This window comes from Orbicella faveolata, unplaced genomic scaffold (genome assembly GCF_042242905.1).
Source record: "Orbicella faveolata isolate gen_17 unplaced genomic scaffold, um_ofav_v1 contig_12, whole genome shotgun sequence".
Classification (NCBI taxonomy): domain Eukaryota; kingdom Metazoa; phylum Cnidaria; class Anthozoa; order Scleractinia; family Merulinidae; genus Orbicella; species Orbicella faveolata.
The window spans coordinates 22,321,657-22,393,745 of NW_028301539.1; the positions used below are offsets into that span (position 1 = coordinate 22,321,657).

General features: G+C 40.0%; 3 protein-coding genes, 2 long non-coding RNA genes and 3 pseudogenes across 5 annotated transcripts in view; 7 read left to right on the forward strand and 1 right to left on the reverse strand.

Moving 5' to 3' along the window:
• Positions 1-5,570: 5,570 nt before the first annotated feature.
• Positions 5,571-21,373, forward strand: LOC110060084 (uncharacterized). Its single transcript, XM_089282861.1, has 4 exons — positions 5,571-6,983; positions 17,799-17,866; positions 18,110-18,349; positions 18,883-21,373. The coding sequence occupies exons 1-4, from the start codon at positions 6,604-6,606 to the stop codon at positions 19,443-19,445; spliced, it is 1,251 nt and encodes a 416-aa protein (XP_089138987.1). The 5' UTR covers positions 5,571-6,603; the 3' UTR covers positions 19,446-21,373.
• On the forward strand, positions 21,206-22,768 carry LOC149117202 (uncharacterized; annotated as a pseudogene).
• Positions 22,769-33,608: 10,840 nt separating this feature from the next.
• LOC149117203 (BTB/POZ domain-containing protein 6-like) lies at positions 33,609-36,605 on the forward strand (annotated as a pseudogene).
• Positions 36,606-39,886: 3,281 nt separating this feature from the next.
• Positions 39,887-46,113, forward strand: LOC110062975 (uncharacterized). Its single transcript, XR_016205583.1, has 4 exons — positions 39,887-40,590; positions 41,956-45,042; positions 45,125-45,190; positions 45,548-46,113. It is a non-coding gene; the product is annotated as an uncharacterized LOC110062975 (long non-coding RNA).
• A 4,351-nt stretch (positions 46,114-50,464) lies between these two features.
• Positions 50,465-52,674, forward strand: LOC149117204 (uncharacterized). The gene is given in 4 exon segments (XM_089281082.1): positions 50,465-50,498; positions 51,338-51,552; positions 51,554-51,578; positions 52,112-52,674. Coding segments are annotated over 4 exon segments (837 nt in total).
• A 1,445-nt stretch (positions 52,675-54,119) lies between these two features.
• On the reverse strand, positions 54,120-54,809 carry LOC149117205 (uncharacterized). Its single transcript, XR_016205586.1, has 2 exons — positions 54,571-54,809; positions 54,120-54,494 (listed from the first exon to the last, which is right to left on the reverse strand). It is a non-coding gene; the product is annotated as an uncharacterized LOC149117205 (long non-coding RNA).
• Positions 54,810-63,144: 8,335 nt separating this feature from the next.
• LOC110060001 (BTB/POZ domain-containing protein 6-like) lies at positions 63,145-64,846 on the forward strand (annotated as a pseudogene).
• Positions 64,847-70,392: 5,546 nt separating this feature from the next.
• Positions 70,393-72,089, forward strand: part of LOC149117206 (BTB/POZ domain-containing protein 6-like) — a 3,497-nt gene continuing 1,800 nt past the window's right edge. Inside the window, exon 1 of the mRNA XM_089282867.1 lies at positions 70,393-72,089. This exon is cut by the window's right edge and continues 1,800 nt beyond it. Within this exon, the coding sequence (XP_089138993.1) occupies positions 70,482-71,537 (1,056 nt within the window). The 5' untranslated portion in view covers positions 70,393-70,481 and the 3' untranslated portion in view covers positions 71,538-72,089.

The following is a 72,089-nucleotide window of genomic DNA, read 5'->3' on the forward strand; positions in this document are numbered from 1 at the left end:
AAGGAAATTCAATGTCCCCTACTTAACCCCTAGTACCAAAACTTCGAACAATTCCGCTTGCTTGATTCTTATGCGTGCGCAGTCCCTAAATCACACCTGTTTAAGTTTGGTCTGAGAGGGTAGAGAGATAGGACGAATTAATCACTAATTAATGGGTATTACTAATTAATGGGTATTTTCAGTGGTTTTATCTTCAGAGTTTCAACAGGATATTGTCGTAACATCGTGGGTGGTCGTCCATCGAGTATAGAACACAGAGCTTAGCCGAGAAACTACCTTCATTTTGGACAAACTTCTTGTCCTCTTTTTCCTCATACCGTTTAAATGGACAGGCTTAATTGGTATAAGAATTCAAAAAGTCTTGGATCGAGTTGCAAATCATTAAGGTCTGCTCGCCCTTTGATAACAATATTAGTCCACAGTTGGCCTCAGATTGATCTACAATCCTCGACAAAAGTCCTTGGCACACCTGGATCAGATAGCACGAAAATGCGTTGACAAGGTATTTTGGGGACAATACCTAATGACATCATTAGAATAGGGAACCCCCTTCCCCCCCGACAATGTTGTAAGCGGGAAATGACGACTTCATCGCGATAAACAACATTGAATTGGGGGGAAGGGGACGAACTGATAAATTGCCCTGACAGATATTGCAAAAGTGGCAAGGTATGCCAAGACTTTTGTCGGAGATTGTAGAAAATTCAGCTTTTATTATTGATAACAGAATTAACAGCATTCAGCCCTAAACGAAAACAAAAGATCGTCTTCTTCGTTATTCTCCAAGTCCAGGGCGTAACTAGTAACAGGCGAACCGAGAAACTTGCCTTAATCATTTTTTTGTTTTGTTTTTGCAGTTTATAGTCATCATAAATACCCTAAATAACTAGGAAGAGGATTTAAAACCATGGAAATTGCCTCAGTCATTTTTTTGTTTGTTTGTTTTTGTTTTTGTTTTTGTTTTTGTTTTTGTTTTTGTTTTTGTTTTTGTTTTTGTTTTTGTTTTTGTTTTTGTTTTTGTTTTTGTTTTTGTTTTTGTTTTTGTTTTTGTTTTTGTTTTTGTTTTTGTTTTTGTTTTTGTTTTTGTTTTTGTTTTGTTTTGTTTTGTTTTTCTGGCTACGGCCCTGAAATCTCATGATGTCAAAGTTTGGGTCAGTAATTAACAGTTTTGCGGATTTTTTTTTTTTTTTTTTCCATCAAACGATGAAGGATAAGCTCGTACCGACAGACTACGAACACTATGAAGAACTTTTTGTTGTCATCTCTGTAATTTCTACTTGGTTTCAACAGATATTCTTCCTGGGTGATAATCTCTTGGTGATGGCGATAAGACGAGCACCTTTTGGAATTAAATTACTTGAACGGTCATATACAGGTAGGAAAGCTAGCAGCTGCTCTGTAACTTAGCCAAACTTAAGACATTTGAGCTGAATTTTTTCTAAACGAAAAAATAACACCCTTATTTTAAGACAGATTCTCTTCAGACGCTAGATAGCTTGGTGTCTAGCGTCTGAAGAAAATCTGTCTTTTAAAAAATAAAATGGTGATGTTTTTTCGACTTTTTCGTATTGAAAATTCAGCCCAAATGTCTTAAGTTTCTCTAACTTTTCCATTCTTACCCACCTTGTACCGTTTTTGATTTATTAATACCTACCTGGTGATTTTTTTCCTATTTCATACGTCAGAACTGAATATTGTTTTACAAGTCTTATTGTAAAATCACACGACAAGAGATCGCTTGACAAGAACTGGAGAACATCAGTTTGAAACTATTTAAAATGAAAACTCCAACTTTCAAAGGACTGGAGGAAACATCCTCCAATTCTTGGTTTTCACCAGTCATGTGATCAAAACTAAAAATCGTAACCATTCAATAAATAAATTCAAGAATCTAGGATATGATAGATGATTGCTATATAAACAACCTCGCCAAGAATCAGGTTTCTGCTGTTGTTCATTCGCCCGTTATTCGCAGAAGCGTGTCATCCAAATTTATAGAGCTTTGTATGTAGACGCCATGTTTGTGCCCTTCGGAGGGGCACAAACATGGCGACCGTAAAATAACAAAAACATCCGTCCTTGAGATTTGTTATTGAAACGAACATTTTTACTCTAGTGCTCCGACACATTGAAATAAATGCTTCTTCTAGTGCAAGCACCGTTTATTTAACAAAAACTAAAGCGATAACTCGTCTTTTGACCTACGCGACAGTCTTTTCTGGCCGCCATTTTCATGTCACGCAACGCAAAAGCTTGGAGTGCTCTGTTACAAAAAGAAGAACTCTGTCGAGCTAAAACATTGCCAAACGTCACGTTCCTACAGGGCCTTTTATCTGAGGAAACTAAAACCTCAGAAGGAAGGATAATTTCTAATTTTGGAATATGACTACGTCACATGAAAACCAAGAATAGATCCAATGTAATGTTATGACAGCTATTTGTCCAAGAATCCTGATGTTGCCATGGCCACCGTGCCAACTACGCTAATTTGAAGTGTCTGAAATATTTCCTCTTTCCGATGATTAAATTTTGTGTATTAGCTTTGCATTATGAAGCTTTACATCACTTGTTCGATCGCTCTTGAATAATTTTTTTTACCGATTTGTCACGTATTACTTCCTGAAAAAGCCAAGCTGCGAATCCAAGATGGCGGATTTTATTCAGTCATTTGACGTCATACGAATGAAATAAAGAGGTTACTATCTTATCTACTAGAGCAGGCTGCCTCTCAACTAATTAAGGCAGAATTCTCTTAGATGTCTCATAACAGCGACATACCATGTCGTGAAGGTCACTGTGAAGTTGCACGTTCATGTGAGAGTTAACCAGATTATATGGTACGATAGTCATTATTTGCAATAAGTAGACAGACAGAAACGAGATTAAACAATTGGCGGAGCTACAAAAATAAATTTTGACCTCCTGAACTTCAGCGATTTTAGTTGGAACACGCAAGCAAAACGTTGTGAACATTACCAAGGACAGCTTTAATATATGTCCAAATTCCATTTATTCTTCATCTAAGGAAAAGGGGAAGCTCTTTTTAGTATTTGCAATTTTAATTTGCCCCGAAACTTGATAACCAAACTTCTGAAAAATTTCATTTGAATCAATGAAACTCAGAGCTAGCCACCGAGGTTGATCAAATATACAATTGCCTGAAATTTAGACATCATTTCACAGTAAATATGTGTAGTGTATACTTTGTTGCAGTGCTGTGCAACGCAGTGCAGAGCAATCCAGTTAGGGCACACAATTTATTCACACTTGATGCCCTGTTGTCGGGCATGTTTTGTGTCTTCTCTTCTAAGTACACAATACGAACTGCTTTGGACTTAAATGCAAGTCTAAAATTTTGACGCACTTTAAGCGTGAAGAAGAGTGCAACTAAGAAGAAAGCCATATATATATGTACTACATGACATTCTTATATATTATGACGTCATCTTGTTGCTTTATGTGCAAATTACTCATAGTAACTGGTTGAAGGAAAGCGTGCAAAGGAAATGGTCAGGTTATCTAGAACGTTACTGAAAGGTCTTGGTTTTTTTTAACCTATGTTATAGCCACCACGTACTTGTATATGTGTCAAGCACATCTGTTTAATCTTCTAGAAAACGTTGATAAGTACTTGACCTTTTAAACATGGAATAGCCGCTTACACCGAATTTCTTCACGCGCTTGAAAAGACCAATTGTTTGCAGTTATTTCTTCCGTTATACGACCGTGACTGGATGTTTCTGGTTTTAGAGGTTTTACAGGCTTCATCTTGGTCAAAACTGTGTGAGATTTGCCTCGATGTGTTGAAGATCCTAAGTATGTTTTAATCAGAGATCATTTCAGGATACTGGTAAAAGTAAGTTCGGTGTAATAGCCATTCCGCTTTTAAAACGGCAATTGCATAATCACTAATGGGATTAACTGACAAACGGCTAAAATTTTTACCGGCTCTTTATTAATGGGAAATTAAATCTGTTCTCGTTACCTTTGGAATGTGATATTTGACAAACGGCCAAACGATTAACTGACAACAACCCCAGCTGAGAGATGACGTCATCGCTTTCACCCCTCTTCTCCTTCCGGACTCTAATCGTTTTGCGTAGGTAAGTTGATTATAAGGAAAAATGAACCGAGCTTTTCGGTATAGAAATCGATGCGACACAGAATTCTACTTGTTGCAAACCTCTGCACTTTCTGCTGTTTGGGGATCAAATCTCATGAGCTTCAACATTACTCAAAAAGCGTATGACCACCCTGCCTCCATCCATAATTCTGGTAATGTAGCAAGCGGCATGTTACTGTTGAATCAGGAGTTAACACGGATATGTAGCTGGAGTAGATTAAAACGAAGAAGTCTGAGAGAATTCCTATATAACAGCAAAGGGCCTACCCCTTTTCTTAAGAGTGTCATCGCTAAATCTCAGCAAAAGCTAACAAGTTCTTAAGCACACCTACCCAAAACATGCACAAATAATAAAATCCATTGTGTTTTTAGCTACCCACTTAATTAAGCGTAATAATTTAATCACCCAATTGGTTTTATCAAACTATGACCTTGGATTTAGCACAACCTCTGGATTCATATCTTATCTTACTGTTTGTTCTCGGAACGCCTTCTTACAGAAGCTAAATTGAATTGTAGTCCTACACCAAATAAAGCAGGAAGTTTTTCTGTTCCAGCCCTGATACAATTTTACTCCACCTTGATTTGACAGAGACCAGTATACTTCGTTCCTTAAATTTTGTAATTTCACAGTTTCGCTTGGGCCAAACAATTGCTCGTGACATGTTTCATTCCCATAAGTTATGAAAGATCGTACAGGTTGGCCCATAATTTCTCTTGGATTGTTGATCTGGAATGCGTTTAGTAAGTCACAAATGGATTTCAACTTAGGCTGGAAATTTCGATGACCTCACAAATCATCGAAAACCAATGACCAATGGAAATGCTAGCCAGTACCAAAAGTCGTTAATACGTTACGGTTTACAACTGTTGTATCCAGCAAATCTACCCACGTGAGAGGGTCAAGGGGCTAAACACGAAAAGAGGATTCTCCCTGATTGTCCTCGAGTGGACATTCATTGTTTTGAATTATTTTTCCTCGAAGCCGCCAGACCCCGGCGATAAATTGATACAAAGCCGTTTCTTGTTGGGACGGGTACCATTTGGAATAGTACAAGAAGTCTTACAGCGTCACACTTTCTTTCATTTGTTACTCAGCTGAGATATATAAATTTCAGGCCTCGTTATAAATGAATAGTCTGCAGTTTCCAAGCTCAAAGAAAGCAAAGTGATATTGTGTGACCTCATAGAGATTCAAACAAAATCAATGCCACTATACAAATGGGCCATGTCTATGAACACACTACTGTACCAATTCATCGTCACACAATAAATCTCAAGTGTTCTACGGTCTGCTTTATGTAATTAACCAAGGGGCCTGGAATGGAATTCAGTGGAAAAGCTGATCAAAGGTCGAAGCGGTGGTCGGCATTTCGCAGTTATCTTATTCACTGTCTTATTTGATCTGCTAAAAACATCCGCTTTATTTGGCGGTGCATTTTAAAAATATTCCAATAATTAGACACAATATGGATTGGCGGTCATTAATTCCGTGAAATACGAAGTATTATCTCGCGGACAGCACGGTTTTTTTAATTTTTTCCTTAGCTCGAGATCAATTACGGAGGTATAAAGCACGATAAAATCTTCCTTCGGGAATCGCTACTTTGTGTTACTTCGCAACTGAGAGTTTTCAATGCAAAATTATATTTTCGTGTGACTTATCAATGTGGATTTGAACTGACGTGGAAAACTTAATCTTGTCACAGAGTTATAATTGCAGAACATTAGACAAGAAACTGTGTCGAATTGTGTCGTTTGTCATTTGTTGTAAATATAGCACAAATAATTAATATTCTTTGGGTTATCAATGCCCTTGCTTTTAGCTCAGAGTTCTTATCTTACATCTTAAAAATATCCAAAATCTTCTATGTAACTACTGTATCACAGTACAAATCAGGCACACAACATAACTGACAACGACAAGGGAACAGTGCCTTGACTGAGACAAAAAATCCCCAGGTGATGTAATTTAAAACTGAGAAATGTATAGAAGCCACTCGAGATAATTTGTATGCTGCATTGATACAGTAGTTGTGAAGTGGGACACGAAGGAAAGTGTTACGAAATATAAACAACGCAACGTGAATTTATAACACATGGATGTTAACGGGTTGGTGACGATAGATCACGTCAGATGAAAGTGGACTCCGGTTACTACTTACAGTAGAAACACACTACAAATCAATCACTCTGCCCGGTGTTGAATTCCTGACCTTGAAAACACTTTATTCACGAACGCCGTCGAAAGGAGTTGAAACATCTGAACTGTTGAACAACTTCCACAAGTAAACTTTAAGTGAACAGTGTAAAGACATCAAATCGCCGCATTACCAGTATGCGCATCGACAGGAAAACGCGGTCGAGCGGCTCACTCAATTAAGAGAATCTCACCTAGGATTTGCGTTTGAAATCTGCGAGACTTTGGTTAAGTGGTTTTAAACATCAAACAACGTCGAAGTGGAGATGAGATCTTTACCATGCTCAGGATTTCAGGAATGACTTCGGGATCTATTCAGGACAACGGAGCGCTGGAAAACGGTTCGTGTCGTAACTGCCATTCCACCAAACTCTTGATCTTCGCACTTTTCGTGTTGTATGCTGTTTGTCAAGTTCAAATTCTCGTAAACAGAGAGGGGTCGGTGAATGTTGCAAATATTTTGCGCGAAATTCAACAGACCAGCCAACGCATTGCGGATATGGAATTGTCAATGATCAAGGTTGAGAGCACTCTGGATTTTCTTCTTGCCGAGTTGGGTGTGAAGCCGATTGCTCACAGCAGAGCGAAGCGGCAGAGTGGTTCTTCCATTCGTCAGGAGATGCGGCAGCTAAAGCGGTACTTGAAATATTTAGAGCGGAGGTATGACGTATTGTAATGTTTGTTTGAATCAGTCCTTTAGTTAATTCATCTAATTACGACGTAGTTGTTGTCTTTCGTTCTCGTAAACATCGACGATGCTGACACGGTGTTGAAGGCAAATGCACTCACTGCACACGGATCAAAGCGAGGGGGGTAAAATAAATCTCTGTTAAATGCCTGGTGATTAAGTCGATTTTGATTACTAGCTCAAAGAATGAAGTTTACTTTCGAGGACCTTTGAGCACGTTCTCTGTGCTTACATGCAAGGTTCAAAGATGATTACCCTTAGTCATAGCAGTGCCTTTTGATTACGGTATTTTCGGCCTCAGATCGGCTTGTTGACGTTCGTATGTTGCAATGTGCTTTCTCTAACACATGGCGCGAACAAGAATTTTAACATCTGCCACACATAAGCTGAAGAACACCCTCATGTGCTTGGAATTCCAAGTTGTTTTTCCCTCAGTTTTTATTTTTCACAAGCATACGATCGTTGCCGGGGAGCAAAATGAACACGAACTAGACAAGTTTCCATTTTATCTCCGAGTTCCAAAGCGAGCTTGTTGTTGAACGACCGCTAGTCTGGTTTACAATGATAAACAAACTTAACCTTGTTTAATAAGGGGTGATACAAATAGAAGTAAAATGGATTACTTCAGTTGTCCATGATATGTCTGCAAGGCGAACAAACAATGTCCAGTCTTTTAAGCCGTTCTTGGGAGTATTAAACACACGTGGTATTTCGTATTGCGTTCGAATTACTTGGCGGGAAATGACAGAGTGTTTGTATCTATATTGATGGAATTGACTATGCAAGCAGTTCAATTTATACTCAAAATATTTACCTCCTTAGAAGAAGGAGTTTTTTTGACCACAAAGAATTACGCCTATGCTTCGATTTGTAGAGTAATCTTTTAGCTGCCCGAGAAGATAATCGGACTCTGTTTTAATGCTCGTTAGACCACCGGAAAGTTTGCGGAGGGCTAACTCCGTAAAAACGAACCGGTGTTGAGAGAACTCATATAAAATAAATCCACTATCCAATTCAAACCACAATTGATTTTATCTCGAACATATCTCCTCTCATCTTATTTGTCACGTTTAATTTCTAGTTTGTTGTTCAGTTTCGAAATTACTCTTTTACATGGAATTGCGTTCGTTGTAACAGTCGCAGCAATTTCCGGGATTTTATTTTTAAAACCATTGCATGAAGCAAACACACCTACACTAAAAGACAATTTCACATTTCACGAATATGTTTTATGCTGTAACATCTGCAAAGCCACATTTGGCAGAAAGGCTGGTTAAAAAAAAAAGTCTTCGACGTTTTGTTATATTTTTAATTAAGATTATTATTATTATTATATGTGGACAGAGGCCAGTACACACGCGTACTGTGGCATATTTCATTCCATTTTACAATAATCATAGTTACTTTCTAACCCACGGAAGTAGCTTGTTAAGGCCGAGGATCACCCGTGCAGGAAGTACGACTAATGAACCAATCCAAGAGACGATCAAGATAATTATCTTCTCTTGAACAAAGAAAAAAAAAATGACTATGATGGGCAATTTTCAAGATTAGCCGGAAACAACGGGGTTGTGCAGTTTTCGTTTTGCTTGCGTTGTTTTTGTTTGTTTGTTTGTTTATTTGTTTGTTTGTTCGCCTGGTTTTTTTTTTAAAGCACCTCCATCGGGTATGGTAATGTCGAAACTTCCTCAGATTGCAAAATAACCGTATTGAGATTGTTTTTCGAAACTCAAGGTATCCAGGGAGAGCACAAATAATAACAGTATATCTACATGTATTCTTACTGGTCATCACTGCAGTGGGTCTGTATGATCAATATTCTTCTCACTCGATTGAGACCAAACGTACTTGTTAGCCTCAGACTGGTTCACTGAATGGTCAATATTGAATGTGTGTTATGAAAAAAATATATATAGTATACGTACAGCGCTTTTAAAGTTAACTTTGCAAGTTCAGTTGCTAAGTTCCGTTTGTTGGTTTGGATTTAGCAGTGTGAGATGGTACCAAAAATTACACTTAAGGTGCTCTGTGGAGTTTTAAAAAAATAATTCCCCACGTTTTTCGTCTACAGGCTTTTTACTGAACTTTTGGAATTATCAATATCTTGTTGATTTTCGAAATGAGAAAGGATATACACAGGTCATATAAGAATTTATGAATTAAATAGCAATGATAAATTGCCTTACGATTTGATTTAAACTCTCATAAATAAGTGCTTGGGATTGTTTGGAGTGATGTAGTGAGAATTCGTGTCGGAATCAAGACCCGAAGGTTGAACTTGTTCCACAAATTTGGATGATATAGCTCATGCGCGAGTGGGTTGTCTCATTTCTAATAATAGTTTTGGCTAAGTCAATAAAAATTCGAAAAAATTTGTGCAAACCCTTTCATTCTTGTAATTGACCAAGCGGAACGTAAGGGAAGCTGGGCAAACTAGAGTACCGTAAATCCTCGAATTAGCCCCCCCCCCCACCCCCCCTCGAATAAGCGCCCCTTCGAATAAGTGCCCCTCCTATCGGCCAATTTCAGGAGCCATAATCGGGGACGGAGACCGTAAGCGCGCGCCATCTCTAGTATTGGGGCTGTCCCTATGATGTAGGACAATTTTTCTATTTTTAGAACAAATTGCGCCATCCCGTGCGGCACACGCGCGTACATGCTGCGAGGATTTTTGCGGATGTAGCGCGGGGAATTTCGAAATGGCGTCCGAAATTCCCGAAACGTTTGATACTTTAGGCCCACAACTCAATACGTTCACGGCTGTTGGAATTTTACTTCAGAATTTTCGTCGCAAGCTGCTCCAGTTTGAGTGAAGTAAGACAGTGTTGAATTTAGTTATGTGCCGCTTTATATCACTGACCGAGTTGTGTTCCGCTTCTTCTTTTCCAAGAGCTCCACATTACTCCACTCTAAGTTTCACATATGTTGAAGATTCACAGCTTTTCAAAAACACAGCAAAAAACTAGTTGGATATTTTTGGATATAGCAGCGTTTCAGGACTTCAAAATTTCCCTCCTCTTGCCACACGCATGCGAGGATTTCCCCAGAGTCTCGAAACGTAAAAAAAAAACTAGTTGCAAGTTTGAGTTTCGCCTGAATTGTAAGCAACGCTTGATGTTTTATCAAGGTCCAATAAGTGACAATTAAGTTTATGTCTGTAGATGCTGTTCAGTTTTGTTTGTGTAAAAATCCAATAAATTGTCTGTTGTCGATGAATAAGAGCGCCCGCCGATGCGTGTTTTGTACAGTCAGTAAAACCTGACAAATTGGACTTCCCACTTTCGTGTGAAAACGTACATCGAACTCATATAATATCTCTAGTTTTTAAATATGTTTAAGGTTGATAAATGTTTGAGAACATATTAAAAGCTAAGCTGAAAATAAGTGAATACAGCAGAAATGATCACAGGCGGCCCAGACGTTGTATACGATTAATACGTGGCATTATGCTGTTGACGATTGCGTTACAATTTTAGCCGTTTATAAGACAATGTATGAGAATGCTTCGAAAATTACTCTAAATGCTACTTGTAGAAAATCATTTGAATAAAATGGCTTACCTTATGTTTGCATCGCGTTGTTTTGATGTCTCTGGGTTCCTGGAGGTGGTTTAGAGCCATTTAGGCGAGTTTTACTTTCTGGCGGTTTGCTTTCCCTAAAGAGAAACGAAAGGCGGGCGACCCACTGGCCCGACGGCCCGCACTCAAAGCTGTGTAAATTCCACAAAAATGGTCTAATCTCGTCAAAATTGTCTCATGGCAGCCGTCGATAACTCTTCTTCCCATTCGCTTTCTCCCAAGGTTTCAAAGTTTATCTTAACCGCCCGAGAATCGCTGGTTTTCCAGCTCTTGCTTTCCATTTCTGCTCCATTTCGATCCGTAACCGATTATCTTGGCCACAGGATTTGAATTTCTAGCTTAACGACCTCGCCATCGTGACAAAGTCGCCTCCAACCGTCGAGAGGCACGGGGTATTTTTTGATCATGCAAACTGCACCGTGCCGCGGTGTATAACTGAAATTAGCGCCTAAAAGCACTGTTAACTCCAAAAATACAAGGAGCAAACAATGTTCAGCTGAAGTTAGCGCCTAAAAGCACTGTCAACAGCAGCGAGAGATGGCAACGAGTAACTGACCAATGCCCCGTGCCTCTCGACGGTTGGAGGCGTCTTTGTCACGGTGGCGAGGTCGTTAAGCTAGAAATTCAAATCCTGTGGCCAAGATAATCGGTTACGGATCGAAATGGAGCAGAAATGGAAAGCAAGAGCTGGAAAACCAGCGATTCTCGGGCGGTTAAGATAAACTTTGAAACCTTGGGAGAAAGTGAATGGGAGAATAGTTATCGACGGCTGCATGAAGCAATTTTGATGAGATTAGACCATTTTTGTGGAATTTACACAGCTTTGAGTGCGGGCCGTCGGGCCAGTGGGTCGCCCGCCTTTCGTTTCTCTTTAGGGAAAGCAAACCGCCAGAAAGTAAAACTCGCCTAAATGGCTCTAAACCACCTCCAGGAACCCAGAGACATCAAAACAACGCGATGCAAACATAAGGTAAGCCATTTTATTCAAATGATTTTCTACAAGTAGCATTTAGAGTAATTTTCGAAGCATTCTCATACATTGTCTTATAAACGGCTAAAATTGTAACGCAATCGTCAACAGCATAATGTCACGTATTAATCGTATACAACGTCTGGGCCGCCTGTGAAGTAATCGGCAAAATTACGATGACACTTTCTGTACGCGTCAGACTTTCCTTTCAAAAACGTTTGCAAACTCGCCAAACAATGAGAAACTATCAAAAACAGGGCTTGGTTATGATTAAGCATTGTTTGGGAAACTCACAAATTAACTAGATACCAGAGTAAAGAGTTTTCTTACATAACGTTTCTTTACAGAACAAACGTAAAAGCTTACGCGCACAACTAGCGCGAGCAGATATTATTCATTCACAGCGCGAAATTAAAGTCTGTTTGCGACCCTGAAAAACTCACCTTTTCCATTAGCTCAGAGCATAAAACTACATATAAGAGCCCTAGTTCTTATTCCCTGCCTTTTTCCCTGCCATCGCTGTGGAACATCTGCAAGAGAATCTCGCAACCCTCACCATTTGATCACACAACGTGACAGCATCCACGCGAGAGCCTCCGACACGTGCGTGGATCCGCGCGGATATATGACGTCAGGATGGCACAATTTGTTCTAAAAATAGAAAAATTGTCCCATATCATAGGTGCGCGCGGATCCCAAGACGTACGGTCTCCGTCCCCGATTATGGCTCCTGCCAAAATTTAAAATAAGCGCCCTACCCCCCCCCCTCCCCTCGAATAAGCGCCCCCCACCCCTCCCCCTATTTTGTGGACAGCAAAGGATGTATAGTTTTCGTCGTGTAGTATTAGATTTTTACATTGTTTAATTTGTGACCCCGTAGATTTCTAATGGTGCCGCGATTTAAACTTTAGGATCAGCTTTTTATGTCGATAAACAGCTTGTGCTTGTGCTGTGCACACCACAGCACAATTTACGTGCAGATGATGTATTGAAAAATGATCATGTCAGGCCACGATTCGGGAAAAATTAAATAAGCCCTCCCCCCCTCCAATAAGCGCCCCCCGTCTTCTCTGGGCGCTAATTCGAGGATTTACGGCCCAGTTTGCTATTGAATGAATAATCTTCCCACAGTTTGAATGGGCGATGAGATGTTTCCTAAATAACTTTTGGTAGACACACTATCAGTCAATACAGTTCTAATTTTATTCTAAGAATGCCGTCACTAAAAGTGTTTTAGCTACCCAAGTCTTTATTAAAAGAAGATTTGTAAAGGACGTCAAGGAAGTGCATTTTTCGGAGAACATATGCCACATACGCATGAAAGAAGTCGGCTCAGATTCAGTTTTCTGTAGTTTCTGATTGGTATTTTGTATATTAGAAAAAACAAAAAAACTTTAGGCCCCGCGGGACCACATTATTGACAAGTCAGTGGTCTTTGCTACGAAAACAGCGCGGTAAATTCTCCACATTTAAGTACTTTTCTCATATATACATAACAATCAGATATTGTGGTTCTCAGAATCTCGCATTAGTGTTAATTGTTTCCCGTCTTCAGGCAAATCAGCGATTTTGTTATTTTGTTTTATTATTTCATCTGAAAACTGCAATATAAATTTACCCAATTTCAGACGATTTTCATTAAACCAAGGGATTAAATACTGTTTAGTGAGCCATGCAAGTAGTAATTGTTTGCTATCTTTTCCATAATAGATGAAAAGACCGAAGGCGGAAACCAATTAAAACGTCTACTTGAGAGAATCAGCTGACTGTTTTGTGCTATTAGCGGCACTCTCTTTTGACCCTGCTTTCTTTTAAAAGACGACAATTTCCAATTACTCTTTCTTAGCTAAAGGTGATTAAAAGCCTTACAATTACCGGGTTTACACCAGTGGCAACCTATTAACTCTACATTGACACGCAGTTAGTTCGGTCACGTTCCTCTCAGCACCTCTTATTCAGACCGAGGCTGCAGCTCAAGGCCCGTTCTCGTTTCAATCTAGCATCTTACGGTTGTTAAATGTAGCTTGTTTGCTATACCACCCGCCAAAAACGGAGAAATAAGCGACCACATCTCGAAAAAAACCTGCGTTGATTTATTATATTTAGACCGCGTCTGAGACCGCAAAGCAAACTTGATTGTGCATAGTGTACCGACAGAATTCATGAAAAAGGATTCACATCTATATAACTCGAAGGGAATATATTTTTCTTTTCTTTTTTCTACGTACTTCGTGGGAGAATTTTAGAAAATGGTTTCCTGTGCACGTCCTGAAGAGTTTTGCTGAAACTTTTCGGAAGTGAGATATATTTCAAAACAAAATAACCCGATCTTATCACGATTAGTTGTTTTCTATGATAAAAATCCAAACGATAAGCTGAAGATATCAAAAAAAACAACAACAAAAAACTAAGAAATTCCTTTTTGATTGATGAAAAGAAAGAGGATGTTCATTCACAATTTTTTTTAAGCCGTTAACATTTTTTTAAAATTCTATTGGGCATGTCACGTGGTATGACCCGTGCATTTAACATTATTACAACTATACAAGTTTGAATTTGGTTTTAATAATCGCTCGTCCTCAAATTTTAAACTTTCCATCAACAACATCTGGCAGGTTCTTTTAATTCTGCCGTCTCTCACTATATACGAGTTTATTTTGATTTGAAAACAGAAACTTTAACAACTTCATATCATTTGTTTACCGATGTAGCTGCTTATTGAGACTTGCGTACACAAACAGCATACCACAAGCAACGTTTAATGGACCCTTTCGCATGAAACGCTCCGTTGAAAGGTCGGCTTCTCGCTACAGGCGTTTATTTAACAATCCCATGCGTGATCATTTCGAAACATCACTTGATTCGCCGGAAAAGTTTATTAAAAGCAGGTGTGTGTGGAAACACAAGCGTGACTTGCAATCTTCATTTGCCAAGGACAGTACTAATGTGGCTTACAATTGGATCTTTTATCATCGAAATCGATCTTTCTTAGACAGCTTTTCTGTCCATTTACGCTCAGCCTACGAGCCTGGCTGTAAAATGTTCCGCTCTTCGCTAACCACGAATGTGGCTGGCGCGGAATGAATCATGTTGACCGGCAACGCGGCGTTTACAGACCCTACAGGATGTGATTGAGTGAGTTACAACAAAGATTAAGATGAAGACGGAAGAATCGAAGCTAAAGGCTCCCTTCACCAAGGAGATGTCGACTAATTCAGGGACGACATCTTCCAATTGCACTGTAAAAATGCCCATACTCGTTCACAGCAGTCCAAAACCACCAAAAAGGCCTTACGTGTATCATCAAGCAAAAGTTCCGAAACCAAAGCACATGCAGTCGAGTTGCACAAACATAAAAAATCCCTGGATAGTGCGGAGTGCTATTGGCTTTGTTGCGGTCGTTGTCATTGTAGTTTTTGCGTCTCTCCAAGGCAAAACCAGCGCGGAATTGGAAAACATCAAGAGCAAAGTCGTAGAGCTAGAAACTATGGTCGAATCTTTACGCAAGAATATTGTCGAATTGGAAACAAGGTAAGGCTTAGATGTGCCAAATAAATGCTGCCAGTTTTTGCAGGATGAAAAGTTTAGAAGAGAGAGCAATTCTTTGTATTTGTTTTAAAATAACCTCTTGTATTGAGCACGGTCTTAAGCATTACATCAAAAAGCAAACTTTTTGAGAATCATGACACAACAAAACTTAGTACATTCTGAAGATGAGTTAGAGCGCTTTTTGCTACGTCTAAATAAGTAAAAATGAGACGGCATTTTTACTCGTAATATAGCGCAATGAAGTCCGTTTATTGGTGAAAGTTATTTCTCACAGGGGGGCGTTCGAAGCATTTACATAGCACTACGGTTAGGCCTTTCCAATAAAAAATTGTTTTCGTGCCATTTCGCACTTCGGATTAACTAAAGTAGTAATTTGTTCCCTTGTTCCATTTGCTAAAAGTCATTGGATTAATCATGTTTTATATAGAAAACACCTGAGAAAACGAGCTTAGGGAGGTTTTATTCACGAGTCGAGGTTTTGTGGTTGTGTTTAAGAGTTGTATGATCTTCGTTCAAATATACCAATGGACCGAGTTGTTTTACGGCAGCCTCAGCGGGATTTGAAGCCATTTTGTGAGTTAATAGCTCAGCGAAGGACTTGCTTTATAAACACCTCTTACAAATCCAGGCGCTCTGGCGACTTTTTTTATATTTTTCGAACGCGCTAAAGGACTCCTATGCGGTTACCGTTTCTCTCTACTACCTGTCTATTAATGAAAGTTTTATGACTTCATCAGTCGTTTTATGTGATTTCCCAAACACATCTAATTGTAAACTGAAATCTATGAAAGGAACAAGAGATTTTAGATTGCGAGGCGTCAAAAATAGACTTGTGGTTTTCTGTTATTTAATTCTCTGTCCAAATCTGTTTTAGCTCTCCCTCATAGGAAGATATCAAGAAATGGAGAAAAAGTCTTAAGAGTCTTTAAGATATTTTTTTCTTTATTCTTAAAACCTATCATTTTTAATTAAACCTTTTAGCTCCTCCTAAAATTCGTCAGTTTCTGTTCTGGGGCCATGAAAGAAACCAAAATCACGGTAAACATGTACTGCAATTAATCACGACCTTTTATTGTGTTTAGTTATTATTCGCAACACACAGCTCATTGAGCAAATAGACCATGTTCAGGCAGGTGTTTCTAACAACCTAAAACTTCCAAATTACTCAAAATCTCGTAACTAAGTGACTCGTTTGTAATTTAAATTATTGATTTCTTTCAGAGTGCGTACGAGATCATTTCCGACGCTGAAAATGTTACATATTATTTCTGCGGGGTTATAGAACAAAGTTGTTTTGTTGACTTCATCTTTTTATTTCGCAATTTGTCGCCGGATGGAATTTAGATGGAGTATCGAAGTCGCATTAAGACTATCGTTAATGCTTCAGAAGTATGTTTACAAAGCAACATGGCTTGAATAACTTAACTTTTGCTAACGACTTTGCAACTAAGTAGCGCGTTCGTGCTTTCAAAGAAAAATACAAGAAAAACGCAACCCAGAAAGAACTAGAACTTTTTCGAAAATGTAAGAAGAACGGCCAGGTTTTCGTCAAAACAGGAAATACAATTTTTCGTCGTGTCTAGTACAAGGCGGTAGGGGGGGAAAACATGAGAAACAGATCTCTTCTAATAGATTTCTAAGGTTAAGAATTACTTTTCTGGTAAAAATAAGGAGCAATGATAATTTTGACCAAGGGGAACTGAAATATTAAACACTTAGAAATCATCTTATTTTATTTAGTCTAAAGACAAAATACGAACCCGACTTAACCTTCTAAACAGGCACTTCAAGTTCTACTTTTGTTATAATTAATTCTGATCTCTAAGCTCTGCTCTTTAGATATGCCATTTAATTTCGTGAAGTGTCTGGGATGGGCAACTCAACCATAATCCCAGAGTTATTCATTTGTTGGGGAAATTGTTAATAGGTGAAAAAAAAAAATGTCAGTTCAATTGAATAGTTAATTTGACAAAAGCATGAAGTGAAGACAAGAGAAAATGAAGAGTAAGACCCACCATCTAGACTTTGCTCTAAGGTAATCCATCCTGAGTTAATTTTAGATCATTTGCGACTTCAGAAATCCCAGGAGAGTCTAGAAATAGCCAATCCTTTGACGATGATTTTGCTCCCCAGGACAGTCCAAACGACTTTACACGCATTTCTTCGTCCACGAAGGCATCCACGTAACGCGCGTGACAACATTATTCGCAGGCGATTGCGAGTTTGGTTGTTCTGGGATCGAGTGAACTGTCCGTGATATAAAGGTTGCCCTACTGTAGGAGAGTCCGTAAGAGTAGGTTCGACTGTATATGGAGATACGGAAAGGAAATGTTTAATGAGATCATAAATGTTAATTTATTTTTGGAGCCTTGTGTCTGAAAGGCCAGTGTGTAACTTTTGGCTTCTGAAGCACTAAGCGACCGCCTTGGAATATTGGATATCGGACGTTACCTCCTTGTGTTTTGTCAGTCTGGTCTAACAATTACACATGTCGTTGTGAAGCGAGGGCCGCCGGATGAAAATAAAGTGGCTTAACCAGGGACACCACATAATGACCCAAGTCAGTGCTCGAAACAGTCACTTAACTTACTAACGATCACATCTTAATCAACCGACAGTTTGTGGCGTCGGTCGCCAGTCGTGTTGTAGTCAATTGATAACTTGACTTGTCGCTCTTGTATTTCTTTTAGAATTCAATGTGTTATGTCAGACAACGGGACTGATGGCAGGGGAAAGCCGTGTTCCGGCGGCACGGGAGGTAAGTCTATATTCCTCGGGTATGGAGACACTGAACAAACCAACCGCATTTGTACTCACACACATCGATCATATAGAAATGACGTCATAAAGTGGTCAAAGTGGATGTCCGGGTGTATCTTACCGCAGAACACTCCCCATTGAAATGCTTATCTGCATATTCAGGGTATTCTGCAGAAACTCCATAAAAAATATTCTGCGCACGCACTTGTTTGCTGATACAAGTGATTTTATTTTGAAACAGGGAAAACAGGATATTTAAAGAACAGGCAAAAAGAGGACAGAACGAGTTCCACAAGTAAACCGACGGAAAAACCAACGAAAAGCAGGGGATCAAAGCAAACTGGCGGTACAGCTAATTCCCAAATCTCGAGTCAAACAAGTTCCAGGACTACAAAGCGAAGCAGAAGTACTGTGTATACGTACTGGGGAAGCTCAAAGTGTTCAACAGGTGAAGATGAAATAGTAAAAACTGTTTATTCAGGTGAGTTTGACATTTGTTCATAGCGCCTGCTCATGGAAAACACCCCGTAAATCTCATTTCAGGCTCTTATCGAAACAAAGCAAAAGTAACATGGCGTCATAGTGCGATATTCCAGTCGAGTTCTTCTTCATTTGATTTATCGGTTTTTAGGCTGATTTGTCTTGTAAAGAGATTTTACAGTCCTGGCAATAATTGTTGGGCCTCTCTCTCCATCTCTCTTTCAATGTTCAACTTGGTAAGAGACTTTGTATCTCGACATTCAGAGGGACGGTAGGAGCGACCAAAAGTAGACACCCATCTATACCATGCCATACAGTGTAGAACATATATACAGCCAATCAGAACACAGAAAAGCCGTTGTGTATTCGATGGTATTACATACAGCCTTTCTGTCATACGCCGCGCGTATGTCGCATTGATTGTGCTGACCGCTGTATTTTCTATGGCATGGTAAAAATTAGTTATTCAACGCCCTCTCGTGGTATACTATGGAATATCTCTAAGTTATTTTGTTATTTCCTCATTTCATTTAGGCAGAGTGGCGTCTTTGCATTCCCGCTCCAATCCCGCCGTTGGTTCAGATTATCTGTGTGTTCCCGACCGCTTTGAATATACGGATAACAAAAACGTGACTAGCGGACTTCACTTATCGCCTGTTAAATACGGGCCAAACATGACTATTTTCACAGCGATTGGACCTGAACAGTGCAAAGAGTGGGGAGAGGTCTGCGAGAGATTGAAGAAAAACGATCCGCGCATGTTCAGAGTTCTCGACTATCACCAGGTCCCGTGCGCTGTGTGTCGGCATGAGAAATACTCTGCCACGCTGGTCACACCGGGACGGAACATGTGTCATCCCGGTATGTGGAGGGAATATTACGGATATTTAATGACCGGTCAGCACGGAAATTCGAGGTCGCAGCACATATGCGTGGGCGCCGATGCGGACGGCATACCAGGGAGCAATTCCACTCGTAGTCGAGGCCCATTCCTGCAACATGTTGCTTATAAGTGCGACGAACCATCGTGCCCTCAAAACTTAGATAGTTTAAATGACAAAGCGAAGGCTGTAACGTGTGTCGTCTGTTCAATTTGAACGAAAACGTGCCGTTTTACATAGCAATTAGAACCACAACATTGTTGTGAAATTGCGTCGACACTTCGAGTAGCGAGAGAAAGAGAGAGCAAGTGGAAGGTGTTAGAGTCATCGATAAAGAGGACGCGATTGTCCTTTGTGTACTATACCGTCAGTTTCAAGAGTTCTATGGACGACATACGGGTGTTTTCACAGAACGTCAATCTGACTTGATGAACGTACATCCCCACGTAAAGACGACCAGCAAAAATTATTTTTCGTCGCGGTAAACAGCTTTTACCGGCTGTTAAAAACATACACAAAAAGAACATTGGTAAGAGGAAAAGAAGAATCTATATTCCATTAGACCTTGAGTTTTGAATCAAAATCATTTTTAGTTAGATTATCTTATATTTGTAACCAACCCTCACAATAATGCTGAGCTCTTTGAAATTTATTTTAGTTTTTCAGTGATTTTAATAGTCCTGCGAATGCAGTCGCCATGCACTCGTTCCTCCTTGGTTACTCGCCGACATTTTGTCAAGGTGACCCATAAGAGACAGCTGTGTCTAATTATCGTCAGAAGCGAACGATATTTTAACTAGATGTTGTAACTAGAGCTTACAAGGCAGTCGCGTATCGAGAGCACGATTGCAATCTTCATGCGAGAATTAATCATCCTTGTATAGAGAACACTTCATCGTGAATGATAAATCAGCACAACAAAGACGTAAATACTTTGAAAGACGATGAAAGTCTACTCTAACAACTCAGTAATAAATCAAAATACCAAGTACTTAAGGCAGGTAATTTCAAATGCCAAGCCACGGATATGCTTATAACAGTTAAAACAAACTCGCATATACTGAGCTATATGAAAGAATTTGTAGGTGTTGTGAGGGTTTTCCTCCGAGTTATTTATTTTTCCTACCTTTATAATGGACTGGACTTTCATTTATATAAAACTACTTATTTACAGGTCATGCGCTGCGTCATTCACTTATCAGACTTCGGGGTCAGCGTCAAACGTATTAGGCGCCTAGTTCCCGCCAAAAAACTGTCACTTATAAACATCTCCATTTTCTGGAATCCTTCAGTTACAAGGGAGGGCCAAGAACGTGCAGTTAAAGTTAGGCTTAGTATACTACTTAAGCTTAAAGAACTTAATACTGATTTTTACACACTGCAATTTAGAATACCTCTGCTCTTTTGACATCGTTTCTAGACAAAGTCTTGCACATTTTCACTCAAATCTCGCGCAGGCGCCGAGGCCACAAAAGCGGAAGTGGCGTTGTATTGATATCTTTGAGTTTTAAACGCTGTAAAACTTGAATGTAAAGTGTTCGAGAGCTTGGGTCGGGTTGCTATGTTATCAGGTCTACTTGAAAAGGAAACTTTTATTTTGTTTGATAACCGATTATCCACATTGTAGACAATTATGATTTTTTACGACAACAGCCACATATTTCTGGTTAGTTTTCAGTTATTCACCTCACTGTCGGTGAATAATAGGGGTATCTATTTTTACTTTGAGATAAATCCACTAGTCCAAATCGTGGGAAACATACCAAGAGGCTGATTATTTTCTGCGAAATAAAACAGTGCCATAAACAGTTATCATTTTGAGGGCCGGATACCGGAGCTTAAGTAACTCGTCCTGGGTGGAAGAAAATGCGACTGACTGATTGACTGGTTTGATTGACTGACTGACTGGTTTGGTTTAAATTAATCTAAATTAAGATAGTAAAATTTTTCTGCAGCAAGTTAAGCCAACATATTGCATGGGTACATATTATTATTGTTGTTGTTCAATCCGCCCAAATGAAAACCTTAAAGCTCATTTTCTCGGTATAGATGTTATGCCAGATTGAAGATTTGTATAATAAACTATTTGTATAAAATAATTCGCTTTTGTGGTAACAAAATAAACTCATGAAGCTGTCATACTACCTGCGACTGATCATGAGCAGGTTCATATTTGGGCGGGTGTTTTAAAATCAAACCAAACCAATTCTTGGGTTTCACGTGACGTCACAAGCTTTGCTCAAATCAGTGTCCGCCATGTTGGTGTCCCTCGGGTGTCAAATTTATGCTAATAATAGGCCATTTCTACGTACAGTGAAGTTTCTCTATTATCGCTCTGTTATTTCGAAAAAAACGCTAAAAGTGCCGGGCATTCATCTTAAGGTATCCCAGTGCTCTCAGACTATGCCAAAAGCTTAGAGAGTCGAGTAAGGGAAAGATATTCGCAAGAGATCTCGGTCATCAGGGTTGACCCCGCAAGCATACCAGCCGAGCAGTTCAGTCCAGAATGCTTACCTCCTGTGGAAGTCTTAGACTTGCTGAGTTACCTCGTTCTTGAGACCAGCTTCTACACCAACAAGCAGTTCAAGGCGTTCAAGAGTCCGGAGGCGTTTAATCAAATGGTGTCGGGATTTGTAATCTCAGTTGTAGGCAAAGTAATCGCCAACAAGTATGTCGTGAGAGCAAGTGTTCGGCGCGGCATTCACAGCGTATGAATGATCCTTTAGTGAACATTTGGGTCATTTCTGAAAACGATGGGACTATTTTTTCAGCCCATTGCTTGGGACGCAAAGCTGGACTGGCTGAGTCATGCTCACATATCGCGAGTGTTTCATTTTATTTAGAGGCAGCTACACGAATTCATGGTAAGCTCGCTTGCACACTGGTAAAATGCTCATGGATTTTGCCGACATTTGTCAATGAAGTGCCGTATGCGAGGGCTAAGGGCATCGATTTTTCATCAGCTAACAAGCTCAAAGAAAAGCTCGACCAGAAAATTGGGGATCTACAACAGCCGCAAGCCTCGAACCGTACCGCAGCTTCTAGTTCTGGGACTGCATCGGCCGGCGCATCAGCGACTTAGCACATGCAGCGCTCATCGGCGCCTTCGAAAGAGGAAATGGGTCAGCTTTATGTCAAACTCATCCAGTGCAAAATTAAAGCAGTAGCTTTAGGTTTAATCGATCCTTTTCCTTACCAATTTATCGACCAAAGCCGCTCTGTTCCAGTAGTTTCAGAGCGAAGTGTTGCTACAAACTCGTTCACTCTCTACCACTCTCAGGTTTGTAGCGTCGCCGCGACTCACCGCAGAAATCCACTCGTTTCTCCTCCTAGTAGTGAGTTCCTCCTGTTCTTCCCCTTGAGTTGTAATAATCTTAGATATACAAAAAAAAAACCCTAAGCCTTTATCCTTTCCAACTTTGCTCGAACAGCCAACAACAACGCATGAACCATCCCTTCTTTCTCAGATGAACTCTTCTTTGGATACTGTTTATTTACGCTTGAAGGACACCAAGATGGCGGATAGTAACCGTTGCTGAGCTATTGGTTACGTGGATGAAACCCAAGAATTACTTCCTAATTAGACTATTCAGCCAATTTCAAACCGTAGTAAAACCAAAACCAAGGTAATGACTTACTAATTAGACTACTCAACCGGCCAATCTCAAACCGTATGTAGTAAAACCAAAACCAATCAATTGTCTGATTACTTTCGACACTCAATTGAAGACCGCTCTAACTGATGTAAAAATACGCTTATAAAAAAATCTGTATCTTCACAAATTACAACTATTGGTTCTAAGAACCTGCGAAAAACTACCAAAAAAGCCATCCTTTATCTCTCATCTTATGCAGCAGCATGAGACTCCAAGGAGAGTGTTTAGATTAGATATAAACTACGACGTTTAACAATCATTTATACAAGTTGTTTAAACAAAAACTTAATCAATCAATAATGACTCAAGTCTCCCGCCAATTAAATAGTTCATAAACTTCTCATGACTCTCTGCAAACCTCTCCATCTTGTCGTCTGAATGTTAATTTGTGGCTGATTAAGTTGTCACTTAAGCGTCAAAAATCACATGCATTTTCTAACGGTATATAGTTTAAATCAGGAGCTAGCTAAAGTATTTTAAACTTCATCCAGCCGGGCTCCTGGCAGCAAATAATTTCTTCTCAATGTCAGGCATGATTAGATATTGGAGTCGAGGCACCCTCGTACCCAGCGTCTTCGTTTCCCTGTCAAGCCAGTATGCCCAGTAAGGAACGAAGACACGAGGTACGAGATTGGTGTCGAGATTATGAGGTTGAGATTTAATGCCTGCAAGTTAGTTATCTCAGTTTATAATCCATCAAATATTTTCGCGTCACGTGACCGAACATTCCCCAGTTTTAGCTGGGGAATATCCGAGATTATTAAATTCTCAGCCTCGGATAATGCAATTCTAGCTTTCTGATTGGTTCACCTGATCTCGGTTACCAGCCATTATACCTGCGTTTGACCTTATATGGAAATGAAAGCGGCAAATGTCGCTCAGCATGAGCTTTTTCGCGTGAAGCCAAGTTTCGTCGACAAAAAAAATGGATGAAAAAAAGCACATTCAGTGAGCTATCTACACAGGAAATACAGGAAATTATGGACAATGCCGTCCCAGTGACAACAAAAAAGCCACAAAGCTCGAGATAAGATTATTTAACGGTACGTATACGTTAAGTTTCCCTTAAAGTTGCAAAATTAAAATATGACCGGCGAGATTTTACGCATTCATGAAGATTATGTAACAAAAACAAATTTTACCTGAACAGAATGGCTTGCTAGTCCTGGTGGCACCAAATTTTCGAAACCGATATAAGAAATGTCAAAAGAAGAACTGAATGTTCAGTTGAAGTGTTTTTACTCGTCTGCGAGGAAGAAAGATGACACGTATTGCTAAAGTTCATTGATTAAATCCATTAAAGCCGCCAGTTGATCATTTCCTTCGCACGCCGCCGCACAACAAACCATTGTCCATTATCTCTGACCAGGCAAATAAATTATTAGAGCATATGCATTTGTAAAAGGCCGCAGGAAAACAGGCATAATTGCCGGCGTAGTCCATAAGAAACCAGTTTCCAATGAGCAGATGAGGAAACTGTTCGACTAAGCAAGCTCGGATCGGCCGAGAGCAAGAATCCCGCACAGCTACAGAGGACGACCTAGTTTTATCTCAGACTCTTTCCTGGCCGACGACGACGACAGAATCAACGACAGCTAGCGCCAACAATTCTGTCCTTGCGAAAAACACCTCAAGGAGTTGAGTGTTTTGAGCTGAACCGAAGTAAGCCCGGTTCTTTACCAGCCGCGAAAAACCACCAGGGTGGCCTCGGAGATTCTGAAGATGAATCTGACGCTAAGATAGTTTCTGTCCTTGACTCTAAAACTGACCAACAAGGCTTTCAAAGCAAGGGAATCCTGAGAGAGATCTTGTCGAGAATAATTTTGGCACGACGTCTGTGTCACATGGCGATCAAAGTTTTCCGCAGCATTGTTACGATGGCAATGTGCAAGTGCACAATTATTTGGCTCTTCTCCATGACTCGAACTTGAACGCTTTTCAAACTTTCTGACCAAGGTTATATCTCCTTCATTTGATAGACGTTTCTTGAATTCTACTTGATTGCAATTTCATTCAGCAAATTCGTTTGCTTTGCTCTCAAATTTTTCATTCAACTAATTTTACAAACGGCGCGCATGTCATGTGATTTCCCACTTGTTGTTGTTTTTTTCACATCGACTTCCGGTCGTTTTGTAAAATTAAAATCCAATAAAATTAAGCTATATTTCCAAGAATACAAACGCACCGAATTTAATAAAACAATTATTCCATTCGCGCTTGTTGGATATGAGATTGGTTATAGCCAACTCGGCCCTACGGGCCTCGTTGGCTATTTACCATCTCATATCCAACGCGCGCTCATGGAATAATTGTTAAATATTCCCCAATTTTCAAAATTGCCTGCGCTGTGTAAAATATTTGAAAGATAATAAACACAATAGCCTCCATTTGACTTTGGAAATATGTTCTGATATTTGTCCGCGGACATTATCTTTTCCGCAAAGCTCACAGTTTTCCTCGAGCTACGCTCTCGGAAAACTGTTCGCTTATCGGAACAGATAATGTCCGCCTACAAATATCCGAGCATATTTTCGCGCCAAATGAAGGCTATTGTTTATATATTTTCTCGCCTAATGGACGCTACTGTTTACGTGTCTGCAGCGGCAAATAAGCTGCATATGATGGACTAGCATCGATCATGATTATATAGACACGAGTGTTTTATTTAACACTGACATAAAGAAGCCTGAGCCGTGTATTACACTGTGATAAAACACGACGGGCATTTGAGAACACGAGGGAAATGTAGAAAACACGAGCCGCAGGCGAGTGTTCTCTACATGTCTCGAGTATTCTATTGCTTTTAGGAAATAACTATGGAAAAAGTCTGTCAATGAGAGGAAAATTTATTGTACTTTCGTGATCAAGTTGCTTATTCTCATCAAATTCATGAGATGACGCGACAAACCAATCACAGCGACTGAAAGAATGAAAGCACAGCCTCAGCACCGGACAAAAAAATCCGCGGAGTAACAAGACGAAAGACTCTACGAAACGTTTGCAAGTAGTTCAAACTTCATACGCTTGGCGAAGTGATCCAACGTAGTGTTTAACGATAACTTTCCAAAATTTTGTGAATGGAATAAAGGTATGTTATAGAAACGCTGCTTCCGAAATTTATTCAGAATTTATTTACTTATGCTGAAGGCTATGAAGTCCGTGTTTGTCTCTGTATTTTGCTAAATGAAAACTATTGCTTGAAAGCTAAGCTCATGGAAACCAAATTCATTTATCGTAGTATGCATACATGCATTGAGTTTAAACTCAAAATGTCTGATAGAAGCAAATCTTTTCCCTACTTTTTTGACAACCCAAATTGATCAGTCAAGCCCAGCTGACTTCGTCCTCCAGTGACCGTGGAAAACACCCAAAAAAGGGTTTAAAACTTCCTTAATTTTAATCTCAAGCGTAACCGGTGTCGGCGTAAATTTTTTGCCCTAGAAAAAAAAAAAGATAAAGCTTTATATGGTCCTGGTCCCTGTTTTTCCTTGCAACTTTCCATGTATATGTTGAATGAAAAGATATTCGCATCATTGATATCTCAGAAAGTGAAAGCCAAAACTGCTTACTACGTTTGTTATCGCTAGTGTTACGGGTTCTCTAGTTCCCGCGTTGAGCTGCTGTGGATCGGGAACCGTAGTTTACCGGTACAATAGAACATTGCCTTAGCAACTCTATTGACCAATCAGAGCGTGCGTAGTATCTCATTTATTTTATAAATAAATATTATTATTATTATTATTATTATTATAAAACATATCTGTATTCCAGCTACATTACTGATGAGCTGTGGGAGGCGTTTTTCTGTAGTAAATAAAAGTAAATTACTGTGAAATAAAGACATCTTGTTACTTTCAGCGAACAAACAAGCTTTTATTGAGGCCTTGGTTTAATGAAAATGTTGTTAGTGGGGGTTGAATAGGTTTTCGTATCGACGGATTTGGCCTTAAAAAGCGCACGGCTTGTGGATTTTTGCAGTAAATCGAGCGGATTCGTGGATTTTGAAAACACAGTGGATCATGGATTAGTTGTAAATTATAGCGCGGATTCCGGATTGTGCCTGTCTTGATGTTCGGATCTTTGGTCCTAAACGAAATTTGGATCAAAGATCTTTCTTCAAACTTAAACTCAGGTGTGAGACTGTCATTAGAATTGTACTATGTTATAGCCATCAAGTATGCTGCTTTCTGTACCATTTGTGCGAAATTAACAATGGCATTCACATTTACCAGTTTACTTTTGAACTTTTATACTTTAGTTTCCGTATGTGATTGTGGTTTTGGATTTGAACAAAAATATTGGCGGATCAACGGATTTGGCGAAAAAAAGGCACGGATTGGCGGATTTGCATAGCCCTGTTCATCCCCCCCCCTCCTCCCCCCTGTACATTTCGGTGCACTGGTAACTCCATCTTCGGAGACCCAAGGGCAGCTTGTGTTGTGGGGACGATGCGCTATTATCGGGCAAAAGTTGGCATTAAGAGCGGGAGAGCTCCCGCTATTGATGTAAACTTTCGTCCAAAAATTATCGCGTCCCCTTGAAAATATCACATCGTTCTGACTTATTGTCCCTGGGACTCCGAGGATGTGGTAACACCAGCTTTGCTTAGGTACTTCAACGATTTTGTGTAATGAAACTGGCCGTTGTTGTTCCCGTGACTAAACAAAATTTAACATTATAAATCAAGAATGACATACAATGCTTTGTTCAGCAAGTGACTCACTCAGAGAAGAGTAATCTAGGAGTGGGGCGTGGTAAGAACATTAAAAGACTGACTCACCTAACGGTTCCTGTGCCACTTTTTTGTTCTCAGCACATTTTGACGTCATCTGGGATCTGTTACTGACCAGACGCCCCGCGAAACTGCCAAGCTGTTAGCTTGGCGATCCGTCAATAAAGTATCGCGGTCAGAGTTAAGGGTGAGAATGTCCAATTATTTTCTGTCTGCAGACACACAGCGCTTCTAATTACCTAAAGCAGGTACTTGCCTACAATTTTCCAAAAGTTTTGTTCTAGTTACAACTTTATTGTTTGCCGTGAAAACAATCTTATTTTCCGTGTTTGACATTACTCGCTTATCTTAGACTAAACATCCAAATCCCCTCTTGTAGAGGTTGTGATGCTTTCAAACCGATTCTCGCTGATCGACGTATGTACGTTACCAACATACTAACTATTCAAAGCTGTCGATTGCTGGGCTACAATGCAATGTAAAAAGCAAGGCCTAAAAGCAAATGGTTATGGGAAGAGAGAGATCCATGGAGAACGGATCGTTAAAGCAATTCGTTTCCCTCGGGCTGTGATGGAAGAAAAAGAATTCTTCAATGTTACGTTGTCCTTGACTAGTGGGATATTCTCACAAGGAAAAAGTCACTCGACATTATGAAAAATTTTAATTCTGTACTGAAGTTGCCAGTGGGGTCCAATTTTATTAGTGTTGTATACTATTAGGTGTTACCCTCGATAAATAAAGAGTTTATTTATTTACTAGATGTCGTGACCGAGTCGAGATTTTTGAAGTTTCAAGGACTAGTTGTGGGTGTCAAGGACTAGTTCAACCAATCAAAATTATCCTTTACTTCGCGGTTAGATATGGATTCATCATATATTTTACTGCAATGAAATGAAATCATATCACAGTTCACGGCTAACCTTTTTGCAGAAAAAAAAAACTGAAAAACGAGTAGCTCAAATATGTCGAATTAACTCCAGTAAGCACAAAACTAACATTGCATACCCCTTTAATTTTCATAGACCAGATCAGATCAGAACAGATTTAATTTGGAATGCAGGGTTTGCGGTCATCTTAGATACTCTGTGAATGTTGTTATTTCTTACAAAGTAATAATATTCATCAAACATTGATAAATAGATCGTAATTAATTAATGATTAATAACTAAATTTTAATATTTAGAGAGGAAGCGAAATATCATGGTGGTCCTCTATCCAGGTCGAATTAGAATTTGGAGATGTTGGTTTTTAAGGAGAGTGGATAACCTTAGTATCTGGAGGAAAACCCTCGGAGGAAGGCGAAAACCGACAACAAACGTACTCAACCATGGACTCCTAATCAAGACACATATGACACTGGGCCGGATTCGAATCTGGGATGTATTTTCGGAAGGCGAACGCTCTCCCTCAGCTGTACCATCCCTGTTCCCCTTATAGAGATTTTTGCGAAACAGTAACAGAAAAAATTAAAAGACGAGAAGCTCCAATCGTGCTAATTTCCAGGTGGTATACTTATGTGGAAGATAGCAAACTCATTAAACCCGCTGGGGTGGGGTGGGGGACTCCCATACGAAAAGATCGGGGATACTAGTCGGAAAAATTGAATTAAACCCCTAAAGGAGAAAAGGAGACCAATCCAGGCGTGGGTCAAGCTTTACTTGACCCCTAAAAGATACCAGTTGAGGAGGCTTACTACGGTTTTGATGGATTACAACAGCCAACTTCTAACTCTTTTTGAAAAAAATTCCAGATGGTTTTCCTTTCTCTATTGACTATTTGCTTAAGTCTTGTACAATTCTATGTGAGACTTGAACAAATTAATCTAATTTAAACGTCAACAAATGGCCAAAATAAACGACCGATTACCTAGGGAGAGACTAGGCACTAGTAGATTAAATGATGTTTTTCTCGAAATCTACCCGTATGACCCCACCTCAAAATTTCCGGAATTAGAAATTGGCTCTAACTCAACATTCATGCAAAGTAAAACAAAAATCTGTAAGACAGATTTTTCGCAAACTAAGAAAATTTGATATCAAAAATAGCTCCAAATTTGTCTTACAGATTTTTTTAAAAGTTATGGCTCTGAACGCGATTTATCTCTGCAAATCACGGTGAAAATTTCATCTTTGGTTGTACGGTAGATTTTTGGAGGGAAGGGAATTGAATTGCGCACGCACTTTATTTAAACGCGTTCTCGTGTGATGCCATGTATCGCATGTGAAGCAGAAGTAAATTAGAGCTCTTTTACAGGTTGTTTATTGGCCTTTTTTATCATATTTCTTTGGCCCCAGGCTTATAAACACATGTTTGAAGGGAGTTTTAAACTATCGCTACGTACAACAAAGTGATTTAACGCTTTTCAAGTGCTGAAGTTGTTTTCGTTTTTTCTTAGGGTTACTTGCGTCCTCGCCCGCGCGACTAATACTGACGTCTGGCAGTCAGTCGTAGCGCGCGCTACTGAGTCCAGGAAAAACAGTACTTCAGACAACTTGAAACGGTATAGGCCCTGATACCTTTGTTCAAGAAAGGAACTCCCGTTAATAGACGGAAATCGAGAGACCAGCAAAAGTTGAACCTAAAAATGGAAATAAGAGCTTGTTTTCTTGATTATTTCTTCGAGTGCACTCTAAAAGATGTTCTGACAGCTACGGTTAGTGGCGTTTCGTCCTGAACACTCTAAGTGGTAACAGACTCCTTGATTTATACCTTTAAGCGAGACAACGAGCATCCCCAGCCTTTTCATAGTATGCCGGGAGTTTCCCCCTCCCTGCCGGGTTACTTAAGGCTAACACTGTAGTACAGGTCCATAAAATTTTCATACACCAATTGATCAGAACGGATATCGACAGATTTGAAGTGAACATAGGCGCCCTGCGAATGCTATCTGTTCTTACTCCGGCAGTAAGCCGAAAAATGTATCTCATCATGATTAGATGCGATGCGTTTTCAACTTACAATGCCGACCTAAAGGTAGCAAACATGTGCATCTTCCTGCATGACTATCGAGGTTGAACTGGGTATCGAAAAACAGTCCCAAAAATGGTTCATCAGCATTTTATTTCCCCTAAAAGTTAGCAACTCAGGTCAACTGAAAACTGATCACCTAGAGAAGATATATGACACTACAGACAGTCAATAATAGGCAATCAGTAGGAGGGATTGAAACTGATCATGCTTCATGGTTAGCGTAGTCTAACTTATCCTTAGCCTAAGTTTATTCGAGATTTTGGGATTTATATTTATTTCCTGATCAATTTCCCTGTGCTGTGTTCCTTGTCACGACACTGAACTCACAGTACCTCTCTCCTCTTCAGTGTATTTAACAATTATTCGCCAAAGGCGAAGTGAACATTGGTGAATATTCCACCGAGACGAAGTCGGGGTGAATATTCACCAATGTTCACAAAGCCTGAGGCAAATAATTGTTTTAATATAATTTTTTGAGGTGAATATCAAAGACTACAAAATAAGGGACTAAAACGTAAAAACAAAGACGCAGTTCGTGTGCATACATGTATGCAGGCGTAGTTTTAATAATAAGCTTACATGTACATCGATTGGGAATCAATTTACTCATCGAGTTCGGCAGTAAAATGAACGAGCGAAACACCACGAAAAATAAATTCATCCAGTACCGTTGTTTTATCGTTGTTGACTTCATTCACAGATGTCATCATCGTCTAAAAATGAGTACCTTTAGTTTGAAGAAAAATAAATTTCGGTCAATCGCTCCCGCTGACCTGCTGGCGATCAACGTAACCACTGCGTTTACGATTCCTAAATGCCTTGAATGCGAGTTCTTGAAAAGATTCTGGCTCCAAGGGCGACAGCAGTCAATTTGATTAATTCCCCATCTTTTCAAATATCCTTGACTTGGAGTGATGTCTTTCGAACAAATGAAAACTTCATTCAGAAACTGTCCGTCATGTTTACTTGATTGCCGAGATGGTCAAAGGTTCCGAGCTTAGTAACCAAGCCCCTAGTGGGGTGGATATATAGCGTCATGTGATGAGCTTTTTGAGCAATCACAATGTCCATTTCTGATATTTACCTCTGGAAATTATACTAAAGATGGATATAAATTCCAAGGGGGAAGTGATACTAGTACCTTTGAACAGATCACTTCATGCTTCAAAACCTACCGAGAGAGGTAATCGGGAACTAATGACTTAGGCGAAATATGGACGTATGATCCGTACGGCCCCGCGCGCAATTTCCTTAAAAAACCATAAGAAAAAAGGTCCCGTATGAGGGCCGTACGCGTCGAAGTGATAGGGCCGGAAAAACACGTACGGCCCTACTAGTAATGCGTACGGCCCTACTAGAAACTCGATGCGAGTTAATGACAAAACAATTTTGTCGCTGCAAAATTTTGTTCTCTTCAAAATGAGTGATGAAAGTGAGCGAAGTTTACTATCCAGGCGAACTGTCCGATGCAGAACTACTTCAGTCTCCAACTCACTCCGAAAGCACAGAAAGAAAGTCAACAGTCCTCACAACTGAAGAAGTTCACAACTTTCTTAAGCCAACAACAAGCAAACAGGCGGTCAAGAAAACAACTTTTCCGGATGAATTGTCCGATAGTTAACCTTCGGAATAAGCAAACAGTCTTGAGGCGAAACTTCTTTCAGTGGAAAGCATCAAAGAACTCATCGTGGGTCAAAAGCAAGAAACCGGGCAAGTCGCGAATAAAACAAAGTACGATATAAATTTTTTCTTTGAGTTTCCAGAGTTGGGGAGAAGAGAAATCACTAACATACCTTGTGTACAGTAGGATAAATTGCTCTGCAGTTTCTACATCAGTGTTGTTTGAAGAGAAAAAACTGAGTACGAACACAAGTTCATTACCGTACAGTTCATCCAGAAAATAAAACTCGCTTGAATTTCCACTACACAGCAAAGCCAGCAAAGTCAGCAAATCCAGGTACTGTTTGCGGGAGCCAACATCGGTGTCATTAATATTCAGTTGGTAGTTCTCCCTTGTTCAAGAGAATCCAAGAGGTCGACAAATAGCTTGAAACGACGCCGACATTTTCTTGGGTCTTCAGACGAATAAAATTTGTCAACAATTTCAGTGAAGCGTGAAGCAAACTTTTGTCACTCGCTAAGTTTTTGATGGTTTTGACATACTTTTGACAACTTTATGTCAACTTTCTGTTGGCTTTTTAGCATGAATTGTAATTGTAGACATTAAAAAACAAATATGAGAAAATGAGTCGTGTTTTTCGATGAATTGTGAGTTTCTTGTTCGACGCGAAGAAATAGATAACACTGAGTTTTTTATAATAGAATCTTTTCTGTAGTTTTTCCGCGCACGACCGTCTGATGTTATGTAATCGCGTTCTATTTAGGTTCAACCGTTAAGTGGTCATATGATAAAATGCTTATTGACTGAGTAAGGTCGGGCCGGACGGGAAAACATTTGTCTCTCGGTCAGGACGCACGGACCGAGCGCAGCGAGGTCCGTGCGCCCTGACCTGGAGCCAAATATTTTCCCGTCCGGCCCTCCCACTCAGTCAATAAGTACTTTTTACTAAAATTACCAAAATCGTCTTTACAGACCCAAGAAAAATTTTGTCGTCAATCAGTATGGAGAACTCGGATAGGTGTAAAAGGGATCGCTAAAGTAGCAACACATTTACGGCTCACCGCCAAGACGCCAACACAGCACCATTTAATTAAGTAAAGCATACGTTTGCATATATACAGTTTCACAAATCTGTTCTCCTAGTGACAATTTACTTGTTTGAGAACAGACTCGCTTTTCCGTGTTGTTTTCACACTAGGACCTTAGACCAAATCTTCCAATCTCCATCTTACAGAACAGTGAAGAAAAGCAAATGTAGAAACAGTAGTTTTCGCAATTTCTGCCCGAAAAATATCTACCCAACTGGACCTCGCACTCGCTCGGTCAAAAGGGGTGAAGGGGATATGGATACGAAATTGAGCCCGCGATGTGCAGTCGTTTTGCATGCGTGACGTTAGCGTAACACCGTCGAAAGGAAAGTTTCATCTCGGTGGAATCTTAGCAGAGAATCGATCGCAAGTTTTATCAAACCCAAACTTAACAGTCCAAGGATGTCTCTCGATGTGTCCAGTGAAGGTTATTGGAGTTCGACAGCTAGATGCACAATCAGAGAAAGATGTAAGTTTATGTTTAACAACAAGGTCTTGAGCGATGTGAAATTTGTCGTTCGAGACGCTGAAGGCGGAAGTGAAAGTATGAAGAAGATTCCAGCTCACAAGTTCTTGTTGGCGATCAGTAGCCCAGTATTTTATGCCATGTTTTACGGTGAATTGGCCGAGAAGAAAGATTCAATCGATATCTCTGATTGCGATCATCAAAGCCTGTTGGAGTTGTTTCGTTTCATGTACAGCGATGAAGTGTACTTGAACGCAGACAATGTCATGCAAGTGCTGTATTTGGCCAAGAAATACATGCTTCCTTCCCTCGCTGACAAGTGCACAGAGTTCCTTCGAGAAAATTTGGATGCATCAAACGTGTTCCATGTGTTACCAGACGCACAGAAGTACGAAGAGAAAGATCTGGAGAATCATTGCTGGGAAGTTATCGATAAGAAGACAGAAGAAGCTGTGAAGTCGGATGGTTTCATGACAATTGAAAAATCAGTGCTGGAAGAATTGGTCGAGAGAGATTCGTTGAATGTAAAGGAGGTAGAATTATTCAAAGCCGTCGATTGCTGGGCTTCAAAGGAATGTAAAAAGCAAGGCCTAGCAGCAGAAGGTTGTGTGAAGAGAAGGATCCTTGGAGAACGGATCGTAAAGTCAATTCGTTTCCCTGTGATGAAAGAAAAGGAATTTGCTGAAGTTGTTCTTGACAGTGAGGTCCTTACCCCGAGAGAGTCATTCGATATGGTGAAGTATTTTAATTCTGTGTTGAAGGTCCCAGAGGGATTTTCTGAATCCACCAGAGCTTGTTGTCAAGGAGCTGTTGGGGCGGAGACTGTTTATACTCTGTATATGCCAAAGTTTGGATCACGAAAAGCATCCAAAGAGCCGAAAAAGAGACAACCCATGGTATGTTGCAATTGTGGTGAGGCTGTGACGTCTGCACGTTTTTTGTTTTGCTCTTCTTGTGGCGCAAAGCTCGGTTAGTGTGGCGCCAACATCGCTGAGAGTAAGAGAAAGTAAGAGGAACAGTTTTCTTCTTCGTCGTGACTAAACTTTCACTGCAGTTAATTACGAAGAACTGGCAAAACCCTGCTGATCTGTTTTTTTGCAAAGAAGCAAATTTTATGAAGCAAATATCATGCTGCAACCTGTGATATCCAAGAATTTGTGAGGGACCCCTAAGGACGTTTACGCTAATTGTTGCTGCGCATCGTTACTGCGCACGCAAATTCACACGCCACGCCATGGAACAAGCGCGCTAAGTAATAAAATGAACAATGATAGGGCAGATGGCCTAAAACATGATGAAGATCTATCGATTAGAAGTTTGAATTTTTTGCGAAACGCACCATCGAATTCCGTTTTTTTTTTTTTAGCTCTTTGTTTATCTGTGCGGCTCTTAAAGGATTAATCTTTGTGAAAACGTTGGTAACATTTGCCTCCGTTGACTCACTTTCGATATTTTTAACTATAAACCCTCTAGATCATGCTGAATGACGTGCGCCAATTTTTCAAATCAGGGTAGTTTTCCACATGCTTTATCTCTAAAACGAAGTCGGTGACCTCCAATTTTGTTTGCATTTCTGACACAAGTAACGCATTATCTGACTGCGGTAAAAATTTTAAAAAATCTATCGACTGGAACATTTTCGCGCGAACGTCCTTAATTTTACATGTTTGATTATTTCCTGAACAATGATCTCTGTATGAACTTGCATTCTCCTTCGCAACCCATTCTGACTTAACCTACTCCATTTTGTTCAGTTAGGGAAGAAAACATATGGATTGTAAAAAAGGATGTTGAAAAGTATCATTGTGCGTAAGTCGAAAGTTGTAAAATAGATCGAAGAGAATAAAAAATATAGGCTGATCGAGATGTGCAGAATATCTGTTGATTAACGATATAATCCTAAACAGACTCATTTTATTTCAATTCAAAGTATAATAATATTATAGGCATAATTTAATCTTTCATAGTTTTATCATGAACCCTAAGACATATGTAAGTATAGATCGTATCTTAGATTAAGAGCCACAAGTTTATTAGTGTTGTGCACTATATTAGGTGCTGCCCTCGGTAAATAAAGTGGTTATTTACCGCAAGATGTCGTGACCGAGTAGAGATTTTTGAAATTCAAGTCGACAAAATGAAATAAGTGCGTGTCAAGAATTAGGTCAACCAGTCCGTCATCGGCTGACCAGATTTAGATCAGGAAAACTGGGTAGCGGTTGGGGGTATTCTTCCGGTTATGATCCACTGGTTGTTTCGGTGAACAAGACATAAAGCTGTATTCAGTACGTCTATTTGGAAGCGAAAACAATGAATATGCTGTGACACTAAAGGTGAACGATTCCCCGCGTGGTGTTGCTCGAGCAACCAAAACAGGCACATTTATGTCTAAACTTTTCTAGAGTGAAGGAGGTGATTATCACGCCTTTGATATCATGTTTGAACATCCAATTATTTTAGAAGCTAATATCAAATACTGTTTTGAAGGTCTTATCAGTGGTCCACCTTCCTGATATGGGAGTGGTTGCCCATCTCGTATAGAGCATTCTTCTGGGTCACATTTCTTTACAGTAGCAGAACAGCGGCACGCGCTACTTCTCAAAAAGGACAATTTTCTGAATTTGAATTTACATTGAACTAACTCTCAAAACAGTTGCTCTATCATACACGAAAAAGGCCATGTCATGTTAAAGGCTACTTTTAATCACCCAGCAATGTGATGTTGTGCTTCACAGGTCTTCACACAGAAAGCAATCCCGTGAATAGCTGCGAGAAGGACTTATGAATTTGATACTTCGACCAACACATCTTATGAGAAACCTCATGTTGATCACATGTCCAAAGATGCAAAAAAAAAAAAAAAAACCCACAAATTATTCTTGCTTTCTGTACATGTCAGTTGCACAAGATATGTACTTGTGCTCAGTTAAAGATCACTGGGTTGCCAGTGCGTACCCTTGTTTTTTCAAAGCTGTATTTATATAATTCAGAGTATTAAATATAGGTGGCATTAAAGTGCCACTAACCCCCCATTTTTCGCTAATATAAGTTTCCTTTTTCTCCTGATCACCACTGCGAAAAAATTATCGTTGTAGCTATTTTCGTTAATTTTCTATGAATTTTTAAAGTTTGTAAATTTGCCCTTTTCCATGTTCACGACCGAGGAATAGCGGAGAATGGGACGAGTTGACTTTTGACGTCACTTCGGGAATAACAAAATTTTGTTTCTGAGAAGAATGTATGCGAACATGCGATAGTGTGTGTCAAAATCGTTGCAGAATGCAAGGAAGATATGTTGTTGGAGGCTGTAGCAATACAGGATGCGTAGAATAGAGAATTCCTCTTCATTCAATACCTCTATCTCGATGAAACTCTACCAGAAACGAGAAAAAGACGGTGGGCTGATCTGTGCGAAGCTAAAGCCGGGGGACCATTGAGGATTTCTTCGATCTCGGGTTCGCCGCTACTGTAAAAACCTAGAGATTTTCATGGCCTGTATATTCTTCTCTATCTGTAGTGGAAAGCTTGAAATTGTCAAGGTACTGCATAAGACAGGAATTTGGGATAAGCTGGAAGCCATCTGACTATTTCGGGCGCAAACGATCCTCCGAGTCCCAGACGAAACTGTAGGTGACGAAATTACACGGTAAACTAAACGCATCGCGTTTTGAAATAGAGACTTGTCTAAACGAATAATAAACGAAACCTACGTTCTGCAACGACGCGAAGAAGATTGCTGAGGCTTCGAGTTGGTGAACTAGCTATGTATCTGTGGATTTTAATAAAAACACACACACGCCGGAGGTCGCCTGTAATCTGGCCGTGTTTCTCAATGGCCATTCCGAATACAGAATTGTTTTGCTCTTTGAGCTTCGTCTTTGAGGAACGAAATACATCTAAATTACAAACTTAGAATGGATCAGGCATTTATAAATATATGAGGAAAGCGAAACAAACGATTAAGATTCGACTCTATAGCTACCGACGGAGTTTGTTGTGCTGAAAGAAGAATGCGCTTGTCAGTCAACCGAAATGCAAACTGGTGAGTCGAGGACTCCCAGGTTATTAGCGTGCGTAAAATGGACATTTTATTCAAAATAACAGTGAAATAGAAATGTATTCATTCAGCTGAAAGTATACTGAACCTCTTTTCAAGATCTTGTCGAAGGATTTTCCATGATTTCACTAGTACGGAATATGCAAATTTGCGTAGCTTGTGTTCACGGTCGGTCGACAATACCGAAGTGAAAAGTTACCTCACCTTCGAATATTGTTTGCCGACATCTCTGCTTATCTCTTATGTTAAAACTATTTTCAATCATTGATCTGGAGAAGTAGGCAAGAGTGGAGTACGACTGCATCGCATTTTAACTTGCATTTCGGGGGAAATTAATATTTGAATGTAAAAGTGTTTTGACACTCCGAAATTTGCACGTTCCGTAAAGTCAAATTACCAACTCTTCGTGTTCATTGACATCTTTATAACTCTTTAAGAGCTTTAAGCTAACTCTTCAGTCATTGTTTGTACCTTTATAACCCAAATGGACCGGAAAATTGTCGATCCCGGCCTAAATATAATTATACAACGCGGCGATCTCGACAGGCGACACGCACTTCGAAATGGAAAAAAATATGTACTTCGCAGCCGTCAAAATCGTAGCTGGACTCCGAATTGTAATGCTAGATAATACAGTTCTTTCACTTAAAGTTCTTGTCCAGTTTTGATAAAATATGAATCACAAATAACCCGAAAATGTTTTGACTGCCCTAAAAGCTCAGTCAAAAGTCTCTTGAGTGTTTTAGCCCGGTTCCCGAAGTGACGTCACTAGTAGCCCGACCCAGATCCCACTTTGTGCGGTCGTGAACATAGAAATTACGTGTTTAAACGCCTGTAGAAACGCGGGGATTTTATCAATCGAGATAATTTTTTCGCAGAAGTAGTCAGGGAAACTAGTAGATTTTATTAAAGGAAAAAAAATGTTTGGGGTTAGTGGCACTTTAAAGAGGATGTTGTTGTTGTGGTTACTGTTGTTGTTGTTGTTGTTGTTGTTGTTGTCGTCGTTAATTCACTTCTTTCAGGGTTTCGACAGATTGTTTATTTTAAGTGTGAATCGAAGACCTAAAACAACAGTACGACCACAAGGTTCCCTACTGTTTCTGCTGTTTGTGGATGATTTATTACCAGACACTGTTAAGACATCGAGAGTCGCCTGTTATGCCGATGATATCAAGATTTTCAAGAGCATCGATTCTATCACGGGCTGTAATGGCTTGCAATTGACCTTGACGATCTTGTCAGTTCGTCCGAATCATCTGGGCTCATATTTTATCAGTCCAAGTATAAATACCAGCGAATCACCCGCAAAAGAACACGTGTACAGCACACCTATACCATCAGCGAAATGCCTTTGGAATCTTCTGACACGGGAAAGACCTTGGTGTGTGGGTGTCAAGCAATCTTACCTCGGACAAACAAGTGACTGAACAGTGCACGAAAGCCAACAATCTCCTCGGCTTTGTGCGCCGAGCTTCTAGGTGCATCGAAAGCACCCAAACACGTCGCACACTCTATTTTGCTATTGTCCGGTGCCATCTCGGTTACGCAACCCAAGTATGGTCGCCACAGTCCATTGGCTTACTAAAGCGAGGTGAAAAACGTGCAGGGGCGTGCAACGAAACTTATTTTCAAGCTTCCTTTCTGTTGCGATGTAACCTATAAGACCCGCCTCCAACTAACAAACCTGTCACCTATTTCATACTGGCACGAATTTTTGGATATATTTTTTTTTCTATAAGGCTGTAAACAACTCAGTTTTCATAGATAGCGAAGGTCTGCCTGTAACTAGACAATCAACGAGATTTACTAGGTCATTGATCAGCAATGTTATTACTTATGTTCCTAAAAGAAGTAGAGCTGTTACTTATCAACGATCATTTTTCATACGCACGTGCCGCACATGGAATGTTCTGCCTACTGAGTTACGCATAAGTCACATTTCTCCAACCTCATTTAAACGTTTTGACTTCAATATTACAACAGGGCTCTAGATCTGTACGACGTTGACGACATAAGAACCTGGAGAACAATCTGTCCCAGGTGCAACATAGCAAGGACTCTTCTGTCAGGAGTACCCGTCGGATCCGCTCCGCAAAATATCCGCTCTGCAGACTAAAGTTGAGCTGGCTGGGAATTTTAGCATGAAACAGAATCTTGCTGAGAATTTAGCTTATCGAGAGCTAGCTAGCTGGAAAACTTTTTTTGGTGTTGAAATAACTTACATTGTGGTTTTACTAATCAGTTCTGGCTGGAAATTACATTCCGGATGCGATCACTGACTGAAGTGTGTCACTTGACACTCTCTGACTGCTTGACCTTTTGTTTGAAAACATGCTTACAATATAATGTTAGTTGTTTATTAAAGTTTTATTTACCAGCAAACAATAGAAGTCTGTTCTGCTGTCATTTATAGTGTGAAATTAGATCGGTTTCTTTTCCCTTGACGCTCCTTTTTCCCACGTTCAGTTGCATGTTTCACCACCGTTGATCCGGTCGCGGAAAATCATCGTCTGTTCTGCTTTCATGTTCTACCTTGAGACAACTGGTATCTGGTGATGACGTTTGTTGGTTCGTGCAGTCTTTTCACATTTTTGCCTGAGGCCCGGTGAGACTCGGGTAACCTCGTAATATTTTGTAACTAAAACATTGTTCCCGTATAATTTTGTGTCCAACGGTCGGTTTCAAACGCGATCAGATTTTGCCGACCAGTTGTTTGAGGGTTTGGCAGCCAGAGAACTCTGAGGACTCCACTGATAAATTCAAAGGTTCAGGTAAGAACTACTTTGGAGTTGAACTAGCTGAATCAGGCTATATATTTAATATTCAGTGATAATGTTTAAGCAATGTGTGCGGGAAAAGCCGGCGCAGGTTTTCAAACTGTATTCGCCACTGTATTGTATTTCAAACCCAACGGAAAGTGCCGCTTCAGTGAAGACAGTGAAAGCAAGAAAAGGCCCAATATGTCTCAGAACTTGGAAGGGTTTTCGAAACTGTCAGTGCATTCATCCACAGTGATCCTACTTCCAAGTGTAATTTCAATTCTGTAATTTTAATGAACAGTAACATCCGATCCCGGTGCTGCAGTCGATCATGACCGCTTTTTAACTCGTCGAACGTTAAAACATGAGCTATTGAAACACATTTGCCGCGTCTTGGACAAACTGACGAGATATTGAAATGATTATTTTTTCCCGGTGTAAGAAAGTATTGTTTCCATCGGTTTCTTTACTGAAGTCCGATCGTGTTCTTTATATAACTGAAGGCTGATTACCTATTGCTGCCTTTTAGTATCGCCGAATATTTGCCCTGAAAGAGCTGTTGACCAACACACCTGATTGATCTATTTCAATGCTAATTGTACTGTACTTTAGGATTTAAAAGGGAATACAAAGGCTTGCCATGTCAAAGGTCAGAAAAGACCAGAAGGCAATCATGTCATTCCAGATTTCGTTCTTTCGGTGTCGATAGCGCCAGGACAATAATGTGTAATTTAATTTCTTATGCGTTCCCATTTGTTAACGCGCGTGTTTTTCGCACATTCAGTTTCTGTTAGAGAACAAGTTATTTTGTATGCCTGCGTTGTTACCGGAAATAGAGACATTTCGCCTTATTGTCCTTCTTTTTATGATGGCACAGACAGTGATTTTGTGGTGGAACAATTATCGCGCGGTTCAGTTCATGTAGCTAATGCAAAGCGCGAAACATGGCACACGAAAAAATAGGGGAGAGGCGTGGCACCAGTTCACACCATTCACTGAATTCACGCTTCTGGGGTTATAGTTCGATGACGAAATGAGCGGTAAAAAATTATTCCACAATTATTTTTCTTAAACAGTTAAATCCTTGCTTCTTTGACCTGCCCCAGGGAATGTAATTTTCAACAATGTAACATCAGTTAAAATCAAAGACATTTCATTGAATTCTCTCATGAATGAGCTATTTTTGTGAACATAGTTCTTGATCTAGATCTTACATTGAGGGGCCCGATAGTATCACCAGTTTTGTATATTATTATGTGTCCGTGGCTGTGTGGGTATTTGGATGCATGTGTGTGTGTGTGTGTGGACGGGGGGAGGACGCCGGTATAAGAGGGATTGTGCAGTATGTTACATTTTCTAAAACATATCATTTTTCAGGTGTAAAATTAACTGCGTGAACTATAAGAAGCACAGCTAAAGATGCTGCAAACGTTACCCGATGTCATGGACTTGTACCCAAGAAAAGATGAGCAAATTTGTTGATGAAATCACGAGATTAAGTTTGTGAATCTTTTATGCTGATCGTCCAGTGTATATTTATGACATTACACTGATCTGATTGATACATTTTGTTAACGAGTTAACGAGTAATGATGCTATTAATAGCAATACTTTTACTGTGAACGGCCTTTAACATTCCAACAATGCCGGGGTCTTTGCTGCGAAACTTTGCACTTAACTGTGTGAAACTTTTACGGTGAACGACCTATAACATCCCAACAATGCCGGGGTCTTTGCTGCGAATGTTTGCACTTAACTGTGTGAAACTTTTACGGTGAACGGCCTATAACATCCCAACAATGCCGGGGTCTTTGCTGCGAAACTTTGCACTTAACTGTGCGAAACTTTTACGGTGAACGGCCTATAACATCCCAACAATGCCGGGGTCTTTGCTGCGAAACTTTGCACTTAACTGTGCGAAACTTTTACGGTGAACGGCCTGTAACATCCCAACAATGCCGGGGTCTTTGCTGCGAAACTTTGCACTTAACTGTGCGAAACTTTTACGGTGAACGGCCTATAACATCCCAACAATGCCGGGGTCTTTGCTGCGAATGTTTGCACTTAACTGTGTGAAACTTTTACAGTGAACGGCCTATAACATCCCAACAATGCCGGGGTCTTTGCTGCGAATGTTTGCACTTAACTGTGTGAAACTTTTACGGTGAACGGCCTGTAACATCCCAACAATGCCGGGGTCTTTGCTGCGAATGTTTGCACTTAACTGTGTGAAACTTTTACGGTGAACGGCCTATAACATCCCAACAATGCCGGGGTCTTTGCTGCGAATGTTTGCACTTAACTGTGTGAAACTTTTACGGTGAACGGCCTGTAACATCCCAACAATGCCGGGGTCTTTGCTGCGAAACTTTGCACTTAACTGTGTGAAACTTTTACGGTGAACGGCCTATAACATCCCAACAATGCCGGGGTCTTTGCTGCGAAACTTTGCACTTAACTGTGCGAAACTTTTACGGTGAACGGCCTGTAACATCCCAACAATGCCGGGGTCTTTGCTGCGAAACTTTGCACTTAACTGTGCGAAACTTTTACGGTGAACGGCCTATAACATCCCAACAATGCCGGGGTCTTTGCTGCGAATGTTTGCACTTAACTGTGTGAAACTTTTACAGTGAACGGCCTATAACATCCCAACAATGCCGGGGTCTTTGCTGCGAATGTTTGCACTTAACTGTGTGAAACTTTTACGGTGAACGGCCTGTAACATCCCAACAATGCCGGGGTCTTTGCTGCGAATGTTTGCACTTAACTGTGTGAAACTTTTACGGTGAACGGCCTATAACATCCCAACAATGCCGGGGTCTTTGCTGCGAATGTTTGCACTTAACTGTGTGAAACTTTTACGGTGAACGGCCTGTAACATCCCAACAATGCCGGGGTCTTTGCTGCGAAACTTTGCACTTAACTGTGTGAAACTTTTACGGTGAACGGCCTATAACATCCCAACAATGCCGGGGTCTTTGCTGCGAAACTTTGCACTTAACTGTGCGAAACTTTTACGGTGAACGGCCTGTAACATCCCAACAATGCCGGGGTCTTTGCTGCGAAACTTTGCACTTAACTGTGCGAAACTTTTACGGTGAACGGCCTATAACATCCCAACAATGCCGGGGTCTTTGCTGCGAATGTTTGCACTTAACTGTGTGAAACTTTTACAGTGAACGGCCTATAACATCCCAACAATGCCGGGGTCTTTGCTGCGAATGTTTGCACTTAACTGTGTGAAACTTTTACGGTGAACGGCCTGTAACATCCCAACAATGCCGGGGTCTTTGCTGCGAATGTTTGCACTTAACTGTGTGAAACTTTTACGGTGAACGGCCTATAACATCCCAACAATGCCGGGGTCTTTGCTGCGAATGTTTGCACTTAACTGTGTGAAACTTTTACGGTGAACGGCCTGTAACATCCCAACAATGCCGGGGTCTTTGCTGCGAAACTTTGCACTTAACTGTGTGAAACTTTTACGGTGAACGGCCTATAACATCCCAACAATGCCGGGGTCTTTGCTGCGAATGTTTGCACTTAACTGTGTGAAACTTTTACGGTGAACGGCCTATAACATCCCAACAATGCCGGGGTCTTTGCTGCGAATGTTTGCACTTAACTGTGTGAAACTTTTACGGTGAACGGCCTGTAACATCCCAACAATGCCGGGGTCTTTGCTGCGAATGTTTGCACTTAACTGTGTGAAACTTTTACGGTGAACGGCCTGTAACATCCCAACAATGCCGGGGTCTTTGCTGCGAAACTTTGCACTTAACTGTGTGAAACTTTTACGGTGAACGGCCTGTAACATCCCAACAATGCCGGGGTCTTTGCTGCGAAACTTTGCACTTAACTGTGTGAAACTTTTACGGTGAACGGCCTGTAACATCCCAACAATGCTGGGGTCTTTGCTGCGAAACTTTGCACTTAACTGTGTGAAACTTTTACGGTGAACGGCCTGTAACATCCCAACAATGCCGGGGTCTTTGCTGCGAATGTTTGCACTTAACTGTGTGAAACTTTTACGGTGAACGGCCTGTAACATCCCAACAATGCCGGGGTCTTTGCTACGAAACTTTGCACTTAACTGTGTGAAACTTTTACGGTGAACGGCCTATAACATCCCAACAATGCGGGGGTCTTTGCTGCGAAACTTTGCACTTACCTGTGTGAAACTTTTACGGTGAACGGCCTATAACATTCTAACAATGCTGGGGTCTTTGCTGTGAAACTTTGCCCTTAACTGTGTGAAACTTTTACGGTGAACGGCTTTAAACATCCCGTCAATGGGTATTTATGAAATTTTTACGGTAAACTACCTCTAAGAATGTGTGTCTTTGGTTGTTTAGCTTTCAAGTTAAATTAATTTTGTGAAAGTTGTTTTGACAGTGCTTTGCAGTCTTGGGTAAGGCATGGATCAGTGACATGGACTGAGATGGATCACCAACATTCAAGGTATGAATTATCGAGATTTTTTTTACTCATTTTATGATAAAGATTCTAATGTGGTTTATACACTTTTATCTCGCAATTCCAGAGTGGGAAGCTCAGAGAAGACAGTTGTCCAAAGAAAATGAAAAACACGTTTTTCAATACTTTTGAGGTAAACATGGTGTTACTAATCAGCACTAAACCAGCTCCCTTTGGTTGTTTTAAGGAGCTGGCATAACCCTTTATTTTTCAAAAAAATCATTAGAAATAATTGTAAACTACTAAATCGGGGTAAACATATAAAGTGTGTTGCTGTTGTTGAAATTACAATCATTATTGGGCTAGCAATGTAGAAGTAAACCGATATGTAGTAGTAAAGGACTTCAATATTATTTTTTGTTCATTTCCCTTACAGCGTTATATAAAAGTAATTTTGCAACAGGCATTTCTTTGGTGAAAGCAAGTTTGATCTGAATGTCTAAAAGGATTAGAGGGATCTTATTTTAAACATAAGTGTGAATCGTTTTAGATGTCAGAACGCAAAGTGCCAAACTGTCACACGTATGCTGAACCTGGAAGACATCTGAAGTATCGGAAAACAACGTGCTGGGAGACACCTTGTCCGATCCACTTAAGACATAAATGGTAAGTTGTATTGTTTTTAAGTGATAACATATCAAAGTGTAGATTTTGCTTATAGCGGCAAAAATAACCACATATTGCTAATTTATCTCTAATAATAGTCAACAGACAATAGGCTGTTGAATAAAGGTCCTAAACAATGCGTTTGTTTTTAATCTAAGTCAAAACGCTGGCCAGAACATTTTTTCGCCTATAATTGCCTTGCTGGCATTTGCAATGTTACCCTTTACTGCTGGCTGGCTACTTGGCTAATTGCCATTTTTCTAGCTCGGTATTCAAAATTTTCATTATGTCTGGCTGGGAGTTTTATGAAATAAAGTCGATCTTGCTAGCAGTGAAGAGCGGATATTTTTTTCCCAGGAAAGCTGCTTATTAATGGTAATTGACGTGGGAACACAGAATCAGTGCTTGAGAAGTCACATATTAAATTTCCAGTTAAAGTGTCGTTGGGTACTCCTGTTCTGTGTCCATCGTTGTGCTTTTTCTAGCAATTCGAACTTCGGTTTTGTTTCCTTTTGATTTTTCTTGTTTATATATGAGTAGCTTTAGTTTAATTCTTATTAACGAGGGATCCACTGTAATTGGTTAGGCTGTAGTGGTCTCCCTGCCTAACAAAAATTTTATGTATCTAAGTAGTTAAATAAATAAGACGACCATGACAAACCTGCAGTGAATTAACTTATTTCGACCAAATGTTTCCGTTACAGGCGCGGAAAATCACTTTCGCGCCACTAGAGTCTTTAGCAAAACATGTATCAATTTATCGCGAACCTTGTGGGGTTTTACTACCTTCTCCTCAGACGACTGCTTTGTCGCTTTACAACTCTAAAATAGGGGTTGACACATTATGCCGGCATAATTTCGAGCATAATACTATATGTGGAGCATCGAGCATAATGCCGGCATAATAGTGCATTTTGCCGGCATAATAGTGCTTTTTTGGCGGCATAATAGTGCCATTTTGCAACATAACAGTTATTTCCATTTTTAGAGCTACTATTGTCCATTTATTAAGTTAAAACTACAAACTTTCAAGCTATTTTAATGTTCTACATGGTTTCCATTACTATTATCGCACTTCACGGGGGTCCCGGAAAAAATTTTTGCGACACAATTATGACTCACCGGGTCCGGGAAAAAAATTTTTACGGCATAATTATAACTCACCGGGGTCCGGGAAAAAAATTTTGCGGCATAATTACGATTACAATAGTTACAGTCGAGCATAATTTGGAGCATAATAGTCCGTTTTGGGGGCAGTGCCAAAAAGCATAATGCTCGATTTTAGGAGCATAATGTGTCAACCCCTACTCTAAAAGTTATCCAAGGAAGTGAATTGGTTCTCCATATTTGTGTTATAATTACGCTTTTGTATTAGAAGTCAGTCAGAGTGTGGTTTAAGAAACATGCTTTGTGGCAAATTCAAAACCTATATATCTGGCACGCTTTTAATGTTACTGTAGTTGTAATTTTGGTCTTATAACCGATTCATTACACGAAAGCAGTTGCAGGAAATGACGTCAGGTGTAAAATGCGTGCCTGAAATTTGCCCCTAGGATGTCCAGTAAGAGCTCACTTGGTCAAGTGTCTATTATGAAGTTTTACCTGTGTACGTTTCACCTGTGCACGAGTCGCACCTGTTGACGAGGTCCCTTCTTTATAAAGAGGGTTTTCACGAGGATCCGCAAGCAGTGAAATTTTTGTCCCGAAGTTAATTAGATTTATTTTTTGATACTAATTGTCAATGACAGATCGGTCAAGGAATAGTAGGGCATAGTATAAAACCAGCACTGGACCTTAGACTGGACTCTGGACTCTGGACTCTGGATTCTGGATTAAATTAAAGAAAAGAAAAAAAAAAAACACGAAAAAACAAAAATAAAAAATAAAAAAAATTAAAATAGACAAGATAAATATATATAGTAATATTTGCCAGACTAAAGAGGAAAGAGACTGGAACTGAGCATGTTGCAATAGCAACGTCAAAATTTGGTATATTTCTTGAGGTGTACCCCGCTTGCCAGGATTCAATTCATATTGAGTCAAACATTTTTTTTTTATATTCCCGGGTTATACTGTATTTCCGTTAAATTGTTCATTATTCTTGAGAGCACTTTGAAGCTGTAGGATCTCCGTCTCTTTTAAAACTGATAGAGTACAATGTATGTGCATTTTTTCTTTAAAGTTTTAGATGTTTTATTCACGAGAAAGAGCCAATTTCTAGAGAACATGCGGTACTTTCCATTGAGAAAGCATGTCGCCTGATAAAAAGATAAAATCCACAACCAGGTATAATGTTCTCTCAGCAGCCTCAGTACCGCTTGTGCTTGGTTTACGAGATTAGTGGTTGTACTATTCTTTTTTCGCAGAATCCATATCTATACCAAATGTATACCAAACGAACAACGGAGAAACGAAAGTAAAGACACGCTTTAGGGTGCTAATAATAATAATAATAATAATAATAATAATAATAATAATAATAATAATAATAAAAACAGACGCGTTGTATGGCGTTGTTCTTTTTGTGATACAGTCGAACATTCGGTTGCGACCACCTACTGTGAGCGACCACCTCTGCTCAGCGTCCAGTTTTCCAAAATACGAAAAGTTTCCGCGTCAAATCACTATGTTTGAAACCTCTTGTATGCAACTACCTCTCTTAAACGACCTCGACCACTTTTTAGAGCTAAAAGTTTGAAATCTGGTTTTATTTTTTAACTTCTCGTAAGTGATCACTTGACAGATAAGAGAGCGGAAATGGGATAATTAGGTGTTGTAGCATTATCACATTCCTAGGTAGTACAAGAGGTAGAAATTTCTCAACGGAAAGTACCGGATGTTTTCTAGAAATTGACTCTTTCTCGTGAATAAAACATCTAAAACTTTAAAGAAAAAATGCACATACATTGTACTCTATCAGTTTTAAAAGAGACTGAGATCCTACAGCTTCAAAGTGCTCTCAAGAATAATCAACAATTTAACGGAAGTACAGTATAAAAAAAAAAATGTTTGACTCAATATGAATTGAATCCTGGCAAGCGGGGTACACCTCAAGAAATATACCAAATTTTGACGTTGCTATGGCAACATGCTCAGTTCCAGTCTCTTTCCTCTTTAGTCCGGCAAATATTACTATGTATATTTATCTTATCTATTTTTATTTTCATTTTTGTTATTTTTTAGTTTTCTTTTATCTTTTTTTTTTCTTTTCTTTAATTTAATCCAGAATCCAGAGTCCAGAGTCCAAGGTCCAGTCCAGGGTCCAGTCCAGGGTCCAGTCCAGGGTCCAGTCCCGGTTTTATACTATGCCGGTCACACACATATTTTTTATTTTATCTGACTTTTATCACTTGATGGTACCACTTAAATTTTAACTTCACGACTTGAAACAAGAGGTGGGATAAGCTCGAAATTTATAACGTCAGTCTTATAATTTCGACAGAATTTGAGTATATTGGTGTTCCGTTCGTGGTAAATATATATAGTTGACGAAGACTTGTGTAGAATTGCTGAAATTTTTACCGATAGCTGACTAATATAATAATCGCCGAAAAATTTCACTGATAGCCGAGATTCCAGCGCCCCTATCCAGTCTGTCTTCTAGTAGAATGAGATTTTATAATGGAGATCACGTTTTCTGTGTTTGACAAAGGGTGCTTTTTACTTTTGCTGCTTTTTCGTTAATTTCCTGGCAAACGCCGAAGAAAATTTCATGATTAGAATCATTTCTGAACTGCTGGGAAGTCGCACTTTAATGTCTTATTTATCATCTTTCTTTCCTTGTCGCTATTTTGGTTGTGTTCTCAATTCCTAAGCTCTTTTTCCCCAGTTTAGTTGTCGTCTTTTTTCAGTCTTTCCTTCTAATCATACTAGCTAAATATATAAGAAATAGATAAGACAAAAAGCCAACTGGCATGTTTTTAATGCCGGGAATGCATTTTATCGTAATTTTATTGTATTTTATTGTAATTTTAATTAATTGAAAGTAGTGTGGCATGGGGAGTCAACTTTAGTAAATGGAGTAATATTTTTATGTGTATGGATTAGTTTTTTGTGTGTTCAGAATAAAAGCTGAAAAACTAGCCTTTCTCTGCTTCGTTAACAAATGTACTACTTAGTGGCCCATGTAAACTAGTGTGCAAGTTATACAAATAAGTTTACATTGGAAGAGGTGAAGTCAACAACACCATTAAAAAAAAAAAAAACGCTTCTAAGCAAAAAGCATTAAAGTAATTTTATGATCATTAGATCCAAGCTTCAAACAGTTACAGAACGGTACGAACATGACGAGAAGACACCGCTCTTTGTTCCTATAAAGTCTTTATGCATCCAATATTTATGGCCTGAAAAGAGCAATAGTGTTCTACTGTTCCAGAGCTTAACAGTACGTTTACCAAGTTCATGGCGTTAAAGAATCTCATGTAAACGAGAATGCTCATACGCTAGCATTTGTTTGGCTGTTTTGAAAGCCTGTTTTATAACCCAGAACTGTTCATCTTTGTACACAGCGCGTGTGACATTTTTCCCATCGAACGGGTCTTCGATGCGAATTTTAGGGCGGGTCCACTTTTTCTCATAGGGCACAGTTTTGTTGCCGGCCAGACGAACCGATAACACTTTATACCAATCAAAGTCGGTGTAAAAATTGAAAAAACCGACGAGAAGGCTTCCAAGGGAATCTGTATTAGATGAATTATATGAGATAACGACGGATGGAAGGGAGCCGCTGGTCAGCTTATCTGCAGTAGCGCTAGCGCGCTGGACGATGTGCTGAAGTGGGTTGGGCTGGAAATTTGTAAAGATGGAAGGACAGGTGGGCTGCAACTTCTCTGTTAGTAATAAATAACCAACGGTACCACGGCGAAACCTAAATCAAGAGAAAGAAATATTAAGCAAAGTCCTCACAGCCTTACCAAAGGCTCATCAAGTTTAAACTAAGAGAATTATTACCGTGGCAGTGTCTGGATCAGTCTGATCGTAAAGGAAAAATCTTTAGCATTTTATCCCTCCTTTTTCTCTGTAGTTAAGTGCTTTAATCTTGATTGACAAGATATATCTCAGTCACCACACCGAGAAAGTATTTTACTTCATTTCCAAACGCCTCGAGGTTCGCCAAAATATTTCGTTGCATGGATTATTTTCAGCTCGCTTCTCGACGTTTGAAAAGTAATAACTTATACAACTTAGTAACTTATACACCGTCTCTCGTGTTTGATATCATTATTGCATCACAACCTTGAGCATGTGTAACCTTTTATAACACTCCTTTTATAGCTTCAGTGCATTCTATAGAGTGTGTGCATTGTCACACAATAAAAAATAAAATCAAAATCCATTCAGTGGATAAACTCAAGAAATTGTGATATTATAGACGATAAATAAAACAGACAGTTCTCCAAGTTTAAGGTGTGTGCGTCCCAAAGTTGAGATATTCGTCCAAATGTTCCGCGCAAAATTATGGAACCTAGTATGGAGTCGCCATGTTGGAGGACCTCCCTAGTCCTCCAATATGGCGGCAGGAAAATAGTGTAAACATCTGGAACTTACTTTGGCTATCTAGACATCTGATTATCTAAACCGAACCAAAAAACATTTACAGAAGCACTTTTCCTAATACTTTAACTCCTAAAATGGCTAAAAATCACGACATACAAGTCATTTTATTTTGAAACAGGGAAAACAGGATATTTAAAGAACAGGCCAAAAGAGGATAGAACAAGTTCCACAAGTAAAACGAAGGAAAAACCGACAAAAAGCAGGGGATCAAAGCAAACTGGCCGTACAGCTAACTCCCAAATCTCGAGTCAAACAAGTTCCAGGACTACAAAGCGAAGCAGAAGTACGATGTATATGTACTGGGGAAGCTCAAAGTGTCCAACAGGAGGCGATGAAATAGAAAAAAACAGTTTATTCAGGTGAGTTTGACATCTTGCTTACAGCGCCTGCTCATTGAAATCACCCTGTAAATCTCATTCTAGGCTCTTATCGAAACAAAGCAAAGGTGACATGGCGTCATAGTGCGATATTCCAGTCGAGTTCTTCTTCATTTATCGGTTTTTAGGCTGGTTTGTCGTGTAAAGAGATTTTACAACCCTGGCAATAATTGTTGGGCCTCTCTCTCCATCCCTCTTTCAATGTTCAACTTTCAATGTTCAACTCAAGCGAGTTTGTATCTCGACATTCAGAGGGACGCGAGAAGCGACCAAAAGGAGAAACCCATTTATACCATGCCATAGAAAATACAGCCAATCAGAATACAGAAAAGCCGTTGTGTATTCGATGGTACTACACACAGCCTTTCTGTCATGCGTCGCGCGTATGTCGCATCAATTGATTGTGCTGACCACTGTATTTTCTATGGCATGGTATAAAATAGTTATGCAACGCTCTCTCGTGGTATACCATGGAATATCTCTAAGTTATTTTGTTATTTCTCCATTTCATTTAGGCAGAATGGCGTCTTTGCATTCCCGCTCCAATCCCGCCGTTGGCTCAGGTTATCTGTGTGTTCCCGACCGCTTTGAATATACGGATAACAAAAACGTGACTAGCGGACTTCACTTATCGCCTGTTAAATACGGGCCAAACATGACTATTTTCACAGCGATTGCACCTGAAAAGTGCAAAAAGTGGGGAGAGGTCTGCGAGAGATTGAAGAAAAACGATCCGCGCATGTTCAGAATTCTCGACTATCACCAGGTCCCGTGCGCTGTGTGTCGGCATGAGAAATACTCTGCCACGCTGGTCACACCGGGACGGAACATGTGTCATCCCGGTATGTGGAGGAAATATTACGGATATTTAATTACCGGTCAGCACGGAAATTCGGGGTCGCAGCATATATGCGTGGGTGCTGATGCGGACGGCATACCAGGGAGCAATTCCACTCGTAGTCAAGGCCCATTCCTGCAACACGTTGCTTATAAGTGCGACAAACCATCGTGCTCTCAAAACTTAGATACTTTAAATGACAAAGCGAAGGCGGTAACGTGTGTCCTCTGTTCAATTTGAACGAAAACGTGCCGTTTTATATAGCAAATTAAGACCACAACATAGTTGTGAAATTGCGTCGATACTTCGAATAGAGAGAGAGAGAGAGAGAGAGAGAGAGAGAGAGAGAGAGAGAGAGAGAGAGAGAGAGAGAGAGAGAGAGAGAGAGAGAGAGAGAGAGAGAGAGAGAGAGAGAGAGAGAGAGAGAGAGAGAGAGAGAGAGAGAGAGAGAGCAAGTGGAACCTGTTAGAGTCATCGATAAAGAGGACGCGATTGTCCTTTGTGCACTAAGGAAAGAAAACTAGCAAAAATTCTTATTTTTGTCGCGGGAAACAGGTTTTACCGGCTGTTAAAAACATACACAAAAAGAACATTGGTAAGAGGAAATGAAGAATCTATATTCTATTAGACCTTGAGTTTTGAATCAAAATCATTTTTAGCTAGATTATCTTATATTTGAAACCAACCCTCACAATAATGCTGAGCTATTTGAAATTTATTTTAGTTTTTCAGTGATTTTAATAGTCCTGCGAATGCAGTCGCCATGCACTCGTTCCTCCTTGGTCACTCGCCGACACTTTGTTAAGGTGACCCATAAGAGACAGCTGTGTCTAATTAACGTCAGAAGCGAACGATATTTTAACTAGATGTTGTAACTAGAGCTTACAAGGCAGTCGCGTATCGAGAGCACGATTGCAATCTTCATGCGCGAAGTAATCATCCTTGTATAGAGAACACTTCATCGTGAATGATAAATCAGCACAACAAAGACGTAATTACTTTGAAAGACGATGAAAGTCTGCTCTAACAACTCAGTAATAAATCAAAATACCAAGTACTTAAGGCAGATAATTTCAAATGCCAAGCCACGGATATGCTTATAACAGTTAAAACACACTCGCATATACTGAGCTATATGAAAGAATTTGTAGGTGTTGCGAGGGTTTTCCTTCGAGTTATTTATTGTTCCTACCTTTATATTGGAGTGGACTTTCATTTATATAAAACTACTTATTTACAAGTCATGCGCTGCGTCATTCACTTATCAGACTTCGGGGTCAGCGTCAAACGTATTAGGCGCCTAGTTCCCGTCAAAAAACTGTCACTTATAAATATCTCCATTTTCTGGAATCCTTCAGTTACAAGGGAGGGCCAAGAACGTCCAGTTAAAGTTAGGCTTAGTATACTACTTATGCTTAAAGAACTTAAGAGGCCCTGCGCCTAAGAAACGACCGATGATTTCCGGCTAAAAAATAAAATCGGCCGATTTTTATCTCCCAAGTAGAGGTTACCGAATACTTTTTAAAAATGAATTTCTTTTGTTTCAGTTTCGCTTCAAACCAAAAATATCGAGCCGCAAACTTTTTCCGTCTGATAGCAGCAAAATCAGGCCGAAAATAAGGCCCCGCTAAAAACTGTTCGGAAATTACTATCGCAACGCAAAATAATGAGAAAACTACACAGTGTTGAAGAAAAAGGCCTTTTAATGCAATATCATTCGATAAACATCAAAAAACTGCCGAAGCGATTAAAAAATAAAGTTTCAAATATTGCATACTAAATTAGATGGAACGTTGGAGCTGATTTTAAAATAATTATTTCTCAAAAGTTCAACGCTTTTGAAAGCAGTCACAGTGATGAAACAGACATTGGAGGGATACACATCACGTTTCTGAAAAAACATTTTTCGGCCAAAGTATATTGACCTTATACAAAGCGTTCAAAGTTACCGTGTTTACCGTTATCCTGCTACTTGGGCGAAACACTTCTCTTTTGCCAATACGGCCGTGGATAGCGTGGTAAACGCCACTTTAAACCTTGCTAGGCATTCCAAGACCATCCTAAGTAGAAGGACGTAGAATTAAAAGAGAAAGGAAGATGAAAAATACGTAGAAAAAGAAAATAACTCGAAATTACCATCTGCTAACGAAAGTTGAATCTGGAAAATGTCGTCGCGTGACAGCGGCCATTGACGTCTTTGTCTACACAGCGGCGGAATCCAAACAAATACACAAATAGGAAAACAATTTTTCCCGGCCAGAAGACGTTTAGTGGAGCAATGTTATGTTATTTTTCACAAATGATGGTCACTCAAAAAGAAAAACTTCCCCAAACGCCACACCGTTTTGGCCGCAGCGTGATCTGAGTTATGAGGTCACGACTGCATCCCTAGCCGCTGACCGCCCGAAGGACATTGCAGACTCGTTTTCCCACGCTCTTGCGACTTGACAAAAGACGTCAATGGCCGCTGTCACGCAACGACATTTCCCAGATTCAACTTTCATTAGCAGATGGTAATTTCGAGTTATTTTCTTTTTCTACGTATTTTTCATCTTCCTTTCTCTTTTAATTCTACGTCCTTCTACTCAGGATGGTCTTGGAATGCCTAGCAAGGTTTAAAGTGGCGTTTACCACGCTATCCATCTTGTCGTCTGAATGTTAAATATTTTCGCTCGCTAGCGATTGGTCTAAGCGCGTCACGTGACCGAATATTTCCCAGTTTTAGCTGGGGAATATCCGAGAATATTCCCCAATTTTGAAAATTGCCTGCGCTGTGTAAAATATTTGAAAGATAATAAACACAATAGCCTCCATTTGACTTTGAAAATATGTTCTGATACTTGTCCGCGGACATTATCTTTTCCTCAAGGCTCACAGTTTTCTTCGAGCTACGCTCTCGGAAAACTGTTCGCTTTTCGGAACAGATAATGTCCGCCTACAAATATCCGAGCATATTTTCGCGCCAAATGAAGGCTATTGTTTATATATTTTCTCGCCAAATGGACGCTATTGTTTATGTGTCTGCAGCGGCAAATAAGCTGCATATGATGGACTAGCATCGATCATGATTATATAGACACGAGTGTTTTATTTAACACTGACATAAAGAAGCCTGAGCCGTGTATTACACTGTGATAAAACACGACGGGCATTTGAGAACACGAGGGAAATGTAGAAAACACGAGCCGCAGGCGAGTGTTCTCTACATGTCTCGAGTATTCTATTGCTTTTAGGAAATAACTATGGAAAAAGTCTGTCAATGAGAGGAAAATTTATTGTACTTTCGTGATCAAGTTGCTTATTCTCATCAAATTCATGAGATGACGCGACAAACCAATCACAGCGACTGAAAGAATGAAAGTACAGACTCAGCACCGGACACAAAATCCGCGGAGTAACAAGACGAAAGACTGTACGAAAAGTTTGCAAGTAGTTCAAACTTAATACGCTTGGCGAAGTGATCCAACGTAGTGTTTAACGATAACTTTCCAAAATTTTGTGAATGGAATAAAGGTATGTTATAGAAACGCTGCTTCCGAAATTTATTCAGAATTTATTTACTTATCCTGAAGGCTATGAAGTCCGTGTTTCGCTGTATTTTGCTAAATGGAAACTATTGCTTGAAAGCTAAGCTCATGGAAACCAAATTTATTTATCGTATTATGCATACATGCATTGAGTTTAAACTCAAAATGTCTGATAGAAACAAATCTTTTCCCTACTTTTTTGACAACCCAAATTGATCAGTCAAGCCCAGCTGACTTCGTCCTCCAGTGACCGTGGAAAGCACCCAAAAAAGGGTTTAAAACTTTCTTAATTTTAAGCTTAAGCGTAACCGGTAAACTGGAAGTAAATTTTTTGCCCTGGAAAAAAAAAGATAAAGCTTTATATATGGTCCTGGTCCCTGTTTTTCCTTGTAACTTTCCATGTATATGTTGAATGAAAAGATATTCGCATCATTGATATCTCAGCGAGTGAAAGCCAAAACTGCTTACTACGTTTGTTATCGCTAGTGTTCCGGGTTCTCTAGTTCCCGCGTTGAGCTGCTGTAGATCGGGAACCGTAGTTTACCGGTACAATAGAACATAGCCTTAGCAACTCTATTGACCAATCAGAGCGTGCGTAGTATCTCATTTATTTTATAAATAAATATTATTATTATTATTATTATTATTATTATTATTATTGTGGGTTATTTTCCGGGAGGGGAGGGCAGTACAGGTAACCCGAAAACACTGATCCCCAGTCCACGGACCTCCACTACGGACCGGGTCCACGGACTACCCCCTAAGGACCCCATCTACGGACCACCCTAAACTAGAATAAAAAATAACCAATTAAGATTTCACTTATGGGTTGTCTAATAGATTATTCTTGTCGATGAAATTTCGAGCGTTACGCGTTGCAAATGTAACAGACTTGCCAGTTTTTAAAACCCCCAAAATAATGTCTAAAAGCTGTTTTCGGCGTAAGGAGATGCCGATGACAAAAAGAAGGAAAGTTTTTACCTTCCCATAGTTTTCTCTAGCAACCATCCTACTGAACTCATTTGTCAGTTTGTCGACCATCACCTTAAGCCATCCTATGTAAAGGATGCTGCTGATTGCCCTAACAAACTTGCCAATGCCATTCTTGTCACACTCGACGTCACTTCACTTTACACCAACATTCCACACAGTGAAGGTATTGAGGCTTGTCGCTTTTTCCTTCAAAACGTAACCACAAATACATTCCCACAGAAACCATCTGGTGCCGTATCTGCATAATCCTCAACATGAACGATTTCACATTTGACGACAGACATTATCTAGAAAAACACGTACGGTACTTCTATGGGTACCAAAATGGCCCCTTCGTTTGCCAACCTTTTCCTTGCTAAATTCGAGCATGATGCTCTCAGTAACGAACCTTATCTACCCCATACATGGCTGAGATTTTTGGACGATATTTTCGTTATTTGGACCGAAGGTTCAGATAAACTGGAAGTATTTGTCGATTATCTCAGCAACCTACCATGCACCAAGTTCACGTGTTCACATTCCGTTACTAATATCGCATTCCTTGATGTGATGGTTTCACTTGAGCTGGACAAACATCAATATTTACTCTCTCTCTTCATGTCATCCCACCCACACTAAACGTTCCATTCCATACAGCCTTGCACTTCCTCTTCGACGCATATGTTCCAATTACGACACATATAAACTACCTCGTTAATCGGGGTTATGACTTAAACTTTTCCAAACAAACCCAAGGGCCTCTAAGTAATGATATAACTTGCGCCCGAGCCTAAACCAAAGTCTGTTACGTTCATGTTATTCTATTTTGGGGGTGACAATGACAATGACAATGACAATGACAATGACAATGACAATGACAATGGCAATGACAATGACAATGACAATGACAATGACAATGGCAATGACAATGACAATGACAATGACAATGACAATGACAATGACAATGACAATGGCAATGACAATGACAATGACAATGACAATGGCAATGACAATGACAATGACAATGACAATGGCAATGGCAATGGCAATGACAATGACAATGACAATGACAATGACAATGGCAATGACAATGACAATGACAATGACAATGACAATGGCAATGACAATGACAATGACAATGACAATGACAATGGCAATGACAATGACAATGACAATGACAATGACAATGACAATGACAATGGCAATGACAATGACAATGACAATGGCAATGGCAATGACAATGACAATGACAATGACAATGACAATGGCAATGACAATGACAATGACAATGACAATGACAATGACAATGGCAATGACAATGACAATGACAATGGCAATGGCAATGACAATGACAATGACAATGACAATGACAATGACAATGACAATGACAATGGCAATGACAATGACAATGACAATGACAATGGCAATGACAATGACAATGACAATGACAATGACAATGACAATGACAATGACAATGGCAATGACAATGACAATGACAATGACAATGACAATGGCAATGACAATGACAATGACAATGACAATGGCAATGACAATGACAATGACAATGACAATGGTAATGACAATGACAATGACAATGACAATGACAATGACAATGACAATGACAATGGCAATGACAATGACAATGACAATGGCAATGACAATGACAATGGCAATGACAATGACAATGACAATGGCAATGGCAATGGCAATGACAATGACAATGACAATGACAATGACAATGGCAATGACAATGACAATGACAATGACAATGACAATGACAATGACAATGGCAATGACAATGACAATGACAATGACAATGGCAATGGCAATGACAATGACAATGACAATGACAATGACAATGACAATGACAATGGCAATGACAATGACAATGACAATGACAATGGCAATGACAATGACAATGACAATGACAATGACAATGACAATGGCAATGACAATGACAATGACAATGACAATGGCAATGACAATGACAATGACAATGACAATGACAATGACAATGACAATGACAATGACAATGACAATGACAATGGCAATGACAATGACAATGACAATGACAATGACAATGGCAATGGCAATGACAATGACAATGACAATGACAATGACAATGGCAATGACAATGACAATGACAATGACAATGACAATGACAATGACAATGACAATGACAATGACAATGGCAATGACAATGACAATGACAATGACAATGGCAATGACAATGACAATGACAATGACAATGGCAATGACAATGACAATGACAATGACAATGACAATGGTAATGACAATGACAATGACAATGACAATGACAATGACAATGGCAATGACAATGACAATGACAATGACAATGGCAATGACAATGACAATGACAATGACAATGACAATGGCAATGGCAATGACAATGACAATGACAATGACAATGACAATGGCAATGACAATGACAATGACAATGACAATGACAATGACAATGACAATGACAATGACAATGACAATGACAATGACAATGGCAATGACAATGACAATGACAATGACAATGGCAATGACAATGACAATGACAATGACAATGGCAATGACAATGACAATGACAATGACAATGACAATGGTAATGACAATGACAATGACAATGACAATGACAATGACAATGGCAATGACAATGACAATGACAATGGCAATGGCAATGACAATGACAATGACAATGACAATGACAATGACAATGACAATGACAATGACAATGACAATGACAATGACAATGACAATGACAATGACAATGACAATGACAATGACAATGACAATGACAATGACAATGACAATGACAATGACAATGACAATGGCAATGACAATGGCAATGACAATGACAATGACAATGGCAATGACAATGGCAATGACAATGACAATGACAATGACAATGACAATGACAATGACAATGACAATGACAATGACAATGACAATGACAATGACAATGACAATGACAATGACAATGACAATGACAATGACAATGACAATGGCAATGACAATGACAATGACAATGACAATGACAATGACAATGGCAATGGCAATGGCAATGACAATGGCAATGACAATGACAATGACAATGACAATGACAATGACAATGACAATGACAATGGCAATGACAATGACAATGGTAATGGCGATGACTGTGACCGTGACGATGACGGTGACGGTGACGGTGACGGTGACGGTGATTGCGACCGCGACCGTGACCGCTACCGCGACCGTGACCGTGACCATAGTTTTAACATCCGTATAGTGCATAATTTGTAGAGGGCCACTGGTTTGTTAGTATTTTTATACTATTTTAGTGCCACCCTCTTTAAATAAAGTCTTTACTTACTTACTTACTTACTTACTTACCGTGACCGGGACTTTGACCGTAACCGTGACCGTATCCGTGACCTTGACCGTGACCGTGACCGTGACCGTGACCATGATAATGATAATGACAATGATAATAAAAATCAATATGTAGAGAGGAAGCCAGGTAAGCCTTAGCTTGTCCTCATGTGAGTCTTCGATCCAGGTCAAATGGGATTTTGGAAGTGTTGTTTTTTGAATGAGGGTGGCATGGATATATGCATGCAGCCGAAAAATCGGAGAACCCAGAGAAAAACTCTCGGAGGGAGGAGAGAACCAACAACAAACTCAACCCACAGATGACTTTGGGCCAGAATCGATTCCCACAAATATTTTCTGGAGGTGAGCGCTCTCCCCGAGCAGTGCCAGACCTGTTCCCCTTATCGAGGTTGACCTGATTATTGCGAAAAGTAACAGAAAATAATTTCCAGGTCGTGTATGCGAACGTATGTGAAACAGTAGTGCACTTATATTAAACCCGCGGGACGGGGGGGGGATGGGGGGAAGTGCCATATGACAAGGTCGGGGATACTCGTCAAAAGAGTTGAATTAAACCCCTAAAAGAGACCAACCTGAGCGTGGCTCGAGCTTTATTTGACCCCTTAAAGATGCTTATCAGTAAGGGTTTTTTAAAACATTTGACAATAAAAATAAACGGTAAAAGTCTGCGACGTTTCGACCGCTCTTCGGTCATTATCAAGCAAGATGTAAGAAGTAAAATTTGCATAGATATATATAGCTTCAAAGAGGTAAGAATGTGTGAAAATTATTAATGAAGTAAAAATATGTAAAGAGTATGTAAAAGAATTTACAAAGTAGTGCTTAAAACAATAAAAAACATGTAAAACTAATTAAAAAAAAAAAAGATTATTTAAAAACTTTCGCACGAATAGAGTCAGATTGTACATGGAGGCTTGGTCTCAATGTCTCCCTTAAAGATGCCCGACTTAATGAAATAGGCCCGAACCAACGTCTGTTCAGATCAAGGAAGGAGCCTGCCCTTGTAGACCGGATTCGAGAGACCGGCGGAAGTTGAACCTAATGATATCCTCGTCCAACGCCTGGAAGAGATAAAAAATGGAAATAAGAGCGGTACTTTGACAGCTAAAGATAGTGGCGTTGCGTTTTGAACACCCTAAGTGAGACCAGAATCCTTGATTTGCACCCCTAGGCGAGACGACGAACATCCCTAACCTTTTCATATGGGAGTCTCCCCTCTCCCCAACCCCACCCCCACTCCGTCGGGTAATTAAAGACTTACACTGCAGTGCAGGTCCATTAAATTTTCATACACCAATCAATCTGAATGGATATTGACAGATTTGCCGTCAACTTAGGTACCCTGCGAATGCTGTCAGTTCTTACTCAGGAAGTCGGCTGAAAAATGCACTTCATCATGATAAGATGCGATGCGTATTCAAGTTTCAATTCCAAACTATAAAAGTATTCATCTAACATTAAACGTACGGATCTTCATGATTATTGAGGTTGAACTGGGTTTTTACAATAACTGTATAATTTCTCGCGCGCTGATTGGCTCATTTTTATCATCAGTAAGAGTACAGACGGATAAAATTTTAATTTATGCAAGCTTTCAAGTTCAACTTTTAGCTTTCAAATTGTCAACTTTTTGACCAATGAGATTTTGAGAACGAGAAGAGCTATTGACAAAGTTCGCGTCATTTTGAATAAAATTCACTTATCTTTGTTTACGGCGTCTTTTCCCCTCATTTATTCACGGCATTTGACCATTTTGGGGTCCTGTTATTGTATTTAACAAATTGACGTCAGTTTTTGATGCGTCTATCCTCTTATTGATGATAAATTTCGTAATAACATTGACAAAGTTTACTGCGGAACCACTCGCCTGCGGCTCGTAGTTCCACAGTCACTTTGACAATGTTATGACACAACTTTTCATCAATAAGAGGACAGACGCATAAAAAACTGACCTCAATTTGTTAAATTGCAAAACAGTTTCAACAGTGGTTGATCAGAATTTTATTTTCCCTAAAACTTCAGTCAGGCAACTCAAGTCAACCGAGAAACTGATCACCTTGATTAATATATGACCCTACACAGAGTCTCGAGGCAACCACAGGAGGAGAGATAGCTAGGGCCTGACAATACTTCATGGTTACATGGACTAACCTAGCGGCCCTATCCAAGGCTTATTCGAGATTTCAGGATTACACTTCTATCCTAATCAATATCCTTGTGCTATGTCCCTTGTCACGACACCGCTCTCCCAGTACCTCTTTCCTCCTAGGTATATAGATGGTTTATGGCTCCTGGAAGGATATTAATCCCCAGCGGAGTGGTAGCTAGCAGTGCTTTGATCACTTAGGCTACAAAACCTACCGAGAAGGGTGGTGGGAACTTCTTAACTAGGCGATTATGGAGACTTCATTTGCTACAGACCCAGGAGAAATTTTGCCGTGAGCCATTACGGACTGGAGAAGTCTCATAGGGGAATCGCTAAAGTAGTATTACATAAACGGATAACCGCCAAAACGTTAGCCCGGCATCCACCAGCCCTCAAGATAAAGTGATGCCACATGTATGGGTAAAATGTCCAGGCATTTTAAGGCTAAAGCAGACACTTGCGTACAGTTCCACAAATCTGTTCCTCTAGTGGCACTTTACTGGTTTGAGAACAATCTTGTTTTCCGTGTTATTTTCACACTAGGACCTTAGACTAAATATTTAAATCTACATCTTCAAACAGGAAAGAAAAGCAGATAAGGTCCGAAAACTGGGCCTGGTACTCCCTCGGTCAAATGGGGTGAGGGGAATAGGGATAGAAAATTGAGCCCGCGATGTGGAGCAGTTATACTCACGTGACGTTAGCGTGACACCGTCGTAAACGAAAGTTCCATCTCGGAGAACGGTTTTATCAAACTCAAACTTAACAGCTCAAGGATGTCTCTCGATGTGTCCAGTAAAGATCTTTGGAGTGCGACTACTAGAAGTACAATCAGAGAAAGATGTCAATTCATGTTTAACAACGAGCTCTTGAGCGATGTGAAATTTGTCGTTCGAGACTCTGAAGGAGGAAGTGAAAGTATGAAGAAGATTCCAGCTCACAAGTTCTTGTTGGCGATCAGTAGCCCAGTATTTTATGCCATGTTTAACGGTGAACTGGCCGAGAAGAAAGACTCAATCGCTATCTCTGATTGCGATCATAAAAGCTTGTTGGAGTTGTTTCGTTTCGTGTACAGCGATGAAGTGAACTTGAACGCAGACAATGTCATGCAAGTGCTTTATTTGGCCAAGAAATACATGCTTCCTTCCCTCGCTGACAAGTGCACAGAGTTCCTTGGAGAAAACTTGGATGCGTCAAACGTGTTCCATGTGTTGCCAGACGCACAGAAGTACGAAGAGAAAGATCTGGAGGATCATTGTTGGGAAGTTATCGATAAACAGGCGGACGAAGCTGTGAAATCGGACGGTTTCGTGACAATTGAGAAATCAGTGGTGGAGGCATTAGTCGAGAGAGATTCGTTGAATATCAAAGAAGTGGGATTATTCAAAGCTGTCGATTGCTGGGCTACAAAGAAATGTGAAAAGCAAGGCCTAGCAGCAGAAGGTTCTGTGAAAAGACGGATCCTTGGAGAACGGATGGTTAAAGCAATTCGTTTCCCAGTGATGGAACAGAAGGAATTCGCCGATGTCGTGCTTGACTCTGACATACTCACAAAGAAAGAGTTAAGTGACATGATGAAGTACTTTAGTTCTTTACTGATATTTCCGGAGTGGTGTTCTGAGACCATAAGACGTGGTCGTAAGCGAATCAGCAGGTTTGGGTCAGGGGACAAATTAAAACTGGGGTGGTATTATTGTGCCTCGGCTGTTCGAAATTCATTAGTTCTTTCGGTAGACAAAAACATGCGATTGCATGCAGCACGCCTATTTGGAAGCGAAAACAATAAATATTCAGTAACACTTAAGGTAACTGACGCCAATAGGGTTGCTCTAGCAACTAAAGCAGGTAAGTTTCTTTCTGAACTTATGCAAAATGAAGGAGAGGAGTATCACGGCATTGATATCGTGTTTAAGCCTCCAGCTGTTTTACAGGCGGGAAAGCAGTATTTTTTGGAAGCTTCCATTAAAGGTCCACCTTCCTGGTATGGACAGGGTGGCTTGTCCCATGTGGAACATGCGCGCTGGAGTAACACTTTCCTTTGAAAACAAGGCTGGAGCAATAGAATTGAAAAATACAACTGTTTCAAATGGGCAATTTTCTGAATTTGAATTCACGTTATATTAAGTGTATGTCCTGTTATGTGTGAGGTATTGACTCAGAATCGAAGGTCTGCTTTTTTTCCAAAGTCAGTAGTCGTAAGGTCTTAAAGATTTAGTCCAAAACAGGCATTTAAACCATTGCAAATTAACAGATGATTTTTGAAAAAATAAAACATATCTGTATTCCAGCTACATTACTGATGAGCTGTGGGAGGCGTTTTTCTGTAGTAAATAAAAGTAAATTACTGTGAAATAAAGACATCTTGTTACTTTCAGCGAACAAACAAGCTTTTATTGAGGCCTTGGTTTAATGAAAATGTTGTTAGTGGGGGTTGAATAGGTTTTCGTATCGACGGATTTGGCCTTAAAAAGCGCACGGCTTGTGGATTTTTGCGGTAAATCGAGCGGATTCGTGGATTTTGAAAACACAGTGGATCATGGATTAGTTGTAAATTATAGCGCGGATTCCGGATTGTGCCTGTCTTGATGTTCGGATCTTTGGTCCTAAACGAAATTTGGATCAAAGATCTTTCTTCAAACTTAAACTCAGGTGTGAGACTGTTATTAGAATTGTACTATGTTATAGCCATCAAGTATGCTGCTTTCTGTACCATTTGTGCGAAATTAACAATGGCATTCACATTTACCAGTTTACTTTTGAACTTTTATACTTCAGTTTCCGTATGTGATTGTGGTTTTGGATTTGAACAAAAATATTGGCGGATCAACGGATTTGGCGAAAAAAAGGCACGGATTGGCGGATTTGCATAGCCCTGTTCACCCCCCCCCCCTCCTCCCCCCTGTACATTTCGGTGCACTTGTGTTGTGGGGACGATGCGCTATTATCGGGCAAAAGTTGGCATTAAGAGCGGGAGAGCTCCCGCATTGATGTAAACTTTCGCCCAAAAATTATCGCGTCCCCTTGAAAATATCACATCGTTCTGACTTATTGTCCCTGGGACTCCGAGGATGTGGTAACACCAGCTTTGCTTAGGTACTTAAACGATTTTGTGTAATGAAACTGGCCGTTGTTGTTCCCGTGACTAAACAAAATTTAACATTATAAATCAAGAATGACATACAATGCCTTGTTCAGCAAGTGACTCACTCAGAGAAGAGTAATCTAGGAGTGAGGCGTGGTAAGAACATTAAAAGACTGACTCACCTAACGGTTCCTGTGCCACTTTTTTGTTCTCAGCACATTTTGACGTCATCTGTGATCTGTTACTGAACAGACGCCCCGCGAAACTGCCAAGCTGTTAGCTTGGCGATCCGTCAATAAAGTATCGCGGTCAGAGTTAAGGGTGAGAATGTCCAATTATTTTCTGTCTGCAGACACACAGCGCTTCTAATTACCTAAAGCAGGTACTTGCCTGCAATTTTCCAAAAGTTTTGTTCTAGTTAAACCTTTATTGTTTGCCGTGAAAACAATCTTATTTTCCGTCTTTGACATTACTCGCTTACTTAGACTAAACATCCAAATCCCCTCTTGTAGAGGTTGTGATGCTTTCAAACCGATTCTCGCTGATCGACGTATGTACGTTACCAACATACTAACTATTCAAAGCTGTCGATTGCTGGGCTACAATGCAATGTAAAAGGCAAGGCCTAAAAGCAAATGGTTATGGGAAGAGAGAGATCCATGGAGAACGGATCGTTAAAGCAATTCGTTTCCCTCGGGCTGTGATGGAAGAAAAAGAATTCTTCAATGTTACGTTCTCCTTGACTGGTGGGATATTCTCACAAGGAAAAAGTCACTCGACATTATGAAAAATTTTAATTCTGTACTGAAGTTGCCAGTGGGGTCCAATTTTATTAGTGTTGTATACTATTAGGTGTTACCCTCGATAAATAAAGAGTTTATTTATTTACTAGATGTCGTGACCGAGTCGAGATTTTTGAAGTTTCAAGGACTAGTTGTGGGTGTCAAGGACTAGTTCAACCAATCAAAATTATCCTTTACTTCGCGGTTAGATATGGATTCATCATATATTTTACTGCAATGAAATGAAATCATATCACAGTTCACGGCTAACCTTTTTGCAGAAAAAAAAACTGAAAAACGAGTAGCTCAAATATGTCGAATTAACTCCAGTAAGCACAAAACTAACATTGCATACCCCTTTAATTTTCATAGATCAGATCAGATCAGAACAGATTTAATTTGGAATGCAGGGTTTACGGTCATCTTAGATACTCTGTGAATGTTGTTATTTCTTACAAAGTAATAATATTCATCAAACATTGATAAATAGATCGTAATTAATTAATGATTAATAACTAAATTTTAATATTTAGAGAGGAAGCGAAATATCATGGTGGTCCTCTATCCAGGTCGAATTAGAATTTGGAGATGTTGGTTTTTAAGGAGAGTGGATAACCTTAGTATCTGGAGGAAAACCCTCGGAGGAAGGCGAAAACCGACAACAAACGTACTCAACCATGGACTCCTAATCAAGACACATATGACACTGGGCCGGATTCGAATCCGGGATGTATTTTCGGAAGGCGAACGCTCTCCCTCAGCTGTACCATCCCTGTTCCCCTTATAGAGATTTTTGCGAAACAGTAACAGAAAAAATTAAAAGACGAGAAGCTCAAATCGTGTTAATTTCCAGGTGGTATACTTATGTGGAAGATAGCAAACTCATTAAACCCGCTGGGGTGGGTGGGGGACTCCCATACGAAAAGATCGGGGATACTAGTCGGAAAAATTGAATTAAACCCCTAAAGGAGAAAAGGAGACCAAAGCTTGACCCCTAAAAGATACCAGTTGAGGAGGCTTACTACGGTTTTGATGGATTACAACAGCCAACTTCTAACTCTTTTTGAAAAAAATTCCAGATGGTTTTCCTTTCTCTATTGACTATTTGCTTAAGTCTTGTACAATTCTATGTGAGACTTGAACAATTTAAGCTGATTTAAACGTCAACAAATGGCCAAAATAAACAACCGATTACCTAGGGAGAGACTAGGCACTAGTAGATTAAATGATGTTTTTTCTCGAAATCTACCCGTATGACCCCACCTCAAAATTTCCGGAATTAGAAATTGGCTCTAACTCAACATTCATGCAAAGTAAAACAAAAATCTGTAAGACAGATTTTTCGCAAACTAAGAAAATTTGATATCAAAAATAGCTCCAAATTTGTCTTACAGATTTTTTTAAAAGTTATGGCTCTGAACGCGATTTATCTCTGCAAATCACGGTGAAAATTTCATCTTTGGTTGTACGGTAGATTTTTGGAGGGAAGGGAATTGAATTGCGCACGCACTTTATTTAAAAGCGTTCTCGTGTGATGCCATGTATCGCGTGTGAAGCAAGAGTAAATCAGAGCTCTTTTACAGGTTGTTTATTGGCCTTTTTTATCATATTTCTTTGGCCCCAGGCTTATAAACACATATTTGAAGGGAGTTTTAAACTATCGCTACGTACAACAAAGTGATTTAACGCTTTTCAAGTGCTGAAGTTGTTTTCGTTTTTTCTTAGGGTTACTTGCGTCCTCGCCCGCGCGACTAATACTGACGTCTGGCAGTCAGTCGTAGCGCGCGCTACTGAGTCCAGGAAAAACAGTACTTCAGGCAACTTGAAACGGTATAGGCCCTGATACCTTTGTTCAAGAAAGGAACTCCCGTTAATAGACGGAAATCGAGAGACCAGCAAAAGTTGAACCTAAAAATGGAAATAAGAGCTTGTTTTCTTGATTATTTCTTCGAGTGCACTCTAAAAGATGTTCTGACAGCTACGGTTAGTGGCGTTTCGTCCTGAACACTCTAAGTGGTAACAGACTCCTTGATTTATACCGCTAAGCGAGACAACGAGCATCCCCAGCCTTTTCATAGTATGCCGGGAGTTTCCCCCTCCCTGCCGGGTTACTTAAGGCTAACACTGTAGTACGGGTCCATATAATTTTCATACACCAATTGATCAGAACGGACATTGACAGATTTGAAGTGAACATAGGCGCCCTGCGAATGCTGTCTGTTCTTACTCCGGCAGTAAGCCGAAAAATGTATCTCATCATGATTAGATGCGATGCGTTTTCAACTTACAATGCCGACCTAAAGGTAGCAAACATGTGGATCTTCCTGCATGACTATCGAGGTTGAACTGGGCATCGAAAAACAGTCCCAAAAATGGTTCATCAGCATTTTATTTCCCCTAAATGTTAGCAACTCAGGTCAACTGAAAACTGATCACCTAGAGAAGATATATGACACTACACACAGTCAATAATAGGCAATCAGTAGGAGAGATTAAGACTGATAATGCTTCATGAATAGTGTAGTCTAACCTATCCTTAGCCTAAGTTTATTCGAGATTTTGGGATTTATATTTATTTCCTGATCAATTTCCTTGTGCTGTGTTCCTTGTCACGACACTGAACTCACAGTACCTCTCTCCTCTTCAGTGTATTTAACAATGATTCGCCAAAGGCGAAGTGAACATTGGTGAATATTCCACCGAGACGAAGTCGTGGTGAATATTCACCAAAGTTCACTGAGCCTGAGGCAAAATATAATTTTTTGAGGTGAATATCAAAGACTACAAAATAAGGGACTAAAACATAAAAACAAAGACGCAGTTCGTGTGCATACACGTATGCAGGCGTAGTTTTAATAATAAGCTTACATGTATATCGATTGTGAATCAATTTACTCATCGAGTTCGGCAGTAAAACGAACGAGCGAAACACCACGAAAAATAAATTCATCCAGTACCGTTGTTTTATCGTTGTTCACTTCATTCACAGTTGTCATCATCGTCTAAAAATGAGTAGCTTTAGTTTGAAGAAAAATAAATTTCGGTCAATCGCCCCGCCGGGCTGACCTACTGGCGATCAACATAACCACTGCGTTTACGATTCCTAAATGCCTTGAATGCGAGTTCTTGAAAAGATTGTGGGTCCAAGGGCGACAGGAGTCAATCTGATAAATTCTACATCTTTTCAAATATCCTGGACTTGGAGTGATGTCTTTCGAACAAATGAAAATTTCATTCACCAACTGTCCGCCATGTTTACTTGATTGCCGAGATGGTCAAAGGTTCCGAACTTAGTAACCAAGCCCCTAGTGGGGTGGATATAGCGTCATATGATGAGCTTTTTGACCAATCACAATGTCCATTTCTTGTATTTACCTCTGGAAATTATACTAAAGATGGATAAGCAGATGGATATAAATTCCAAGGGGGAAGTGATACTAGTACTTTGAACAGATCGCTTCATGCTACAAAACCTACCGAGAGAGGTAATCGGGAACTAATGACCTAGGTGAAATATGGAGACTAATTTTTACTAAAATTACCGAAATCGTCTTTACAGAGCCAAGAAAAATTTTGTCGTTAACCAGTATGGAGAAATTTGACAGGTGTAAAAGGGATCGCTAAAGTAGCAACGCATTTACGGCTAACCGCCAAGACGTTAGCCTGGCATCAACTGGTGCTCTCGATAAAATGTTGCCAGAGGTATGGGTAAAATTTCCAGGGATTTTAAGGCTTCAGGTACACAGCGCCGTTTAATTAAGTAAAGCAGACGTTTGCATACAGTTTCACAAATCTGTTGTCCTAGTGACAGTTTACATGTTTGAGAACAGACTTGTTTTTCCGTGTTGTTTTCAGTCTAGGACCTTAGACTAAATCTTCAAATCTCCATCTTAAATTACAGAACAGTAAAGAAAAGCAAATGTAGAAACAGTGGTTTTCGCAATTTCTGCCCGAAAAATATCTACCCAACTGGACCGCGCACTTGCTCGGTCAAATGGGGTGGAGGGGATATGGATACAAAATTGAGCCCGCGATGTGGAGTCGTTTTGCATGCGTGACGTTAACGTATTACCGTCGAAAGGAAAGTTTCATCTCGGTGGAATCTTAGCAGAGAATCGATCGCAAGTTTTATCAAACTCAAACTTAACAGCCCAAGGATGTCTCTCGATGTGTTCAGTGAAGATTATTGGAGTTCGACAGCTAGATGTACAATCAGAGAAAGATGTAAGTTTATGTTTAACAACAAGCTCTTGAGCGATGTGAAATTTGTCGTTCGAGACGCTGAAGGCGGAAGTGAAAGTATGAAGAAGATTCCAGCTCACAAGTTCTTGTTGGCGATCAGTAGCCCAGTATTTTATGCCATGTTTTACGGTGAATTGGCCGAGAAGAAAGATTCAATCGATATTTCTGATTGCGATCATCAAAGCCTGTTGGAGATGTTTCGTTTCATGTACAGCGATGAAGTGAACTTGAACGCAGACAATGTCATGCAAGTGCTGTATTTGGCCAAGAAATACATGCTTCCTTCCCTCGCTGACAAGTGCACAGAGTTCCTTGGTGAAAACCTGGATGCGTCAAACGTGTTCCATGTGTTGCCAGACGCACAGAAGTACGAAGAGAAAGATTTGGAGGATCATTGCTGGGAAGTGATCGATAAGGAGACGGAAGAAGCTGTGAAATCGGATGGCTTCATGACAATTGAAAAGTCAGTTCTGGAAGAATTGGTCGAGAGAGAATCGTTGAATGTGAAGGAGGTGGAATTATTCAAAGCTGTCGATTGCTGGGCTTCAAAGGAATGTAAAAAGCAAGGCCTAGCAGAAGAAGGTCCTGTGAAAAGAAGGATCCTCGGAGAACGGATCGTTAAGGCAATTCGTTTCCCTGTGATGAAAGAAAAGGAATTTGCTGATGTTGTACTTGACAGTGAGGTCCTTACACCAAGAGAGTCATTCGATATGGTGAAGTATTTTAATTCTCTGCTGAAGGTCCCAGAGGGGTTCTCTGAATCCACCCGAGCTGGTTGTCGTCGAACATCCCTAAGAGCGGCTGGGGCGACGGCTATTCTTCCTCCCCGTGTAGTCACTTTTGGATTAGGAAAAATACCCAAAGAGCCGAAAAAGAGACAATCCAGGGTATCTTGCCCTTGCGGAGGTACGACTTTCATAAAAGATGGGTTTCATAGATTTTGCTTTTCTTGTGGCGCAGCGATCGGTTAGTGTGGCGCCAACATCGCTGAGAGTAAGAGAAAGTAAGAGGAACATTTTTCGTCTTCTTCGTCGTGACTAAACTTTCACTGTAGTTAATTACAAAGAACTGGCAAACCCTGTTGATCTGTAAATCTGTAAAGAAGCAAATTTAATGAAGCAAATATCATGCTGCAACCTGCGATATCCAAGAATTGGTGAGGCGCCCTTAAGGACGTTCCATTCTTGTCCCCAGAGCCTCCGTTTCTTTTCGTCACGTGGTCGGAGAATGGGACGTTCACGCTAATTATTTCTGCGCATCCCTACTGCGCGCGCAAATAAATTCACATGCTACGTCATGCATCGAGCGCGCGCCAAGTAATAAAATGAACAATAATAGGGCAGGTGGCTAAAAAATAATGAAGATCTATCGATTAGAAGTTTGATTTGTTTGCGAAACGCACCATCGAATTTCGTTTTTTTAGCTCTTCGTTTATCTGTGCGACGGTTTCAAATGCCTCTTGAAGGGTTAAGATTTGTGAAAACGTTGGTAACATTTGTCTCCGTTGACTCACCTTCGATATT

Bases quoted from the DNA above. Each gene is read 5' to 3' on its own strand.
- LOC110060084 (XM_089282861.1), top strand. From the start codon at position 6,604: ATGCTCAGGATTTCAGGAATGACTTCGGGATCTATTCAGGACAACGGA. The intron at 6,984-17,798 runs GTATGACGTATT...TATTTCTTTTAG, and splicing joins TTGAAATATTTAGAGCGGAG to AATTCAATGTGTTATGTCAG. The intron at 18,350-18,882 runs GTGAGTTTGACA...CATTTCATTTAG, and splicing joins AGTAAAAACTGTTTATTCAG to GCAGAGTGGCGTCTTTGCAT.